The following is a 72089-nucleotide window of genomic DNA, read 5'->3' as shown; positions in this document are numbered from 1 at the left end:
AATTGCTTTCCTCACACTCTCAACTGAAGGAAAGACAAGCCCAACAGAGAAAGCTGGGTTGTTCATGTCCTCTTGGTTCCAAGAATTGAATCTCATTCTCTCTTCTCCTTCACCATCAGACTCAGGAAGATCCAGGGCATCATCCTCTGTGTCTGCATCATCATCTACTGCAGTAGGTACTCTGATCTCAATAGCCTTCAAATGGCTTCGCTTTGCCTTCTTGTTGCCTCTAACCTTTGGCATATCCAAGTTAACAGCATCCTCTAATAAGTCATCATCTCCATCACTAAGATCATAGTCACTGTCAAACAATTCCTGCTGTTCATCTCCATCAGGTTCTTGTTGTTCATCTCCATCAGATTCTTGCTGTTCATCTCCATCAGGTTGTTGGCCTGGTCCAGCTTGGTCTACTCTTTTGTGCTGGGTTTTTCTCATACACAACTTTCTGTGGACTTAAAACCTTAGGCAACTAATTAACAGGATTAGCAACATAGTCATCCCAGTCAACACTGTTCATACTGCCTATATGATCAACATACACAACCAGATTTCTCACCTTGCGAACTACACTGACCATTACATTAGTATCTTCATCTGTTGCAATTACCCTCAGCCCATCACTAAGATCTTTCCCTGGTAAACAACCAATAAAACTTAATGTCTGTCACACTATCGTAGCCCAGTTGTTCAAACATATCCTCAAACCATAAGGCAGACCATGTATCACAATCAATCCAGTCAAACCAGTCAATTTTTTCATCAACATAAGACCTAAGATGACCGCACCCAGCAAAAAAACCTCCATGGTGCAACTCAATGGTGAATGCATCACTATCAGGACCTACATTATCGACAGGAATTAACACAGTTCATCAGAAGATGGAGAACCCTAACAAATCACATCATAAACAACAATCCACACCCTAAGATCCATTCCTTCGTCAAATTGAAGCCCTGCAACTATGACGACTATCCACAAACCTAGCAAATAACAAGTAGAAAGGGAAGATGGACTCACCGTATGACGGTGGCCCTTCTGTTTTCCCTCGCAATCGCGGCAACATCCTTCTAACCAGCCGCTGCGGACAACTCCAGCGTGGCTGGCTTCAACCCGCACTCCGCTTCTCTGAGCTCCACCGTCCTCGCCTCGGATTCGTCTCCGCCGCCGAGGAACACGAACAGTCGTGGGCTAATGGGGGGAGAAATGAGAGAGCCACACGAACAGTCAAGGGGCTTACTGCAAAATGATGCATGTCCCAGCGCCCGGTTGGACTAGAGTGAAACCCGAACAGTGATTAGGCACCTAAATGCCCGTTTTGCGAGTTTGGGGGCCGGCTTGACACAGCTGCGCAAAGTTAAATGACCGCCAGTGCACTTTAATCTTTTTATTATATGAAACAATGCTATTAACCATATTTTTCAACACAAAATATCTTTAGTTAATATATCCTTAAATCCACAATGACAACTATTGTATACAAGAAAATAATGTTACTTAAAGTTTTGGAACTCCAAAAATAAAATATGCCAAAAATATTCTAAAAGATATGTGCACGCTACAAATGATACATAGGAACCAACTCAATTGTAGGTAATTTAAGTTTAGAATTTATATGTTGCAAGGATAACTATAGGAAATTCATAACTAACAGAGAAAAATTAATCCCAAACAAATTATTAGCGAAAACACCACGTATGTGCGCGGGCTACCTTTCCTAGTTATATACTAAAAGTCCATACTTTCCTAAAAACTCTCTCAAGCCACCACATGGACATCCTCCAAACATTACTATATCACCATGTGGCACTAAATTAAAAAATCCTAGAAATTTCAAAAAAAAAAACATCCAACCTTTGATTTCCAGTTAAATTGATGGACCCATTATTTTGGCTATTAGATCTGTCGTAGATAAATTTGGTTGGTCGATTGGATCTATCCAAAAAATCTCTCCTCCCCGTATATGTACTTCGTATACTTTTTCTTAGGCAAATTTTGCTACAGGACATCACGACTTTGTGGTTTTAGCTGTAGAACACCGCACAAACTCACTTTTGGGGAAAAACACTATCTAAACGTGGTTATTTGTCAGAGGACACCGCGTCTATTAAAATAGTGTATTCATGCTGACGAGTCCATGGGGGCCCAAATTTTTAAACGAAGTGACCAAATAGCCTCTCCTTTCTTTTCCTCTTTCTCTCTTCCTTAAGCTCTTCCTCTGTCTCCCCCCACGGCGTCTGACAGGCGATGCGCCCACGGCTCAAGATGGCAGGCAAAGGGGCGAGAGAGTCCCAACCGCCGGGGGCAGTGGTCGTCGGGCGAGACCCCTTGCTAGGTGCGCCACGTCCAGACACCACGGCTAAGCTGCCGCCAATGGTGCCTAAGCACTCTAGCCAGTGGTGCCTGAGCACTCTACAACGGTTCGATGGGGAGTAGCAGCAGGCTTGTGTGTGGCTTGCTACTGTACGATTTGGTGTTTGAGTGTTGCAATTTGGCTCAATGGAAAAAGGAAGAAATTGGAGACGATAGATTTGACTCCGTGATGTTGGTTGCTTGTGGATTAGCACAGAGAGGGGGAGAACTCCGAGCCGGCCCAAGCCACGCCGCCGCTACTTCATGCCGTCGCCTCGAGCTGCGACATCGTCACTGCCACATCATTCCCGTGCTGCCGCCGCCGCTGCCGAGCTCCGAGGCCGAAGCCTTCTCTTTTCGCGCTGCCACTTCCCTCTCTCTTCCTCAACTCCGGCAGATGCCGCCCGTCGTCAAGCGCCGCCTTCCCACCATTTCGGAGCTCGATGCCGCGCCACGAGTCCACCTCTATCTCCTCATGCCGGCGCCGCCACTCACGAATGCTGCCAAAGCGTTGTCTCCACCGAATGCCGCCGTGCCAGAGTGCACCCACGACGCGGTGGAGCGCTGCCGTGACATTAGAAAGGGGAAATAAGGAGGAAGAGGAAGAATATGACAAGTGGGGCAAGGGATATTTTTGACTTTTCACGCTCTTTATCTCTCCTACTCAACTGGAAATTAATATTTTAACGCGCGAGGTGTCTAGCAGCAAATAACCACGTTTAGATAGTGTTTTCCTCTAAAATTAAGTTTGTGCTGTGTCCTACAGCTAAACCACAAAGTCGTGATGTCCTATAGCAAAAGTTGCCTTTTTCTTATGGTGCACGTATGTGTAGCTTTTCCTCTCCAGCTCCGAAGACTCTTTTATGGTAGTTACGATTTTATTTTTCAAATTTATTTCTTTGCTTCTATCTCATCGGAGGCTGAACGGGCACGGCACTTGACTCTGGCCGCATGATCCCGTGCATAAATATTTTTATGTTTAATAAATTGATGCTTTTACAAATAAACAATTTATTTTTAACTATTTAATAGGAAAGAATCAACAACTAACAAAGTTATATCTGATTTTTAATTTTTTGAACTATTATTTTATAAGTAGATAAGTAAATAATTTATGATCCATATTACACATATTTTTACTATATAAAAAAATTAAATTGCACCATTTTAACACACACATATCCTTCTATATGGCAAACAAATAACATCTGGTTTTCAATTTGCTTGAACTATTATTTTATTTGTAATTAAGTAAGTAAATCACAACCAAATTTCGCAAATCATATATTGGATTTGGAGTTGAAGCCGAAGCGGATTTGGAAGGAGTTCGTTGTTCTCAAAATCAGAGTACGCATCGGCTACCGTCTGCATCGGCTGATACCGAGTTGGATAGGGAGAAGCCGATTGTTGATATTTCTTAACGACATTACCAGAAATATAATTCCCAGCAATGGCGGAGAAATACTCCTGGTATATTATGGTTACAAAGTTCATCCGCAAGCGCACGAATATACCATTGTACCATTTCACCTGAGAGTATTCCAAGGGTATCGTATTTATTTTATCCCGTGGGAAGATCATATAGAGAGAACCTGACTAATAATTTATATGTTACTTGTGAAAATCAAAGTCTAAGTAGGGGTTAAGATAATCCAAGGGTAGAGTCACACACAAGCAGTAGCTACTTATTCTCATACTAAATTTCCTAGCTAAGTGGAAAGAAAAGAGAAAGAGAATCTATTCTTATACTTCTAGTACACATAGTATACATACATTCTAGTTATATGATATACTAGCTAATACCCTCTATTCGATGCCCTCCTAGTACTTCGAGAAGCCACCCTGACTGTCAAGTTCCTTACAACAGCCCGTCATGACCATACAACCGGGGCTAAATACGGAGGAATACCCGTACTGAGCTATCACCATCAGCGGCCCACCTCTCATCCGCAGCATATAACCCCAAATAATGATATCCCGTAATCTAGACACCACGTCTAAACTACCAGATACTACTTTAATATCATCGTCATGACATAGAGTAATTGCATATACAAACATTATACCCGCACCAAAGCATCTTCTAGATAAGCTAGCAGCATATTCAGTATAACATGAACATAATTTAAAGTAGGCATTCATATAGTCGGAAAGTATTTCAATACCATAAATGTACAAAGAAGAGTATTCTAAATAAAGTACAAAGCTTACAAAAAAGGAAAGGAAAGCTACTAGAGCCATACGCGAACTCTTCCGAAGGCTTCCAGACTTTAGATTTCTACTGTATTCCTACTCCACTAGCTAGATAACACTATACTAACTTGAGAGAATATGAGAGAGCTCTTGCTTGAGGTGTGTGAGTGAAGTGAGAAAGTGAAGTCCTTATATAGAGGTAGTTACACTGGTGGAGAAACCATCTTTCGTCGGTCGGCCGATTTCCACAATAGTCCCGGATGCAATAAAAACCGGGGCTAAAGATGATCTTTAGTCCCGGTTCAAAAGGGTAATGGGCATATTTGATCTTTAGTCCCGGTTTGTGTTACCAACCGGGACTAAAGATCATCTTTAGTCCCGGTTCGAATGCTGTCAGGGCCTGTCAGGCCCCCCCGGGATCTTTAGTCCCGGTTGGTAGCACCAACCGGGACTAAAGATTGTAACTTTAGTCCCGGTTGGTGTTACCAACCGGGACTAAAGATCCCGGTGATCTTTAGCCCCGGTTGGTGCTACCAACCGGGACTAAAGTCCCACCCCTATATATATGTCTTCTTCCTCCTCCAGCTGCCCGAGCAAGCTTCAAAATTTCTTCAAAAAAGAGGGGAGGTCATGCCAAAATTTCTATTGAATTTATTTTGGTGATTACATACAAATCGGAGGTGCCTAAAAGGTTTGCAACTTCATCCTCCAATGTTTTTTTTGTCATACTACATTTGCACCTATGTTTTGCACACTTTTTTTGTCTCCAAAATTTAGTTGTAAGTTGATGAGAGAGAAAATGTGTGTGGGGAAGAAAGAATATATAGAAATTTAGTTCATTTGCTAAACAAGGTTTTATAAAATAGTTGAGAAGGAAAACTCTAGTGAAAGTTAATCTTAAATAATAGAAAACAAACTAAAATGAAAATTAAAAGAAGTAAAACACATTAAAATTAGTTTAAAACTTTACAAATAGTTTTTAAGAATTATTTGGTGTAATATTTTATGATTTTTGTATGAATAAAGATATCTTATAATTATTGTATGACTGTCATTATTGTAAGAATAATTATTTGTGTACGGTTTTTTTGACTCATGTAAATGGATCGGCAATGGATGTACGCTGACCGGCGGTCCAAAGAGTTTATTGACGGCGTGCACTATTTTTTGAGAGTGGCCGAAGCTAACAGGCAAAGGGGTTTTATTTGTTGTCCATGCAATAAGTGTAAGAATCAGAAGGAGTATTCTGCATCCAGGACTATTCATTTCCACTTGTTTGAGTCGGGGTTCATGCCAAGCTATAATTGTTGGACATCCCACGGAGAGCAAGGTGTTGAAATGGAAGAAGATGAAGTGGAAGACGACAATATTCCGGACTTTGCTCAGTATGTTGGATTTGAAGGAAATCAAACGGGCGAGGAGGAAATAGCTGCTGATGGTAACGACGTTGCGGATGATCTTGGTCAGATGTTGCAGGACGCCAGGGAGGACTGCGAAAGTGAAAAGGAGGCCCATAAATTGGACAAGATGTTGGAGGACCACAGAACTTCGTTGTACCCAGGTTGCGTGCAGGGGCACAAAAAGTTGGATACCACTCTGGAGTTATTGCAATGGAAGGCAAAAAATGGGGTTAGTGACAAGGCATTTGGCGATTTGTTGAAACTCGTCAAGAACATTCTTCCGGGGGGAAACAAATTGCCCGAGACAACGTACGAGGCTAAGAAGATAATCTGCCCATTAGGACTGGAAGTTCATAAGATTCACGCATGTCCGAACGATTGTATCCTATATCGCGGTGAGGAGTATGAGAACCTAGAAGCATGCCCTGTTTGCAAAGCACTACGATACAAGATTAGACGGGACGATCCAGGAGAAGTTGACGGGCAGCTAACAAAGAAGAGAATTCCTGCTAAGGTGATGTGGTATTTCCCTATAATACCACGGCTAAGGCGTTTGTTCAGGAACAAGGGGAATGCTAGAATGTTGCGATGGCACGTTGAAGAGCGTCAACAGGACGGGATGCTGAGACACCCCGCCTATGGTTCGCAGTGGCGAAACATCGACAGAAAATTTAAAGAATTTGGAAAGGACGCACGAAACATACGGTTTGGTTTGAGTACGGATGGCATGAATCCTTTTGGAGAGATGAGCAGCGGCCATAGCACTTGGCCCGTTACGATGTGTATCTACAACCTCCCCCCCTGGCTATGCATGAAGAGGAAGTACATAATGATGCCGATTATTATTCAAGGCCCCAAGCAACCTGGTAACGACATCGACGTGTACCTAAGACCACTGGTCGAAGATCTTAAACAGTTGTGGAAGAAGGAAGGTGTCCCCGTGTGGGACGAGGACAAACAGGAGGAGTTTAACCTACGAGCGCTGCTGTTCGTAACCATCAACGATTGGCCTGCACTTAGCAACCTATCCGGACAGTCCAACAAGGGGTACAAGGCTTGCACTCACTGTATGGATGAAACAGAAAGTACGTATCTTAAGCACTGTAGGAAGGTTGTATACATGGGTCATCGTCGATTCCTTGCAGCAAACCACCCGGTACGGAAGAAAGGCAAGCACTTCGAACATAAGGCCGACCACCGTACGAAGCCTAAACATCACAGCGGGAAAACAGTGTTTGCTATGGTTAAAGATCTTAAAGTAGTGTTCGGAAAGGGGCCTAGAAGCCAGCATATAGAGAGCGAAGATGGTCACGCGGCGATGTGGAAAAAGAACTCTATATTTTGGGAGTTACCATATTGGGAATTCTTGGACGTACGCCACGCAATCGACGTGATGCACCTCACTAAGAACCTTTGCGTAAACCTTCTTGGCTTCCTAGGTGTATACGGAAAGTCGAAAGATACACTGGAAGCACGTAATGATCTGAAGCATATGGAACAACGCGGCGACCTTCAACCGGAACCAAAGGAGAAAGGAAGCCATTACTTGAGTCCAGCCAGCTACACTCTTAGCAAGGCAGAGAAGGAAAGTATGTTTGAATGCTTGGAGAGCATAAAGGTACCGTCTGGATACTCCACGAATATCAAGCGAATAATAAGCACGAAGGAGAAGAAGTTCACAAACCTAAAGTCTCATGACTGTCACGTGTTGATGACACAACTGCTACCAGTTGTAATAAAGGGTATCCTTCCAGACAATGTCCGGGCAACAATAACAAAGCTATGTGCATTCATGAACGCAATTTCGCAGAAGGTCATCGATCCGGATAGATTAGAAGCCCTTCAGAATGAAGTGGTGCAATGTCTCGTCAGTTTTGAGTTGATATTTCCACCTTCATTTTTCAATATAATGACGCATCTGCTTTGTCACCTTGTGAAAGAGATCCGTATTCTCGGGCCTATGTACCTACACAACATGTTTCCTTTCGAGAGGTACATGGGCGTTCTGAAGAAGTATGTTCGTAACCGTGCTCGTCCAGAGGCAAGCATCGCCAAGGGTTATGGAACAGAGGAGGTCATCGAATTTTGCGTAGAATTTATCGAAGACCTTCGCCCAATCGGGGTACCTGAATCACGCCATGAAGGGAGACTACGGGGAAAGGGAACTCTCGGAAGGAAAGCAATAACGACGGTAGACAACAATTTATTCCGTAAAGCCCATTTCACTGTTCTGCAACACTCTTCATTGGTAGCTCCTTACATCGAGGAGCACTTGGCTCTAGTTCGCGCCAGGAACATCGGTAAGTCCGATGCATGGATTACACGGCATCACATTGATACTTTCCCCGCGTGGCTACGACAACATCTCATGGGTAACGAGTCGATCAACCAACAACTTGCCTTCCTGGCGAGGGGACCGTCTGGGTCGATCGCGACATTCCAGGGATATGAGATCAATGGGTACACATTCTACACGAGAGCCCAAGACATGAAGAGCACGAACCAAAACAGCGCTGTTCGTGTCGATGCCATGGGACACGATGGAACAACTGCCACGTATTGCGGTGCCATCGAGGACATATGGGAACTTGACTATGGTCCTCTCAAGGTTCCTCTGTTCCGGTGCCAATGGGTTAGGTTGACTGGTGGAGGCGTAATGATTGATGACAGTGGGATGACAACTGTTGACCTTAACAAGGTTGGATACTCGGACGAACCTTTTATCCTTGCCAATGATGTAACGCAAGTCTTTTTCGTGAAGGACATGTCTAGCAAAGGAAAGAAGGGCAGAGGGCCTGATGAGCCTAAGCGTCAAGTGGTTCTCCCAGGCAAAAGAAAAATCGTCGGAGTTGAGGACAAGACTGACGAGGATTACGATCAGTTGACTATTGTAGTCTTAATTAGACTTAGCATATACGCACGAAACACTTAGCATATACATGACTATTTTAGTCTTAGCATGTAATATTATTTGAGTTTTAATATAAGATTATTTTATTTGTAATTAGACTTAGTATATAATTATTTACTAGCTAGGGTTGTATAATATACGTCACCTAGACTTAGCTTATATCACGATTTGTAATTAGATTTAGCACGTAAGGTTGTGTAGGGTTCTAATGTACGACATTTACACTTAGCATACATGACTTAGATTGCTAAAACATAAATGTCTCGTGACTTAGCAGATGTTTCTTGTATCAACAGATGGCTGACCGCGATGAGGAACAGATATTGTACGATACAATCGCGGAGGGAAGCAGCCAGTACTGGAATGAAGAAGAGGGGAACGAGGATCCAAACCAGTACTTGAAAGAGGAAGGGAACGTGGAGAGGGATGCGGAGGGGAACCAGCAGGGGCACGTGGAAAGGGATGTGGAGGGGAACCAGGAGGAGGAGGCTAGTGGTAGTCAACCCTCCGTTGGACAGAAGAGGGCACGCGGGCAACGAGGTGCAGCGAAGAAGCTTGAGGGTCGGCACATCATAACGGAAGTGGAAGAAGATGGACGTCCTAGTGCCCCGGCCGAAGCCACCAAGAACTATGTACGTCACAGCGGTTGGGTTGTGCGGGATAACGTGCCTGTCAGTACTGTGTACTGGCGAAGAACAAGGGCACGCGGAGATCATGAGAGCTTTGTCCCAGATTCGGAGAAAGAGATGCTGTGGACCACAATGCTCGAGACATTCACCCTTCCTGCGGGTACAGAGGACAAAGTGAAAAGGTGGACTCTGAAGAAAATGGCAGAACAGTTTCAGAGCTTCAAGGGAGATCTGTACCAGAAGTATATACTGAAGGGGCAGACACCGAACTTCGACACATTCCCAAAGCTAAGGGATCACTGGGACGAGTTCGTTGCATATAAGACAGGTGAACAAGGGCAGGTGATGATGGAAAGAAACAAAGAAAATGCCGCCAAGAAGAAGTACCATCACCACTTGGGGTCAGGAGGCTATAGCGTCGCGATGCCGAAGTGGGAGCAGATGGAGGCTAGCTTGATTGAGAGGGGTATCGAACCGGCAACAGCCAATTGGCCGGAACGATCGAAGTTCTGGTACTATGCTCACGGTGGAACTCTCAACCCAGCTGATGGCTCACTGGTCTTCGGCGATCAGATACGAGAGGCTGCGCGACGACTAACAGATGCAGTGGAAGCCTCCTCTTAGGGCACGTTCCGACCAGACAGAGATAGGGACGAGCTGACACTCGCCCTGCAGACTCCAGAGCATCCAGGACGAACTCGAGGGAAAGGGGTGATTCCTTGGAAGATTGGTTTCAAGGAGGACATCCACACGTACAGGAGTCGGATGAGGAGCAAGAGAGATACCGAGGCGAAGATTGCAGACCTAGAGTTCCGGGTATCGAGCTACGAACTCAACATGCAAGAGGAGGTGGCAAGGAAGGTTGATGAACGCATGGCCGCACATCGGTCCCATGATCCCCAGCCGACCATTCCTCCTGCAATGGTGAGCCCGTCAGGAAACCGTAGCAGCTGCGCCTCAACGGGGCAGGTAGGATCACAGAGCATGGACGCCATGCAAACACAGGACGAATCGACCTGTCCCGTTGATGACATCACTCAGCGGACACCATGTGAGCTGCATATTACTTTCAAGATCTTATCAATAAAGGTAAGATTTAGCCATTCCGCTAGTTGCTGCTTATATATGTTGATTACTAATAAATAATCTCTCACAACATGAAGGTGGCGTCGGGCATAGCCATCCCAACGGACCCTTCAGGTACTTACCACTGCAGGCCGATTCCAGCAGGATACTCGAAGGTCAAAGTTGAGTTGGTCGAAGGCGCGTACGAGGACCTCGAGCTGGATTACCCTGGAGGAGACGGTGAGACGCATCTACGAGACACATGCCATGCCATTATTCTATGACGCAGGCGGTACATCATCCTCCCTGGGCGACAAGCGGCGTCTCGTGCACCATCTCCTCCGGCTCCGCCATCTCCTCCTCAGGATCCTGCACCGTCTCCTCCTCATGCTCCGCCAGCACCGTCTCCACCTCAGGCTCCAGCATCGACTCCTCCTCAGGATCCTGCACCGACTCCTCCTCGTGCTCCTACACCTACTCCCCCGCAAGCTCCTCTTCCAGCACCTTAAGTCAAGGGCCCCCCAGCTCCACCGCCTACCCACACAAGGGCAACGAAGAAGGCGAAAGTTGACGCCGCCAAGAACAAGGACCCGGGGTACGATTGCACGCAAGAGGAGCTTGACGCTTACGTTGCATCAGAAGTCAAGAGACAATTCAAGCCTCGAAGTCCAGAAAAGAAGATTCCTATAGACCCTAGTGTCAGGAACTTCTTCAGGGGTATGTCTGCATCTGTCAAGGAGGCCATCAAGCTATCGGACTATGAGCGAACGCTGAAGAAAGCATCTTCTGGAAAGTCCAAACCAGTCCCTCAGCTTGGAGAGCAACCAAACCAGGAGATCAAGCCGTTGGTGACCGGTAAAGAAATGACGATAGAACAATTTATTACTGACACCGGTCTAACTACGGATCAATTGCTAGGAGTCGCACCAATCTAACTTCTTGCAAGGAGATGACATTCTCTGGATCAATTTCAGGGGAATCTACGAACTATACCAGCTGGACTCCCTCGACGTCTCTATTATGAGTTGCTGGATTTTGTAAGTATATCGTTCAGTTAGATTTCTTACTATACGTCTCCTTTAATTAATTAGGTCCTTGTATGTAAGTAGACCATAGAAAATAATATACTCCCTTTTATCGTTGTAGAATGGAGATTCAAAGGGCCCGACGGCGGAGGGTTTTCGATACTGGATTCATCGACCCTCGTAAAGTAAACGTCGCAATGCTCGACCAATATCCACAAGAAACAGAGGACAATCTCGTCCATCTCCTGAAGGCGCAGCATTACAAGACGTTCATACTGTTGCCATACAACACAGAGTTAGTTTAATTTCACTGTCTTCCTACATACCAAATTTCATTCCCGTACGAACTTGCTAAGTGTTTCATATGTAATGCATCCCACGCACATTGCAGATTCCACTGGGTGCTTTTACTCATCGACCTGGAGGCCTGCACCGTCAACGTATATGACTCAATGGATAAAAAAGAGTCTACGTTTGACAAGGTTTTCGAACTTATAGACAGGTACCGTCATAAGTTCCTTTGTTAATTAAGAAAATCTTGTTATGTTAATTGCTACTACGAATCATAGCTTTAAACTCCATGTAGGGCTTGGTATCGGTTCCGTCATTTGGTCCGCGGCAAATGGAGAGAAAGACTTAGGCGGAAGTTCAAATTTCCTGTGAGTACACATGCTCTACATTTATATTTCTCCGATTCAAATACATACAAGTGTATATTAATTAGATCTCTCGTTGTTTGTCATTTATTTGTAGTGCACAAAGCAAAAGCAGGGAACTAACTTGTGCGGCTATTACGTGTGCGAGTATTGCCACTGCCTTGCAGACCAAATCATCACCACAAGAGAGCTCGATGTACGTACAAATAAATTCAAAATTTCATTACGTAGCGATTTCTTGTTTAATTACTAATCAATTTCATACATTCATATAGTTTATTCGCATGAGGGATAACCTGACCACACACAAGGAATTTATCGCGGCGGTTCAAGAACAACTCATGGGATTCATCAACGAAGAAATCCTTGATCCCAAGGGTGAATTCTACTACGACGGAAACACAATTCACCGGTCCTTAGCTTCTGAGCTAGCAGCGAGTACTACTACGTCGAAATCGTAGCTAGCTAGGACATATAATGGATTGTAATTAATACATGACTACATATGTTTCTATATGCATGTGTACACATTTTCTATAATGTAAATATATTTTGTTCATATATATATCTATATACATATGCATTTGCATAACATATATATGTATAAATACATATATATTATGCATGTATATACATATAATATAATATAATATATATATATACATATATATATGTATGCATATATATGTATTGAAACATATATATGCATGGTTTATATATATATATATATATAAACAATGCAGCAACAGGGCCATGCAAAAAAAAAAAAAGGTCAGCTCGATCTTTAGTCCCGGTTGGTAACACCAACCGGGACTAAAGATGGCTCAGCCGGCCACGTGGCTGAGCCATCTTTAGTCCCGGTTGGTGTTACCAACCGGGACTAAAGATCGATCTTTACTCCCGGTTATTTCACCCGGGACTAAAGATAGCGATCTTTAGTCCCGGATTGGTACTCCCGGTTTGGAAACCGGGACTAAAGGGGGGTTACGAACCAGGACTACAAAGGGTTTCTCCACCAGTGTTATGATGGTTGTGGAAGGGGAATTGTCCGAAGTGCCCTCCAACCGTCATTAGGATGCAATCCTAGACGTTCACGCCGAACCCTGGCTTCAACAGTGGAGATGGGGGTGAACCATGGGCTGGCCCAAACCAGCCCATCTTCGGCTGGCGACCTCCTGGACTTCTTCTCTTTGCAGACTTGTGAATTTTGGCCCAATTGGTCGTGTCATTTCTGAGTTCTTGGCCCATTCATACATAACTCTGATTCTCGACATCGTCCGATTGATTTATCGTCTGTGTGATGTCGATTCTCCTCCACTTTATGGTTATTCTCTGCAAAAGGTTAGTATACCCAATACTAGTGGAATATTATTGTTCTAACCTATATATGCATTGCAAGCATAACTACTTCTCCTCTATTTTGGTAATATTGACAGTCGAAACCGATCGCTAACGACCGTCAACACCGATGTAGCCGATTTCAGCAAGATGATTTTAGAATCATTGTCGGGATCGATTAAGATATTGCACAAGCATTGAAAGGCATGGATTGAGTCCGAAGGAGGCAATTGTATCTATTAATTCGGATATTCTAGTAATTTCTTTATAGATATTTTCGGTAAGAGTCCACTTAAGGGACTTGTTCGTATTTTAGAGTTGTAATAGAAGTGGAGTCGTGTCCGATGTGGACATATTATGTATTTTGGTTATAAATATGACTCCGATACCTTGTAAACAATTAACATCAGTTCAATAACACTTTCGGTGCATTGCCACCTTTTTCTACTTTCATTGTTTCGACGAGTCTTTCGAGTTGGGCTGCATCGGTTGCGATCTCCGACGAAGAGGTACTTGTTATGGCGGCTTGCGTTCTCGGGATTAGTGCTTATATCTTTATGACACTCTAATCTTGTTTATGTAAATCGTCAAGTTATCATATATGCTATATAATCTGGATCAATGCTCCTATCTAGTCTTGTCGGCTAGCTTCTATCATTAAGATCAGCCGATAGAATTAGATATCTTCGTCGAATTAGATTATATAGTATATCTATCATCTCGAAAAGGTTTTCATTGGTTTGTTTATTAGATCTTATGTTTCTCTTTATGCTTAATGCTGCATCAGTTAAGTTTGATCTATTAAGTAATATCTAGAACCATAATCTCTAGCTTGCTTCATGATTATCAATAGAGATAGTATTGGAGTTTCAGCCGATCTTACCTAAGTTAGCTATGCTATCTTGTTCTCAATCTACTTACTTTATATGCTATGTCTGCCCATTATATTAAGATCTCACTAGTGTAAAATATATTAAGCTTGGTATCAATCTTTTTAGGTTAAACTAATCACAGATTGGTTCTTGTTTAATATATTTAATCTATAATGATATCTTAGGGTAAAGAAGTGTTGGAACAATAGCCGACACATACTAGATTTACCTATCGGCTATGACATGAGCCTATATAATCCTTACTTTGAAGTACTTTTAAATATAAGTGATTTATATCTGTCCAATCTATCCCAATCACTTAGTTTAAATATATTTTGAAGCATAGATTATATATTGTTAATATCTACAGCCGAGAAAATAAGTTTAGTTCTTTATCTTCTATATACTTCATTGCTGATCCAAATTATATTGCATCGGCTTGACATTAGACGATACCTCATCGGCAATCCAGCCGATCGGCTATCAGTTGTAGATTTAACTTTGGTTTCTTTGTTTTTTTGTTGGTTGCAGGATCAAACCAACTGGCACGCTCAAAACCCGAAAGAAAATATTTGGATCTGCACTAGAGTAAAGCGAATCTCTTATGCCAGTATGTGTTTTTTGCATCAACAATTACTCTATTTTACTATATAAAATTTAAAATACGTAATTCAAACATATACCGAACAACAATGGAACATTAAAAAATTGGTAATATATATTACATCATCTTAAATCATTCTACATTGTAAAATTTAAAGAAAATACAAAGCCATTAAGTCACTACGTATGACATTTTAAAAATTAGAAAAATTATTGAAATTAAAAGAAAATTCAAAACATCTAACCATCAGTTTCTACATAAATCAATGACCTATTAATATTATTTTCAACCGTTAAAATTACTTTTAGAGGAAAGCTTAAGCCACGACAAGCCACATATTAAAAATTAGGAAAAAAATCTTGCAAATCTGAGAAAAACAACATATAAACATCAGCTTTCACTTAACTCATTTATAAAAAATATAAAAATAAGGTCAACTCCACCTCCCCCCTGATGTGCTATCCAATCATATATTGTTTAGCAAACATGCAAAACTACATTAGATATATAATACCAAAGAAAAAAAAATCCCAAATATGAATAGTCCTAGCCACTGCATAAAAAATTCGAAGGGACACACTCCATTGTCCTTTTACATGTCATCCAAATTGCCATAAAAATTATAAAATGATTTAACAACACATATTTTACCATCATACATTTTTTTGTAAGCATGCATAGCTAAATTAAGAAAAAGAAGGCTAGCTTGATGGTACAAATGAAACACATTTGTTAGCGATAATAGTTTTTTTAAGATTTGTTAGAAACAAAAATTTATATCCTAATAAGGGTGTGTTTGAGAGAAGAGAAAATGAGAAGATTGAGAAAATATGCAAAACAAGGTGAGCTATTAGTGTAGGATTAATGGAGTAATAAATATTTCAAACTAGAAAATGGATTAATATGATTTATTAAAGCAACTTTTCTATATAACATTTTTGAAAAAAAAAACACCATTTATCAGTTTAGAAATGCGCCCGCAAAAAACTAACCAATATTTTTTTCCTTTCATGCACTCGCGAATTGTCACGCCCGGAAATTCACTAATAATTTCCGAACTAATTTGTGCATAAAATCCTCGTCCAGGAATCAGCCGAGGTACACAAACTGACAATTTAATATACAAATCCATCATAATAATAACGTTACACACTTACAAAAGAAAAGAAAACAGCAGCGGAATAACGGTCTAGCGATGGCTTCAGCTCCACTCCCACAGGCAGCTCAACTGGGGTATAAGCCAAACGTCTTCTCCTTTTAGATCCTTTTTCTTCAACTGAGGTTGATTGATTATTGCAAGAATGAGCATATGACATACTCAACAAGCCACACAGCAAATATGCAAGTGCACAAGGGTACCAAAGGATGGCATAATATAGGCTCATTTGCAAAAGCAGCATTTAGCAAAACATTTAAGAGAAATAAAACAGTGGAGTAGTTAATCAGAAATTTTAATCAACACTGAACAGCACACCCATGCTGCACAGGCCCAACCATCCTGAACAACCATACCCGGCTGTACAGATCTAACTCCAAACCAGGAGCTAAACAAATTATTACTAGTTATAGCATCAATAATTATTGTGAGAGGTGTGAGACTAATCACGAAAAACATTGCTCAACCCGCCCATAACCGCGGGCACGGCTATTCGAATAGTTTTACTCTGGCCAGAGGTGTACCACTGTACCCACAAGACACAGCCCCACAACATGTCACCATGTGCCTCAGTACCACCACGGTACCTCGGAAAGGAGCTGTGACATTACCCCTTGCATAACACAACCCACCACAGTGCACCGTTCCCGGATCATAGTCACCCCCTTATAAACAAGGCATGGACTCCCCAGCGACCCCCGTGGGCTTATCTCCACCACTTCTCAGTCTGGTGCTCCGCAATGAACCATGCTATACAAAAGGTAAAGCCGTTGCCCACGCTGGCTTGTGGTTGACACGATTAATGTTTCACAATAGTAGCTCGCGAACCGGTCCTTAATTGTCATGAGCACGACTCTCAAAACCATGTGCTCACAACCCACCATTATCAAGTTTTAGTTGGCAAGTAATTAATTAACCAATCACGATTGACCATCGTGAACTATCATTAAGCCATCATTAAATAATAATGAGTCATAAGTAATCCCAATAGTGTGCTAATGTTTCTAAGCATGGCTAAGCAATCATATCTAATATCTAGCTGAACCAATATATATAGCTCAACTAGTCAAGTTATAATAACCCAAGGTATCAAAGAATAAAGTAATCAATGCAAGCAGGCCATAACAAAGGAATAGATTCACACCACCCAGTGACATTCGAAACTAAATGCACAGTTGAAATAAATAGAGAATTTAAATATAGGATCAACATGCTCAAAGTATTGTGTTTAGGATCTGTGTGACTTGCCTTGCAATAATCGGTCTTCAATTAATCTTCTTGAATACTTCCGGCGTACTCACGAACCTTCGCAACGACGGAAACGACAAGCTAACACGCAAAACAAAGAAAAAGACTAATAAAAACCAAATAAACAATACATAAAAAGTAAACAAACATGTAGATCATAATTTTAAATGAATTATGAGACTTGAACGGCCTCATTCTGACTTCATATGAATTTATTATGAATTTTACAAGATTAAATCTATTTAAAGCCCATTTAAAAAGAATTAAATAAACTTAATTCAATTTATGGTTAATTTTAATATGTAGATCTTTATTTTATATAATTTTTGCAACTTGAACCACATTAAACTGAGTTACAATGAATTAGTTATGAATTTTTAAAGATTAAATCGGATTAAAACACTTATATAGATTTTAATTGAATTATGACGCAATAATGAATTATTTTTGAAAAGGAAAAGGGGTTTATTGCGTCAGCGGCTAGGGTTTGCGGTGGACCGGGTGCACGGCAGTGGTTCACGGGAACGGACGGCCGAGATCGATCTTATCCAAAACGAACGGCCGAGATCAAACAGTCCACGACCGGGCCACAGCAGACGGTCCCGATGACGTCAGCGATGACGTCAGCACCGGCGGCGGCTCGGCAACGCATGCTCGCCGGCGAACGACGGCGCGACGACGCAAACGGAGGACACCAACGGGTAGAGGGCGACGCGGCGAACTCACCGGTGACCAAAACGGCGGCGGAAGAGCAACGGACGGCGCCGGCGACGAGGAAGAAACGGCGGCGGTTTTCGGGTCGACGGTGACGGCGGTGCTCCGGTGGTCTCCGGCGGCGACGAAGAGGCGGACGAGGACGGCGGCGACTTGGCGACCACGATGGCGACCTCCCCGAGCGACGACGACGACCAGAACGACGGCGGCGCACGACTGGAGCAGCGGCGACGACTGCGGCACGTGGTCACACGGCGCTAGGGCGCTTCCGACGGCGAGAGACGAAGGCGAGGGTGGCGGCGGGTAGAGGAGGCACCGGGGATCCTTTTAAAGGGGCTAGCGAGCGGCGACGGAGGCCCACGGCGACCGACGGCGAGAAGGAAAGCTAGGGTTCGAGAGAGAAAAACGAATCCGAATCAAACTCGAATCCACGGATTTCCAAACCGAATTAGGCGATGATTCCAAAAGAGAAAAGGAAGAGGAGATCGAGAAGATCATTTCCCCTCTATTGATTTCACCGGATCGGGAAAGGGGCGAGCGAATTGGAAAGCGGCGGTGCACGGCTCGGCTAGGGTTTTGGCCGGCAGCGGCGGCGCGAGGAGGAAGACAAGTCTGACAGGCGGGACCCACCTGTCAGCGGCCGAGAGAGAGGAGGAAGGGGCGTGGCGAACTGGGCCGACTGGGCCGGGGAGAGAGAGAGGGTTTTGGGCCGACTTTCGGCCCAAAGCCAAAAGAGACTTTTAAAAACCTTTTTCAATTTAAATTATTCATGAAATGCAATTCCATTTATTAAAAATACTTCCTTAGCTCAAATAAATCCCAGAAAAATCTAGGAATTATAGAATTAAGCAAAGTATTTAATGAAATTTTATCTGGCCCCATTTTATATTGAGATTTAACAAATTAAAATTAGATCTTCTCTTTTAGGCTTTTAAGATCATTTCTAATAATTCCTTTTAAACAACAATTTATAATTTAAGGATTTTTAAACAAGAAAAGCTCTTAACAAATATAATTAGATCATTAATGATCAAATAATTACTGAACTGTTCTTTGTATCATTTAGGAATTGAGCTCTGAAAAATCCGAGAATATTTCAGAGAGTATACTTAATCATGGAGAATTTAATAAAAATTAAATCCATCCATGCTTTATATTTAGGAAATTTTATTTCCCACATTTAGCTTCACTTGAAAATTAAAGATCATTTAATATAAATTCTATTATTAATTTATTAAATAATTTATAAATCCTGAAACAAAAATCAGGATGTGACACGAATGCAGAGAGCATTTGTTTTTTTTTAAAAAACACCTTACATATAATTTACACTTAATTTTTTATATATATGTTGTGTAAACAACCAAGTCTACCTTCTTTTAGATGGTCAAAATTATAATTTCTTATATGGATGAATTAAATTGAATAAAATATTGTGCGGTGTAAAGCTAACTAATAGGATTAAAAAATTATGTAAGCAATGCTGATGAAAAATTATGGAGAAATTGTATTTTTAAGCGTGTCAAGTATTATGCAGTTAATACTTCACTCTTATAACTCTTATAAGTATCTCAAAGATAAACAACGATGCATGCCCGAGCGAATGCGCAAGCTAGGCTACCTTCCTAGTTTTTTTATATACTAAAACTCAATGAAACTTTCTACAATCGATTGTAAGTCGCGATGTAGCACTCTAAGAAATAACTGTTGATTTTCATTAAATTTGGTGAACCCTTTATTTATTACAACCATTAGATTTAGAGTACTCATTATATTTATCTTAAAGAAAAAATTAATACCGAAACCTGACCCCACCCAGCCATTACGTTTTTTTATGTACGTACGTACGTATATCTCATATACAACTAACTATTATACATATGAAAATAATAATGTCTCTCATATATTATTATTATTATTATTATTATTATTATTATTATTATTATTATTATTATTATTATTACTACTGTGATATGTTGCCCGTAACATACTGGTGGAGAAACCATCTTTCATCGGTCGGCCGAACTCCACAATAGTCCCGGTTGCAACAAAAACCGGGACTAAAGATGATCTTTAGTCCCGGTTAAAAAAAGGTAACGGGCATATTTGATCTTTTAGTCCCGGTTGGTAACAGATCATCTTTAGTCCTGGTTCAAATGCTGTCAGGGCTTGTCAGGCCCCCCGGGATCTGTGACTAAATATCATAACTTTAGTACCAACCGGGACTAAAGATCCCGGCGATCTTTAGCCCCGGTTCATAACACCAACCGGGACTAAAGTCCCACCCCTATATATATATGTCTTCTTCCTCCTCCAGCCCGAGCAAGCTTCAAAATTTCTTCAGAAAAGAGGGGAGGTCATGCCAAAATTTCTAGTGAATTTATTTTGGTGATTATATACAAATCGGAGGTGCCTAAAAAGTTAGCAACTTCATCCTCCAATGTTTTTTTTGTCATATTACATTTGGAGCTATGTTTTGCACACCTTTTTGTCTCCAAAATTTTGTTGTAAGTTGATGAGAGAGAAAATTTGTGTGGGGAAGAAAGAATATATAGAAATTTAGTTTATTTGCTAAAGAAGGTTTTATAAAATAGTTGAGAAGGAAAATATAGTGAAGGTTAATCTTAAACAATAGAAAACAAACTAAAATGAAAATTAAAAGCAGTACAACACATTAATATTAGTTTAAAACTTTAGAAATAGTAAATAAGAATTATTTGGTGTAATATTTCATAATTTTTGTATGAATAATGATTTGTCATTATTGTATGACTGTTGAAAGAGTTTGTAATTATTTTATAATTATTGTATGACTGTCATTATTATACGAATAATTATTTGTGTATGATTTTTTTTCATTTTATTTAGATGGATCGGCAATGGATGTACGCTGACCGGCGGTCCAAAAAGTTTATTGACGGCGTGCATTATTTTTTGAGAGTGGCCGAAGCTGACAGGCAAAAGGGTTTTATTTTTTCTCCATGCAATAAGTGTAAGAATCAGAAGGAGTATTCTGCATCCAGGACTATTCATTTCCACTTGTTTGAGTCGGGGTTCATCCAAGCTATAATTGTTGGACATCCCACGGAGAGCAAGGTATTGAAATAGAAGAAGATGAAGTGGAAGACGACAATATTCCGAACTTTGCTCAGTACACTGGATTTGAAGGAAATCAAATGGGCGAGGAGGAAAGGGATGCTGATGGTAACGACGTTGCGGATGATCTTGGTCAGATGTTGCAGGACGCCAAGGAGGACTGCGAAAGTGAAAAGGGGGCCCATAAATTGGACAAGATGTTAGAGGACCACAGAACATTGTTGTACCCAGGTTGCGAGCAGGGGCACAAAAAGTTGGATACCACTCTGGAGTTCTTGCAATGGAAGGCAAAAAATTGTGTTAGTGACAAGGCATTTGGCGATTTATTGAAACTCTTCAAGAACATTCTTCCGGGGGGAAACAAATTGCCCGAGACAACGTATCAGGCTAAGAAGATAGTCTGCCCTCTAGGACTGGATGTTCAAAAGATTCACGCATGTCCGAATGATTGTATTCTATATCGTGGTGAGGAGTACGAGAACCTAGAAGCATGCCTTGTTCGCAAAGCACTACGATACAATATTAGACGAGATGATCCAGGAGAAGTTGACGGGCAGCTAACGAAGAAGAGAATTCCTGCTAAGGTGGTGTGGTATTTCCCTATAATACCACGGCTAAGGCGTTTGTTCAGGAACAAGGGGAATGCTAGAATGATGCGATGGCACGTTGAAGAGCGTCAACAGGACAGGATGCTGAGACACTCCGCCGATGGTTCGCAGTGGCGAAACATCGACAGAAAATTTAAAGACTTTGAAAAGGACGCACGAAACATATGGTTTGGTTTAAGTACGGATGGCATGAATCCTTTTGGAGAGATGAGCAGCGGCCATAGCACTTGGCCCGTTACTATGTGTATCTACAACCTCCCCCCTTGGCTATGCATGAAGAGGAAATACATAATAATGCTGATTATTATTCATGCCCCCAAGCAAACTGGTAACGACATCGATGTGTACCTAAGACCACTGGTCGAAGATCTTAAACTGTTGTGGAAGAAGGAAGGTGTCCCCGTGTGGGACGAGGACAAACAGGAGGAGTTTAACCTACGAGCGCTGTAGTTCATAACCATCAACGATTGGCCTGCACTTAGCAACCTATCCGGGCAGTCCAACAAGGGGTACAAGGCTTGCACTCACTGTATGGATGAAACAGAAAGTACGTATCTTAAGCATTGTAGGAAGGTTGTGTACATGGGGTCATCGTCGATTCCTTGCAGCAAACCACCCGGTACGGAAGAAAGGCAAGCACTTTGAACATAAGGCGGACCACCGTACGTAGCCTAAACATCGCAGCGGGAAAACAGTGTTTGCTATGGTTAAAGATCTTAAAGTAGTGTTTGGAAAGGGGCCTGGCAGCCAGCCCATAGAGAGCGAAGGTGGTCACACGGCGATGTGGAAAAAGAACTCTATATTTTGGGAGTTACTCTATTGGGAATTCTTGGACGTCCGCCATGCAATCGACGTGATGCACCTCACTAAGAACCTTTGCGTAAACCTTCTTGGCTTCCTAGGTGTATATGGAAAGTCGAAAGATACACTGGAAGCACGTAATGATCTGAAGCATATGGAACAACGCGGCGACCTTCACCCGGAACCAACGGAGAAAGGAAGCCATTACTTGAGTCCAGCCTGCTACACTCTTAGCAACGCAGAGAAGGAAAGTATGTTTAATTGTTTAGAGAGCATCAAGGTACCGTCTAGATACTCCACGAATTTAAAGCGAATAATAAGCACGAAGGAGAAGAAGTTCACAAACCTAAAGTCTCATGACTGTCACGTGTTGATGACACAGCTGCTACCAGTTGTAATAAGGGGTATCCTCCCAGACAATGTCCGGGCAACAATAACAAAGCTATGTGCTTTCATGAACGCAATTTCACAGAAGGTCATCGATCCGGATAGATTAGAAGCCCTGCAGAATGATGTGGTGCAATGTCTTGTCAGCTTTGAGTTGATATTTCCACCTTCATTTTCAATATAATGACGCATCTGCTTTGTCACCTTGTCAAAGAGATCGGTATTCTCGGTCCTGTGTACCTACACAACATGTTTCCTTTCGAGAGGTACATGGGCGTTCTGAAGAAGTATGTTAGTAACCGTGCTCATCCAGAGGCAAGCATCACCAAGGGGTATGGAATAGAGGAGGTCATTGAATTCTGCGTTGAATTTATCGAAGACCTTCGCCCAATCGGGGTACCAGAATCACGCCATGAAGGGAGACTACGGGGAAAGGGGACTCTCGGAAGGAAAGCAATAATGACGGTATACAACAATTTATTATTCCGTAAAGCCCATTTCACGGTTCTGCAAAAATCTCTATTGGTGGCTCCTTACATCGAGGAGCACTTGGCTCTAGTTCGCGCCAGAAACATCGGTAAGTCCGATGCATGGATTACACGGCATCACATTGATACTTTCTCCGCGTGGCTGCGACAACATCTCATGGGTAACGAGACGATTAACCAACAACTGGCCTTCCTGGTGAGGGGACCATCTGGCTCGATCACGACATTCCAGGGATATGAAATCATTGGATACACATTCTACATGAGGGCCCAAGACATGAAGAGCACGAACCAGAATAGTGCTGTTCGTATCGATGCCATGGGACACGATGGTACAACTGGCACGTATTACGGTGCCATAGAGGACATATGGGAACATGACTATGTACCTCTCAAGGTCCCTCTGTTCCAGTGCCAATGAGTTAGGTTGACTGGTGGAGGCGTAACGATTGATGACAGTGGGATGACAACGGTTGACCTTAATAAGGTTGGATATTCGGACGAACCTTTTGTCCTTGCCAATGATGTAACGCAAGTTTTTTATGTCAAGGACATGTCTAGCAAAGCAAAAAAGGGCAAAGGGCCTAACGAGCCGAAGCGCCACGTGGTTCTCCCAGGAAAAAGAAAAATCGTCGGAGTAGAGGACAAGACTGATGAGGATTACGATCAGTTTGATGGGCAACCCCCTTTCACGGTGACGATTGACCCTAGCATCCTCCTATCAAATGAAGACACCCCTTACTCACGTAGCGATCACAAGGAGGGAACAATAGTGAGGAGAAAGTACGTGCGGTCAACCGTCACCGCCGATGTATTGCCGTAATTGTTGTGTACACGATGTAAACTATTTTGGATGTATTGAATATCCATACAAATCAATTGTTGTATGGCATATGTTAATTATGTTTGATTATTAGAATTTTTATCAAATTGAAATCATCCATATGCTAGTTATATATGATTATTAGAATTTTTAAAAGTTTTAAATCATGCACGTGGTATTTACATATGTTAATTAGAATTTTTAACAATTTAATATCATGCATATGCTAATTATATATGATTATTAGAATTTTTATTAATGTTAAATCATGCATGTGGTATTTACATATGTTAATTAGAATTTTTAACAATTTAATATCATGCATATGCTAATTATATATGATTATGAGAATTTTTAACAATTTTAAATCATTCATGTGCATACAACAATAATTTTTCGAAGGTTTTGTCATTAATTTTTCGACTTTAAATAATTGTAATGCATTATTTACTATTTTAGAAACACATATGTAATGAAATTCAAAATTCAGTGCTATTATCTTTAGTCCTGGTTCTTAACCCTAACCGGGTTTAAAAAGAATTTGGAAATAGCGGGAAAAGATCTTTAGTCCCGGTTGGTGAGAACATCTGGGAGTAAAGATATCTTTACTCCCGGTTCGTAAGAACAACCGGGACTAAAGAGATCTTTAGTCCCGGTTGTTCTTAGAACCGGGAGTAAAGATCTGGGGGTATATATATTCCCGGTGCGCCCTCGTCTTCTCCACCAACACTTAGACGTTTTTCCATTGAGATCGATATCGGCTTCTCCTTCGCCACCACTGCCTAGGGCAACCCCGAGCCGACGCCGCCGTCGTCTCTCGCCGTTGCTTGGCGGTCCTCGCCGCCTCCGCCGCAGACGCCGCTGCTGCCTCTCTCTCTCTCGATCTCGATCTCTCTCTCTCTCCAAACCACCGCCGCCTAGTTCGTTGCCGACGCCACTACCACACCACGGTCAACCGCCACCGCCGACGACTGACTTCGACGTGGCCGCCACCGCCGACGACGCCGTCACCACTGCCACGCCGCCGCCCCCGCCTCGAGCTCGCCACGCTGCCGGGCCGCTACGCCACGCCCTACGCCGCCGGGCCCCCATGCCGCTGCCGCGGCACGCCGCCGCCGCGGCACGCCGCCGCCACGCCCGCACGCCACCGGGCCGGCCCACGGCGCCCTGACGCCACCAGGCCGGCCCACGGCACCCCGACGCCGCTGCCGCCGTGCCGCCACGCCGCCGCCGCGCCACTGCCGCGCGCGCCCAACATTGCCGAACATGAACGAACATGATTGAAACGTGACCGAACGTGAACGAACGCGAACAAACATGAATGAACGCGAACGAACGTGAACGATACATGGATGACCGTGAACGAACGCTTAACGAACACGAACGAACTTGAACGAAATGTTAACAAACGCGAACGAGCGTGAACGAATGTGAACGAAGCGCTTACGAACGTGAATGCACTTGTACTAAAAGTGTGAGAACGGACGCGTTTAGACTAATACATTTTCCTGGTAATACATATATGATTATATATATGTAACTTGGCCCGTTTAGAATAATACATTTTCTTGGTAATGTTGCAGAGAAGACGTCGTTGTCGTCCCTCAAGCGGAAGTGGTACTTAGCCATCGAAGGAATTCGAGCACACAAGTGACGTAAAGAAGTGATTGTTAGAGATTTAATATAAGATTGTTAGACTTAGCATATATGATTATTACAATTTTAATATAAGATTAGTAGCGATTTAATATAAGATTGTTAGATATTCAATATAAGATTGTTAGACTTAGCATATATATATATGATTATTACAATTTTAATATAAGAATAGTAGTGATTTAATATGAGATTAGTAGAGATTTAATATAAGATTAGTAGCGATTTAATATAAGACTGTTATACTTAGCATATATATATATATATATATATATATATATATATATATATATATATATATATATATATATATGATTATTACAATTTTAATATGAGATTAGTAGAGATTTAATATAAGATTAGTAGAGTTTTAATATTACGGTTAGCAAATATGACCTATAGACCTAACAAATATTTTTTGTATGCACAGATGGCTGATCGCGATGAGAAACAGATACTGTACGATACAATCGCAGAGGGAAGCTGCCAGTACTGGAACGAAGAAGAGGGGAACGAGGATCCAAACCAGTACTTGAACGAGGAGGGGAACGTGGAGAGGGATGCGGAGGGGAACGAGGAGGGGAACGATGAGGAGGAGGCTAGTGGAAGTCATCCCTCCACTGAACAGAAGAGGGCACGCGGACAACGAGGTGCCACGAAGAAGATAGAGGGTCGTCACATCATAACTGAGGTGGACGAAGACGGCCGACCTAGTGCCCCAGCAAAAGCAGCCAAGAATTTTGTACGCCACAGCGGTTGGGTTGTGAGGGACAACGTGCCTGTCAGCACGGTGTACTGGCGCAGAACAAGGGCACGCGGGGATAATGACAGCTTTGTCCCGGACTCAGAGAAAGAGACGCTGTGGACCACAATGCTCGAGACGTTCACGCTACCCGTGGGTACGGAGAACATAGTGAAATAGTGGACTCTGAGGAAAATGGCAGAACAATTCCAGAGCTTCAAGGGAGATCTCTATAAGAAATACATCCTGAAGGGACTAACACCAAATTTTGATGTATTCCCAAAGCTAAGGGATCATTGGGACGAGTTCATTGCTTACAAGACTGGGCAACAAGGGCAAGTGATGATGGACAGAAACAAAGAAAATGCCGCCAAGAAGAAGTACCATCACCACTTGGGGTCAGGCGGATATAGCGTCGCAATGCCGAAGTGGGAGGAGATAGAGGCAAGTTTGATTGAGAGGGGTATCGAACCGGCCACCGCTAAATGGCCGGATCGATTGAAGTTCTGGTACTATGCTCACGGTGGAACGCTTAACCCAGTTGATGGCTCCCTTGTCTTCAACGATCAGATATACGAGGCTGCCAGTCGACTAACAGACGCAGTGGAAGCCTCTTCTCAGGGCACATTCCGACCCGACAGAGAGAAGGACAAGCTGTCACTCGCCCTACAGACTCCCGAGCATCCAGGGCGAAGATTGCAGATCTTGAGTACAGGGTATCGAGCTACGAGCTCAGCATGCAAGAGGAGGTGGCAAGGAAGGTGGATGAACGTATGGCCGCACATCGGTCCCAGGATCCCCAGCCGTACATTCCTCCTGCAATGGTCAGCCCATCAGGCAATCGTAGCAGCTGCGCCTTAACGGGGCAGGTAGAATCACAGAGCATGGACGCCATGCAAACCCAGGACGAAACCACCTGCCCTGTTGATGAGATCATGCAGCGGACACCATGTGAGCTGCATATTCCCTTGAAGAACTTATCAATCAAGGTATGCTCGTAGTTTGATGATTTTTTGACTTGTACATTCCGCAAGTTGCTGCTTAGGTTGATTACTAATAAATAACCTCTCATCACGTGAAGGTGGCGTCGGGATTGGCCATCCCAATGGACCCTTTCGGGACTTACCACTGCAGACCGATTCCAGCAGGATACTCGAGGGTCGAAGTTGAGCTGGTGGAAGCCGCGTACGAGGACCTCGAGTTGGACTACCCAGGAGGAGACGGTGAGACGCATCTACGAGACACAAGCCACGCCATTATACTATGGCGCAAGCGGTACATCATCCTTCCTGGGTGACAAGCGGCGTCTCGTGCACCATCTCCTCCGGCTCCGCCATCTCCTTCTGCACCATCTCCTCCGGTTCCTCCGCCACGTCCTCCTGCACCATCTCCTCTGGCTCCTCTGCCACCTCCTCCTGCACCATCTCCTCCGGCTCCTCTGGCTCCTCCACCTCCACCATGTCCGCCTGCACCTCCCAAGACAAGGTCTCGCCAAGCTCCACCGCCTGCCCGCACAAGGACAACGAAGAAGGCGAAAGTTGACGCCACCAAAAACAAGGAGCCACCGTACGATTGCAGTCAAGAGGAGCTTGATGCTTATGTGACAGGAGAAGTGAAGAGGCAACTCAAGCCTCGGAGTCATAAAAAGAAGATACCTATTGACCCGAGCATGAAGAACTTCTTCAAGGGAATGTCCGCAACAAACAAGGAGGCCTTACAGATATCGGACTATGACCGAACACTTCAGAGAGCCTATCACAAGAAGTCCAAACCAGTCCTTCAGCTTGGAGAACAACCAAACCACGAGGTCGAGCCGTTGGTGACCAGCGAAGATTTTGGTATAACGGAATTCATTTCAGACACCGGTCTAACTGTGGATCAGCTGATTCGAGGCGCATCAATCCCGAAGGCGGAAGTGGCATACGAGTTTAAACTCGGTAAACTGCTTGTCACGCCTGAGCAGCTGCAGTCCCTACTGACACAGATGTACAAATTCCATGAACGGTACATGGAAATGAGCGCCAAGGGTAGAGAGATGTTCAGAGCGAGGATCAGAAACCCCGACTTCTTGCAAGGAGAAGATGTTCTCTGGATCCATTTCAAGGATCTCTTCGATCTGTACCATCTGGATGCCCTCGACGTCTCTCTTCTGAGCGCATGGATTTTGTGAGTATCTTTGAGTTCAATTTGTTTCGTTCAATAATTAGCTCCTGGCATATATGTAAGCAATAATAATTTCCATTCATCATTGTAGAATAGAGATTCAAAGGGCCCGACGGCGGAGGGTCTACGATACTAGGTTCATCGACCCTCGGAAAATCAACACCGAAATGATCGACAAGTACGAGAAAGACACAGAGGACAATCTCGTCCATCTCCTAACGTAGCAGCATTTCAAGACGTACATACTACTGCCGTACAACACAGAGTGAGTTTTTATTGTAGTTCGAACAAATTTTGTTCCCATACATATAGCATGTACATTTTCATATATATATATATCATCTCACGCATATTTCAGATTCCACTGGGTCCTGTTATTCTTCGACTTGGACGCATGCAGAGTCACTGTGTACGACTCAATGAATAAAGAGGAGAAGATTTTTGAAAAGGTCTTCCAACTGATAGACAGGTAATATAATGCCATCTATTCCAAAGTCGCGGGGAATCTATTGCTATTATGTTGATCTCGGGTAATAATTAATTAATCATAGCTTGCAACTGCATATGTATGGCTTGGGATCGGTTCCGTCAATTGGTCCGCGGGACTTGGAAAGAAAAACTTGGATGGAGGTTTCATTTTCCAGTGAGTACATGCATGATCCAAAATTATATTGAATTGAATCTCTAATTACAGTTAATATAAATAGTATATTAAATATCTCATCGTTTCTTATGTAGTGTGCAAAGCAGAACCAGGGAACTAACTTATGCAGCTACTACGTATGTGAGTATGCCCACTGCCTATCAAACCAAATATGCACAACACGAGAGCTCGATGTACGTATACATAAACTATTCAAAATTTCATTGCGTATCGATTTGTTATGTTGTTTATTAATTTCATATATTGATACTCATTATTTTTCGAATGATAGCGTATTCACATGAGGGATAATCTCCCACACAAGGATTTTATCACGGCTGTTCAAGAACACTAATGGGATTCATCAACGAAGAAGTCCTTAATCCCGATGGTGAATTCTACTACGACGGATCGACAATTCATAACGTCGGTCCTTCCTCTTCTGACATAACGTCGGCGTCGAAGTCGTAACTATAGCTACCGAGCAAATAAATTGTACTATATATGCATGTATATATATATATATATATTTATATATGTACAGTGCTAATATATATTTTGGTAACATATATGCACATAAAATGTTAAGTGCTTTAAATTATACATATGTGTGCAATATATGATTTATACATATACACATATGCATATATACATATATATATATATATATATGCTTATATATTATGCATATATATATTGTGACATATGTGTGTGTGTGTGCACACACACATATATATATATATACATATATATATATATATATATATATACATATATATATATACATATATATATATATGTGTGTGTGTGTGTGTATATATATATATATGTATGTGTTATATATGCTTATATATTATGCATATATATATTGTGACATATGTGTGTGTGTGTGCACACACACATATATATATATATATACATATATATATATACATATATATATATATATGTGTGTGTGTGTGTGTGTATATATATATATATGTATGTGTATATATGTATATATATATATATGCATATATATATGTGTGTATATATATATATATATATATATATTTTGTGTATTTGATACCATGGTGCCCGGGCACCATGGTGCCCCATATGAGTGTCCTATATATATATATATATATATATATATATATATATATATATATATATATATATATATATAATAAACCATGCAGCAAACAGGGCCATGCAAATAAAAAAAAATAGTGCACCAATCTTTAGTCCCGGTTTGTAACACAAACCGGGACTAAAGATGGCTCGGCCGGCCACGTGGCTGACCGATCTTTAGTCCCGGTTATTTTACCCGGGACTAAATATAGCTATCTTTAGTCCCAGATTCATAGTCCCGGTTGGACAACCGGGACTAAAGGGGGTTACCAATCGGGATTACAAACGGTTTCTCCACCAGTGGTACTATATATATATCATGTGTCTACCATTCACTCTGCTTTTTATTTTACTAGCAAAAAAAATGCCCATGCGTTGCAACGGGATCTTTTTTATATATGTGTTTCAGATTTTTCCAGGATTGGTATGGATGTTTCTTATTATAACCCCTAGATTTACTTTGGGCAGAACTTCTTTTTATTTTTTAGAACAAAGGTAGTATTAGAGGGAAGTGATTGTGGATTGTAAATTGGAGACAACATGCTAGCGGTTCTTGTTACGACTGAGTAGTGCTCAATGCTTCTAGGCTAAGGCTGAGTTCTAGAGCACGTTTTACAAAGTGCTAAACGGTACGTTTCGGACAAAAGTTTTCTATATAGAAATTTCTTTTTAAAAAATCAAATAGTTCATGTGTTAATGACTCGTCTAGTGAAAAAAAAATACTTGGTATCCACGTTTAACAGTTATACAAAATTTTATCTTCTACGTGCAAGGCTCTTGCGCGTTTGAAAAAAACTCCCGTGTTCTACCTTTGACAACTGCTTATCAACCTTTGATAAATATATTTTGACATGAGCTGTCACGTTTGCATTGCCATCAGTTGAGTATGTAGACTCTCATGCAGAAATCCCATCAGCAGGCTGCAAGCCCATTCTTGTTAGGCCCAGCCAATGGTACCGATTACTTTGCTACAGGATGACAATTACCGCACCAGATCGATTTCAATTAATCTTATCGATTCATTTTCCAGGTTCACAAATCGGACGCGGACGACGACCGACGAAAATCATCGGAAAGCGAGGTGACGATTGAAAAAAATATGAATCCTTTAATTAAGTTAAGATTATGGTAAAATTTGTTCCAGGGCACTCAGAAAATGCGTAATTAGCTGAAGAACATCACAAAGATATGAATATGTTCGAGAACATTTCAAAATTGCGGTAATTTGCTGCTGAACACTGGATGCATTAAAATATAATATTCGCCCAATTAATAAGAGAGAAACCATAAAAAATGACATTTTTGCCCTTATCTTCTTCTATCCAATCCTCCATTGATTCCCCTCCCAATCCATCACCCCATTGGCAGACGGTGACTGCTTGGAGCCTAGAGCCGGCGCGCCGCACGCAGGAGGGCAGGCGGAGGATAGGAGGGGTGCAGCTGCCGGGTTCCTGGGCCGCGGCCCGGGCGGCGCGACGGCTGCACCTGCGGCCACGGGTGGGGATCGCAGTGTCCTTCTCGTCGTGCGCCATCGTGACTTTCCTAGGCGGCGGAGGCGGCAAGAGCTGAGCTTCCGCGTGGAGGACGGTGTGTGTAGGAAGGAGATACTGATGGAGGAGCGGTGCCAGTCGCTGGACTTCTCCGGCATGATCTACTACGATGTCGCAGGGAGGCGCCTGGAGCAGCCACCACCACCACGCGCGTTGCTGCACAGCCCGCTGCCGTCGTCCATCAAGCTCGTGGCCAACGCCGCTGGCGGCTACTAGCCAGAGACACCCCCTGCTCTCGCGGGCTTGCAGCAATTAAATCTCTGAACTTTTGGCGCCAAGCTTAGCCAGCCCAGCCGCCTTCATCTGCTTTCTTGCTGCTTTTAATTTTACCTTCTTAGACATAGCAATAGGTCTTTGCTTCTGGTCTTTCTTTTTCTCCCCTTCCCATGGTGTGTGTAGTGACTAGTGATCACAGATCAGTACTATGTAAAAGAGTTCTATGGAAACTTAGTTTATGTTCTCTGAAACTAGCGCTTGTTTTACAACTCCCACTGTTTACAACTATAATTTTGAATCTTTGGTCATCTAGTTGTTCATTAGTATCATTTACTATCTGACTACTTTTTAGCTCTTCTTTTGTCGCCGAAATCCATGGGAGCTCCGCCGCCCACGAACGTCTCGGCGACGTGCTCATGGTCAGCGGGCCGCTTGGGGGTGGAGACGAGGCCGGTGCCGGCTACATGAGCTAAATTGTCGTGATTTAATTTATAATTAAACAATTAAGTTAAGATCAATAAAATCCAAACAGTTCTGAGTAAAATGCAAAAGAATCAGATCATCGATTTACACGTAAACCGATGATTAGATTAGATTTATTTAATTAATTAATCCCTCACTGCTAATCTTTGCCATAATTTAACATCAAAAATTCAAAAAGCTGTGAGAAAAAGAAAAACATCACACCATCGATTTACACTTAAATCATTCAACCTATTATTTTTAACCATTATAGATCTATTAAAGTAATTAATCCCTCTGTCCTAATCTCATAGACACTTACATAATTATTATATTTGATTCATATTATGCCCCCTCTTCCTAGATTAACTAGTCCTTCTCATATTTTTATTTTTATGCTTTATTAACTCTTCCACATGGACACTGCTGTTGGAGGAGCCTTCTTTGCAAAGACCGTCAGAGGAGCAGTTGATTTAATTGAGAAGATGGTCTCTAGCATGGGATGGAGCGAAGAGCGACTCCAACCCCGTCAAAGGGGCATGAACACCGTCAAGGAGATGGAAATGCTTGCCGCCAAGCTAGAACTCCTGATGAAGCACTTGGACGATAAGGAGAAGGAAACGAAACAGGGTACCGTTAAGGCCCTAGACTCTCACATGACATGTGAGATCTGCGGCAATACTGGTCATTCTGGAACGACTGTCTGGAGACCCATGAAGAGGTAATGTTCATGAACAATAATAACAACGAGTATCGTCCACAAGAAGGTAAAGGGTGGAACCAGCCCCACCCTTTCTATCAAGGAGGTAACAATGGTAATTTCAATAAAAATCAACCCTCGTTAAAAAGATCTTGTCTTTGGCCAAGCTAAAATAACCGATGCTCTATCTAGGAAATTAGCTGCTAATGACAAAGTCTTAGAAAACATAAATGTAAGGTTAGATGGTTTTGCTTCTGCTCTTCAAAACCAGTCGAACTTCAATAAAATTCTAGAAACACAATTAGCTCAGCTGGCTGCTTTTGTTCTTACTCATAAATCTAGGAAGATTACAGGGCAACCCGAGCCTTCTCTAGAAAATGTTAAGGCGGTAACCACGAGGGGAGCTAAATTCCACTTGCGATCCGTTGTATCCTAACACTGTAGGCTCAAGCAAGGAAGGCAAGAACAATGCTCCATTCAACACTGTTGGAGATATCGAAAATCCACAACAAGGAAAGACAACGCCGCCAGAATATTGCGACACCAACATGCTGCCATTTCCTCAGTGCAACAAGAAGCCGTCTGTGGATGAGCAGTTCGCTCACTTTGTCGAGGTGATATAGAAGATCAACATCAATGTCCCTCTTCTGGACGCGATGCAAGTTCCAACTTATGCTCGCTACCTCAAGGACATGTTAAACAACAAACGACCAATGGCAACCATGGAGCTAATAAATTTAACGGAGGAGTGTAGAAATGCTATACTCCACTGGCTTCTTTAGAAGAAGAAGGATCCAGGTTGTCTCACGATTGCTTGCTTGATCGAGACATAGTACTTCGACTAGGCCCTATACGACCTTGGGGCAAGAGTGAGCGTTTTGCCCAAGGAAGTCTTCGACAGGGTAAATTTCATGGTGTTTTCGTGAACACCGATGCAGCTCCAGCTGGCTGATTCCTCGGTCCACTACCTGTTGGGTATCGCTGAGGATATCCCGGTGAAGATCCGGGATTTCTTCGTCCATGTTGACTTTGTGGTGCTGGATATGGACTCCAATAAAGACATGCCGCTCATCCTTGGGCATCCATTCCTGAGCACCGCAGAGACGAACATTGATGTGGGAGCTAGAGAAATCCGGCTCCGCATCAATGGAAAGGAGGAGAAATTCGAGTTCCGGCCGAAAATGGAGCAATGCTCCATGGTGTTGGTATTTCATAAGGACATTACTAGAAATATGAATTCCCAGCAATGGCGCAGAAATAGTCCTGGTATATTTATGGTTACAGAAGTAAGCCGCAAGCGCGCGGATATACCACTGTAGCATTTCACCCGAAAATATTCCAAGGTATCATATTTATTTAATCCCAAGGGAGGATTTATAAGAGAGAACTATGCCAATAATTTATATATTATTTGTATGCATCAAAGTCTAAGTAGAGGTAAATTTATTTAATTGGGTAGAGTGACACAAAGCAGAAGGACTCAGATTCTCTCATTAAATAATTCTAGACTGTGGAGCAAGAATAAGAAGAGAAATCATTCCTAAACTTCTTATATAGACTCATCTTTAGTTTACATTTGCTAGTACACAGTCGTGCAACCAATATCCCTAACAGTGCCCTCTCGGTGTATCGAGATACCACCACTGATTGCCTATTTTCTTACGATAACCTGTCTTGGCCGTCCAACCTGGGCTAAATACGGAGGAGTACCCTCCCCAGCAAAGTGTCTTAGGAATATATACTAACATGGACGAATACCCGTACTGAGCTATCACCATCAGCAGCCCACCTCTATTGTCCCGCAGCATATATTTCCAATTAATGATATCTAATAGGAATAAGTCCACCTTGACTCCCTTAAAAGTAACCCGAATCTAACCTGTAGCCCTCAATCGCAAAAATGGATAGGATGACTCCTCGAACTATTCAAACTAGTGCAATGACTCCCTCAGCGTTTTTGGAGGGTGGTTTTGTTGACGTAGCGCTGACATGGCGCTGTTGACCTAGTCTTCATTCCAAGTGATGCTTATGTGGTATCAGAATTAAAAAAAATATGTGTAGGCCCCATCTATAATTCACGCATAGAAAATAGTGTGGGCCCCACTGGCCCACATGTCATCCACTCTCTTTCTTTTTCTCTCCCCTTTGCCGGTCTGTAGAGGGTGGCATCGACAGTGGCGATGACAACCCCGCCACCGACCTCACTGACGAGATTCTCTCGCGTCTCCTAGCCAAATCCATCTACTGCTTCACTGGCACTGGCGCCGCCTCATCTCCCACCATGACCACCGTCACAAGCTCCCCCACACGCTCTATGGCTTCATCTCCTACTACTCCGTGCCCCTCCACGACATCCTCGTCTCAATCCCACCCATTGGACAGCATTGAAGGCAGAGAAGAACAAAGACGAAGAGGGGGAGGAGCACTGCCTTGTTCCTAACCCTTCCTTGTCCTTCTTGTCTAGATACAGGGCGATCTTTCCCAAGGATTGCTGCAATGGCCTTATCCTCTGCGTGTACAAGAATTATACGAGAGATGAATCCGACTACGTGGTCTACAACCCTGCCACTCAGAGATGGATCATCCTGCCCAAGATCGACCGTGTGAACCCGGTCTCCACCGTCCGTTTCAGTTTTGATCCGGCATTGTTGTAACGGACTCAAATTTCAGGGAAAAATTTTTGCGAAATATTTTAAGTCATGTTCTTCTTGATTCTTCCATTGGAGTAATCTCGTTTTTAATCTCTTGTTTAATTTGGATCTAAACTTTATTTGCAAAGTTTATCGCTCTCTTTTTAATTTTATAAAAACCCCTCTGTTTATTTTATTTAATCTTTAACTTTGGCTCTAAATTATATTTCCTTAGAATCCATTCCCGAACATCTCCAGCAAATACTCTTTCAATTCCCGTTCAACCATCTCTAGAAAACATGAAATATCAATAGCTCTAGAGTTAATACCTTTTCATTTAGAGTTTATCAATCTACCACCAAGTCCATTCCTATAGAAATTCCTATCCACATATACTTCCAAATCCAGTTTATCCTCCCACAAATATTTCCCCTTTGAAATCCTGTTCCTCCAAATTATCCATTCAAGATTTCAAAGTCTACTATTTAGTTGGGCCAATATTTCCCTGATTGACCCGACTCTCTGTTATATCCCATTAACCATTTTTATCTTTGGGACTAAACCAGTATAACTCCCTTTTCTGTTGGAATTTATTTTGAATCACACCTCTATCTAAACCTATCCCCAAAAACCTTTATTTCCTTTACATCGATCCAAAATATTCTAGGGTCAAGTTCCTTTTTTGATCGAGCCGCCTGTTTGATTCCCATGGCTTGATTTCCTCCTCGGCACCAGAACTATACTATCACAAATAATTGAGTGATTGCTCTTGTGCTAAGAAACTTATTTCCAATTCCTTCTTTTCAAAGTCCAACTTCCTTTAGCCACAAATATTTCATCAAGAATCCATACCACATATCCTAGTTATTTACCTCCATCTATTTTTGACGTCATCCCAAAATTTATCCAAAGTTAGAAGATCAATTATTTGTGTTCCTTTTCCTCCCATTTGATTATTTCAATCTTACATTTTAAATATTAAAGAAAATCTTTTGTGACAATTTTTATATTTGGTTTTTATTGAATTCTATAAAATTGGAGCATCTTTATTTTTATTCTTTTCAAAATTTATATCTTAAAATAAATATCTTTGATTTTATTTTAAAAATATTTCAAACTCCTTTTGCTTTAAAACCCTTATTCAAAAGACCCCCAAATATTTCTCTTTTAAATCTATTGAAACCCTCCATTCAAATTTCCCCTTAGTTTTCATCTCCTTTGAAATTCCATTTCAAATCCCTCCACACAAAATTCCTAAAACCCCTATTCATTTTGGGCCAAATTCCCTTCAATTAACCCAATCAGCACAAGTCTACATGCCTCCATCCTCCCTCTTGGGCTGTCAGCCCAGCCGAGCCGAGCCGAGCCGGCCCAAATCGGCCCATGGCCGAGCCGCTCCCTCCTCCTGTGGGCGCACTTGGCGCACGCACAGGGCGCCGCCGTCGCCGCCGTCTCGCCACTTCCCGATGCCGTCCGCCGTTTTGTGCCGCCGCCGTCGTCTTGCCGTCGACGCGAAGGATCCGTCACCAACGTCAGCTGCGACGTCATGCCGCCGACGTCAGCCGCCGAATCGAACCGCCATCACCAACCAATCAACGAACAGAGCTGGCGCCGTGCTCCACTTCTCCACGCCGCCGCCACCGAGTTCTCCTTATCTTCCTCCTCCGCAACCGCCTTACGCCACCGCCTCTCGCCGCCTATAAAAGGACGACGAGGTCCCCTCTTCCTCCTCACACAAACCGACCTCCTCAAGCTCTCTCTCTCTTTCTCTCCCATGTCCGACCATTAGTACCACCGGCCGATCTCCCTCACCGGAGGTTCGCAAGACAAACCCTCGCGCCGCCAACTCCGCCTCGTCGAGGTGATTCCATTTTTCCCCTTTCCCCTCTCCCTCCACCTTGAGTTAAACCGCCACCACCACCTTCTCTTATCGGCCGGTCTGAGCTCTTGCTACGGCCGTTCCGGCCATCTCCCTCTCTCCCTCCGCCTTCCACCACTTTCCCCGGGTGCGCGTTGCTCGGGAACACCATCTCCCACCGGCGTTTCTACCTCCCGGCCACCGGAGAGCCGGCACCTCGCTTGCCCTCCCCTTTGTTTCCTCTCGGCTGCCAGACAGAAGAAAAGAAGAAGAGGTAGAAGAAACATATGACAAGCGGGCCCCACCTTTTATAAAGTAATTCCATTTTCTTTTATCCAATTCCAATCTTTGAGCATCCATATCTCTCCAACCATTGATCCAATTCCAAAAATACTTTGACCTAAATTCATCTAATTTCAGACCCTCTCTTTTGATACCAAATTTTCTATTTTTAAAATTTTATTTAAATTTCTTTATTTAAATAGCTTTTTCTTATTTATTTATTTACTTTCTAATGTTAAATTATTTTAATTAACGTTTAAAAATTATTTTAAATTTATTTGATTTACTCTATATCCCTTTAATTTTAAATTTATCATTTAAAAACCTTTTTAAAATTTAATTATTCTTTAATTTCTTTAAATGCCCTTTTCTTTATTTTAAAATACCATTTCAAATTTTAATCTATTTAAAAACCCTTTTGAATTTAAATTTCTTTAAACCATTCTTTTACAATCCTTAGCCACCAAAAAGCCGTCGTGGAAACTTTACGCCTTCTATATATGGAGACGTTCGTGTGGTCTTAAACCCCGACGTCAAACCGTTGGTCGTAAAACCTCGCATAACCTAATCCTAAGGTCGAAGTGTTGCTCTTCGCACCCCACGCCTCGATGCGTACAGTGGTCGGAGCTTCACTACTCCCTCGACCTCCACAGCATACCGCACACTAGCTTTCAAGCTCTGTGCGATCCTAGCCGCTCTGCTGCCACTCATGGCAATGGAGTAACACTTTCCATCTTGCAAACTTACACAAATTTTCTCAACTCACTAGTCGTTGTGCTGCTTGACTGTAGCATCGACTAGACGAGCCGATATTTAGCCGGCATGCTACCCAACCTTAGCATCGGCTAACCAACCCAGATAATTAGCCGTTATGCTTTAGCATCGGCTAACCAACTCCAAATATCTAGCCGTCGTGCTACCCTACCTTAGCACCGACTAGAAAACCAAATCCACCAAATCAACCCCACCTATCCATTTTATCCTTTCCCTCAATTCTATCCTTTAGAAACCAAAACCTCTCTTTTGTTTTCCAAACTAAAATCTATTTTGAACCATTCCTTTCTCCTCTCGCCTCGCTCCGATTTTATTCCTTGATTTTATCGTTTCTTTGTAACAATTTTCTTATAGGCTTTATTTGCCATCTTTTTCATATTCGTACGTTAGACAGTACAACAAATTCTAGCGGCATCCAAGGAGTTGACATGGACCCAGATGGCTACGCTGAAGCAGCGGAAAATCTTAAGGCACAAGGCAAGACATAATTAAAATTTTGATCATATAGAAACCTTGATATAATCTTCATATTTAAATTTGATGCATGATGTTTGCTCTTTTAACATCTCGTGGATAGATGTTAAATGCTTTTAAGCATGATATTATTGAAAGATACATTCGAGATCATTTTATATGGTTTATTATTCAAACCTCTTTACAAACTTAAGAATCCGATTAAAGTGGGCATTTATGAATTGAGATTGTGAATATTGTGATTATGAATGTTGTTGAATTATGAAGATGGTGTGGGGAGTTTGGAAAGTTTTGGGTGGTTTAACCGGATTATAATTACCCCCTTATACCATGGGAAATGACATAGTTGCGTCCATCCACACGACCAAGTAATTGGACTTAGCCTAGTACATTGTCCCACTATATGAAAGACTGTTGGGTGGCTCTATGAACGGTTGGGGTGAACTTGCGTAAGGAGTTTGGGCGGCAGTGTTTCACAACAGTGGGATTCATGAAAGTGTGACGATATAGATACCTTGCCCTAGGCATGGCAAGAGTTCGACCACTATGATGAACCAAGACCCCATTGTGCAGTAACTAGTAGTAAGTGGGACCTTCAAACGGCTCTGTTGTTCTCAGCCTAGCTAGCTGTGGGCATCGTGCGGGTAAAGCTGGACAGTCTCTGCAGAGGTGAATTAAATCATTCGAATGTGCCGTACTCCCGGTTCTGGAGTTGTGTCATCAGGGTGATTCCTACTCCTGAAGTATAAGTAGTTTTAAAATTAAAATGTTAAGGATAAAGAAGATTTATGGTTTTTATTATTCCCTTACTTTATCATTATTGTATTTATTCATATCTCTTCACCTTTAATTATTTATAATATGTCTTGCTGAGTACACAAGTACTAACCCTTGCATAATTTGACATATAGAGGAAACATGCTAACAAGATCAGAAGGAAGCAAGGTCTACGACAACGATGAGTTTATCTAGGCTAATCTACACTCGAGCTTTTGCCTGTGGAGTCCTTTGGAATTCTTTGGAGTTTATTAGTTGTAGTTTTAGTAGTTGAAGAGTTTAGGAGTGTAGTACTTTGGATTTTCTTGTATTTCAAATAAGGATATATTAATTTGGATCTTTTCACCCTTTAACAGTTGTATAATTAGCTTGTATGAACAAACCTGTGTAAATAATCGAAAGCCGTTCTGTATATCAATCTGTGCGTGATCGAAATCCTGGACGATCACGAGTGGATTTTTGGGGCACCAAGCCTAAATTGGGTGCCCCCACAATTGTCACTATAGTTCCCTGTGTTTGCGATCCTTGAGCATGTGGATGGATGCATATCCGGTGTGGACAGGAAGAAGAGGCGGAGGCAAACTCTGCGCCCATCGTCGGCACACCACCGCTTGGTGTCCCCGGTCACCATCACCCATTACCGCCTCTACTACTCTGCACTCCTCCACTTCCCCCTCCCCACCTGGGCCACTAGGGTCGCCACACGTTGCCAGAGTCGCCGCTCAACCCGCTCAAGTTCCTCTCCCGCTCATGGAGTGTCTCCACCGTCGACGTCCCACATCCGCCACCGCCGCTGCCGCGGGGGTCCATGATGTCCCCACCCTCGACCTCGATGGTGCTTGCCGCCGACGCCCCTCCAAGCCAACCGGCTCCAAAAGTCTAGATCGACACCGCCGGCGCCCCTTCCCGTCGATCGTGTCGCGAGACACCTCCGATGCCACCTCCCTACCTCAACACCTCCAGCGATGACGGCAGCGCCCCTCCCCGCCGACCATTTCTAGATCGATGCGATGGCGTGACGGTGCCCCTACCCGCCCACTGCGTCACGAGAGACAAGGGGAAGATAAATGGGGAGAGAGAAAGGAGGGAGAGAGAGGGAGGAGGAAGAAGAGAGATAGAGAGGATGGCATGTGGGCCAACATGTCAGTGGGTCCCACAATATTTTTTGTGTGTCAATTACAGATGGGTCCCATAGATATTTTTTAAAATTCTAATGCCATATAAGCGCCACATGGGATGAAGACCAAGTCAACAATGCCCCGTCAGCGCCACGTCAGCAAAACCGCCCTCCAAAACCGCTAAGGGAGTTAAATTGCACTGGTTTGAATAGTTCGGGGAGTCGTCCTATCCGATTTTATAGTTGAGGGTCACGGATTAGATTTGGGTCACTTTTAAGGAAGTGAAAGTGGACTTATTCCTATCTAATAATCTAAGCACCATGCCTACATTATTAAATACTGCTATATACCCTCGGGAATAATATAGAGCAATCATTTGCATGAACATTAAACCCATGCCACTGCACCTCTCTGGCAAGCTAGTTACACAACTATATTGAGACAAATATAAAGTCAAGTCGATACTCGGATAAAATAAATTACCGAAGATATATAAAGAAGAATATTCTATTAATTCAAGTAGCCTTACAAGAAAAGAGAGAAAAGCTACTAGTGCCATAACCTAAATCTCCTAAAGACTCGAGGACTAAGAGAACTATCCTATTCTACTCCACTTAGCACTAGAGCACTAAACTAAACTTGAGAGAGAGATCCAAAGCTTCTTGCTTGAGTGTGTTGAGATGTGAGGATGAGAGCTCCTTAGATAGGCAGGTATTACGGTTGTAGAGCATGCGAATTTTTGGAAATGCCCCGCAACTACCATCAGGAGTTCATCCAGAGTGTCCACGTCAAACCCCAGCCTGAACGGCTGAGATGGGGGTTCGGCTGAACCATGAGCTTGCCTAATTGTCACGCCCGGAATTTCTATCCAAAATTCCAAACGCTTACATGTGTGTGAACCCTCGTCCAGGAATCAGCCGAGGCACACAATAACAAATTGATAATTGAGTACAATTATTACCCTAATTAATAAGCGAATAAAATGTCATTACAGAGGTAGATAGTTCCTCTCAATCAATAAAGATCTAAGCAGCGGAAAATAAGATAAACGGCGCAGACGGCTCCACTCCACAGGCAGCTTGACCAGGGCTACACCTAATCCTCCACACCATCAGCATCATTGTAGAACTCTTCCTCTGATGAATGATTGCAAGGTGAGTATATGACATACTCAGCAAGCCACGCAGCAAATATGCAAGTGAACAAGGATACCAAAGGATGGCATAGTAGGGTTTCATTTGCAAAAACAGCATTTAGCAAACATTTGAGAATTTAATAAAACAGTTAAGTAATAATTAAACAATATTAATCCAACGCTATACAACATACCCTGTTGTATAGGCCCAACCATTCTGAACAACCATCCCGGCTGCACAGTTCTATCTCCAAACCAGGAATATACCATTCCAAACCAGGAGCTAATCAAATTATTACCAGTTATAGCATCTTTTATTGTGATGAGAGGTGTGAGACTAATCACGAAAGACATTGTTAGACCCGCCCATAACCGCGGGCACGACTATTCGAATAGTTTTACTCTGATCAGAGGTGTACCACTGTACCCACAAGACACAGCCCCACATCATGTCACCATGTGCCTCAATACCACCACGGTACCTCGGAAAGGAGCTGTGACAATACCCCTTGCATAACACAATCCACCGTAGCGCACCATTCCTGGATCATAATCACCCCCTTATAAACAAGGCATGGACTCCCCAGCGACCCCCGTGGGCTTATCTCCGCCACTTCTCAGTCTGGTACTCCGCAATAAACCATGCTATACAAAAGGTAAAGCCGTTGCCCACGCTGGCTTGTGGTTGGCACGATTAATGTTTCACAACCGAAACTCGTGAACCGGTCCTTAATTGTCATGAGCACGACTCTCAAAACCATGTGCTCACAACCCACCATTATCAGGTTTTAGTTGGCAAGTAATTAATTAACCAATCATGATTGACCGTCGTGAACTATCATTGAGCCATCATTAATTAATAGTGAACCTTAAGTTATCCCAATAGTGTGCTAATGTTTCTAAGCATGGCTAAGCAATCATATCTAATATCTAGTGGAACCAATATATATATAGCCCAACTAGTCAAGTTGTAATAACCCAAGGTATCAAGGAATAAAGTGATCAAGAAGAAAAAGGGCTATAACAAACAATAGGTTAATTCCACCCAATGACATTCGAAAATAAATGCAATAGTTGAATAGAAACAGTAGCTTTAAACGGGATCAACATGCTCAAAGGGTTGTTTGGGATCTGTGTGACTTGCCTTGCTGGCCTTGGAACTCTTCAAATTCTTCTCCTGCGAAAACGGACTCTCCGGAAACGTCGGAATCTAAACAGAAAAGAGAAAAATAACCAAACAGCACATAAACAAGCATGAACAATACATGTGGATATTTTTAACATGTAGATCTCAATTTTAGAAAAATTTAGAGACTTGAACCAACTAAATCCGAGCTAAGATGAATTAGTTATGAATTTTTGAAGATTAAATCGGATTAAAACAATTATATGGATTTTAATTGAATTATGACGCAATACTGAATTATTTTTGAAAAGGAAAAGAGGTTTATTGCGTCAGCGGCTAGGGTTTACGGTGGACCGGGCGCACGGCAGCGGTTCACGGGAACGGACGGCCGAGATCGATCTTATCCAAAACGAACGGCCGAGATCGATCGGGTCTACGGCGGCTCACGGCAGACGGATCCTGATGACGTCAGCAGTGACGTCATCTCCGGCGACGGCTCAGCGGCTCGGGCGCGCAAGCTCGCCGGCGAACGACGGCGCGACGACGCGAACGGAGGGCACCAGCACGTAGAGCGCGACGCGGCGAACTCACCGGTGACCAAAACGGCGGCGGAAGATCAACGGACGGCGACGACGTCGAGGAAAAGGCGGCGGCGACCTTCGGCTTGACGACGACGGCGGTGTTCCGGCGGTCTACAGCGACGGCGAAGAGGCGAACGAGGACGGCGATGACTTGGCGACCACGATGGCGACCTCCCCGAGCGACGACGACGACCGGAACGGCGGCGACGCACGGCTGGAGCGGCGGCGACGACGGCGGCTCGAGGTTACACGGCGCTAGGGCGCTTCCGACGGCGAGAGACGAAGGCGAGGGTGGCGGCGGGTAGAGGAGACACCGGGGATCCTTTTATAGGGGCAAGGAGGCGGCGGCGAAGGCCCACGGCGACCGGCGACGCGAAGGAAACATCGGAGTTTGGAGGTAAGAGACCGATCCGATTCGACCTCGAATCCACGAATTTCCAAACGATTTTAGCCGGTGATTCCAAAAGAGAAAAGGTAGAGGAGATCCCGAAGATTGTTTCCCCTCAAAAGATTTCACCGGATCGGGAAAGACGCGACCGAATTTGGAAGGAGACGACGGCGGCGCAGCGCTAGGGTTTCGGGCGGCGGCCGACACGAGGAAGACGACGACTCCGACAGGTGGGCCCCACCTGTCAGCGGCAGCGAGCTCGCGCGGGCGGCTGCAGCTGCGAACTGGGCCGACTTGGGCCGGAGAGAGAGAGAGAGGGTTTTGGGCCGACTTTCAGCCCAAAGCCAAAAGAGACTTTTAAAAAAACTTTTTCAATTTAAATTATTCATGAAATGCAATTCCATTTATTAAAAATACTTCCTTAGCTCAAATAAATCCCAGAAAAATCTAGGAATTATAGAATTAAGCAAAGTATTTAATGAAATTTTATCTGGCCCCATTTTATATTGGAATTTATTAATTAAAATTAGATCTTCTCTTCCAGGCTTTTAAAATAAATTCTAATAATTCCAATTAAACAACAATTTATATATTTTGGATTTTTAGGGTGTGACAAACCTACCCCCCTTAAACAGAATCTCGTCCTCGAGATTCGGAAGAACTGGCGAACAGATGCGGATGAGCTGACTTCAATTCATCTTCTCGTTCCCAAGTTGATTCTTCTTCCGAATGATTACTCCATTGAACTTTACAAAAACGGATAACTCGATTCCTGGTTCTTCTCTCATCTATTTCCAAGATACGGATTGGTTTCTCAACATAGGTCAGATCCTCTTGGACTTCTATTTGTTCAAGATTAGCTTCTGCGGTAGGTACCCTTAAACACTTCTTCAATTGCGACACATGGAACACATTATGGACCCCTGCCAAAGATTGAGGTAACTCTAACTGATAAGCAACCTCTCCTCTTCTACTGACAATCTTATAAGGTCCCACAAAACGCGGTGCCAATTTTCCTTTGGTGTGAAAACGGTGAACTCCTCGAAGAGGCGTGACACGAAGGTACACACAATCTCCTTCGTCAAAACTCAAATCTCTGCGGCGATTGTCGGCATAACTCTCATGACGAGACTGGGCCACACGCAATCTTTCTTGAACACATTCTCCCGTTTGATCCCATAAAAGCGGAGTGCGGCACTTCCGACCATACAGTGCTTCGTAAGGAGCCATCTGAAGACTAGCTTGATAACTGTTGTTGTACGAAAATTCTGCATAAGGTAGATTCTTATCTCAACTTCCACCGAAGTCTAAAGCACAAGCTCTCAACATGTCTTCCAAAATCTGATTTACCCTTTCGGTTTGTCCGTCTGTCTGCGGATGATAAGCAGTACTAAAGTTCAGCTTAGAACCCATCTCTTCCTGAAGCTTCTTCCAAAAATTTGAAGTAAACTGACTGCCTCGATCAGACACTATTTTCTTAGGGACGCCATGCAAACACACAATCCTTGCCATATACAATTCGGCCAACCGACTTCCGGAATAGGTTGTCTTTACTGGGATGAAATGAGCCACTTTGGTAAGTCTGTCGACTATCACCCAAATAGAGTCATGGCCTGATGACGTTCTGGGTAGACCAGTGATGAAATCCATACCGATTTCCTCCCATTTCCATTCAGGAATCTTCAAAGGCTGCAATAAACCGGCGGGTTTCTGATGTTCTGCCTTGACTCGCTGACAAACATCACATACTGCTACGTACTCTGCGATTTCACGCTTCATACTTGCCCACCAAAATCTTTCCTTGAGATCCTGGTACATCTTGGTACTACCAGGGTGAATGGAATATAAAGTATCATGAGCTTCTTTCAGAATTGCATCTTTTAAATCTTTGTTGTCGGGGACGCAGATTCTCTCACCCAACCATACAGTTCCTTGCTCATCTTCCAAGAAACCGATAGCCTTTCCTCTTCTCATATTCTTCTTGATTTCTTGAATATCAGGATCATTAATTTGGGCTTCTCTAACTTGATCAATTAGAGTGGGCTTCGCTTCTAAGGCTGCAACGAAAGCTCTACTGACAATTTCCAAATTTAATCTTTCAAATTCCTTGCATAATTCCAATGGCAACTGTCGTCCTTCCGTAGCATTGCAATAGCCTTTCCTGCTAAGAGCGTCTGCTACAACATTAGCCTTTCCTGGGTGATAATGAATTCCCATGTCATAATCCTTAATTAATTCTAGCCATCTCCTTTGTCTCATGTTCAGATCCGGCTGAGTAAAGATATACTTTAAACTCTTGTGATCGGTATACACCTCTGTACGAGTACCGAAAAGATAATGACGCCAAATTTTCAACGCATGAACTACTGTAGCTAACTCAAGATCATGAGTAGGGTAGTTCTTCTCATGCGGGCGTAACTGACGAGATGCATAGGCAACCACCTTCCCATCTTGCATCAGAACACAACCTAACCCAAGTTTGGATGCATCGCAATACACTTGGAAACCTTTCTTTGGATCAGGTAAAATCAAAATAGGAGCTGATATTAAGCGATTCTTCAACTCTTGAAAACTCTACTCACATTCTTCTGACCACTTGTACTTCACATCTTTCTGAAGCAGTCGTGTCATGGGCTTAGCAATCTTGGAAAAATTCTCTATAAACCTCCGATAATATCCTGCGAGGCCTAGGAAACTGCGAATCTCTGAAACTGTCTTTGGTTGTTTCTAGTTGGTTACGGATTCCACATTACTAGGATCAACGGCAACTCCTCCTGCTGAGATGGCGTGACCAAGGAACTTCACTTCCGACAACCAAAATTCACACTTACTAAACTTGGCATACAGTTGATGTTCTCGTAGCTTCTCTAGTGCAAAGCGAAGATGTTCTTCATGCTCTTCTCTGGTTCGGGAGTAGATAAGAATGTCATCAATAAAGACCACCACGAACTTGTCTAGGTATTCCATAAGCACCTTATTCATCAAGTTCATGAAGAAAGCGGGGGCATTGGTAAGTCCAAAAGACATAACAGTACATTCAAACAATCCATACCTAGTGGTAAAAGCTGTCTTAGGTATATCTTCCTCTTTGATTCTCAACTGGTGATACCCTGATCGAAGATCCATCTTGGAGAAAACGGTAGCACCTTTAAGCTGATCAAACAAATCATCAATTCTGGGCAGCGGATACTTATTCTTGATAGTCACATCATTTAGTGCACGATAGTCCACACACATCCTCTGGGTATGATCTTTCTTTTCGACAAAAATAACCGGAGCTCCCCATGGAGATGAACTCGGTCTGATGTACCCTCTCTGAAGCAAATCGTCCACTTGCCTCTTGACTTCTGCCAACTCATTGGCTGCCATTCGATAAGGTCTCTTATGGATTGGAGTTGTTCCTGGTACCAAATCAATTCTGAACTCTATATCCCTTTTAGGAGGCATACCAGGTAAATCATCTGGGAACACATCAGGATACTCCCGGACTATAGGAATCTCTTCCAAAGTTATTTGGTTCAGTCTTGACCTTAAAGACTCAGAAGACAATGCATGAACAGTTACAACTCGACCATCATCACTCGTGAGAGTTACTTTTCTGTTAGCACAGTCTATCACACCTTTATATCTGGCTAACCAGTCCATCCCTAGGATGACATCAAGGTCTTTGGATTCTAACAGGATAAGATTGGCCAGAAATGGTATGCCTTGAATTTCTATTCTGACAGAGGGGCTACGTTGCAAATAGAGTGCCTGATTACTTGGGGTACTAACCATCATAGGACGTCTAAAATTTTCTACTTCCATCCCATGATTTCCCGCAAAACTCATAGATAAGAATGAATGTGTAGCACCAGAATCGAAAAGCACTGTTGCAGGAACTAAGTTAACAAGAAACGTACCCAAAATCACATCTGGAGCATCTTGAGCTTCTGCAGCAGCAACATGATTGACACGGGCCTTTGATGCTGGTGCGGTAGAGTTGCTCTGAGCAGGGACAACCTTCACGCGTCGGGGCTTCGGACACTTGTCAGCGTAATGTCCTGGGTCTCCACAGTTGAAACACACCACGGGCTTGCTGCCTTGCTCCCTCTTGGCAGGTTGTTGCTGCGTCGAGGCTACAACTGGACGTGGAGCTTGATTGCGGATGTTGTTGACTGCGTTGTTGTTTAAGAACTGACACTGCGGACGAACAACAGACGAAGAACCTCCCTGTGGCATGGACTGGGGTCCTAAAGTAAGACGCGGCCTCTGATTATTCCCCTGTTGTGTCTTGAATTGAGCAATCCGGCGTTTCTTTTGCTCCATGCGGTTGTACTTGTCCTCCTGGCGAATAGCCTTATCCACTAACTTCTGGAAATCAGGATAATCTCCAGTCATGAGTGGATAAGAAAGCTCATTATTAAGTCCTTCCAAGAACTTCTCCTGGCGCTCTTCATCAGTGCGTACATCTTCCGGAGCATAACGAGCCAGACGATTGAACTCGTGCAGATACTCCGTAACAGAGCGAGACCCCTGAGTGAGCGACCTGAATTCCTTCTTCTTGAGAGACACCACTCCCGATGGTATATGCGTCTTCCGGAAAGCAGCGGTGAATTCAAGCCAAGTGATAGGTTCAGCAGTAGTCCTGTTAAGGCGGAAGTGATCCCACCATTCAGAGGCAGGGCCATGCAGCTGGTGTGATGCAAATGAGACCTTCTCCTGATCAGTGCACTGAAGCAAATCCAACTTCTTCTCTATGGCATGCAGCCAATCACCAGCTTCAACAGGATTAGTGGTGCTAGAGAAAATAGGCGGCCTCACACGAAGAAATTCTGCTAACTTGTTCTAGGGAGGTGCATGGTTATTTCCCTAGTTCTGCTGGTTCTGGAGTTGCTGCATCATCATGTTCATAAGCTGGGCCTGTTGAGCCAGGACTTGGGCAAGTGTGGGATTCTCTCCATTGTTGTTGTTGTTGTTATTGTTGTTGTTAGGGCCATTCGCGTTGCTGCGAGTGAGCACCATCTGGCATGGACAGGAGCACAAGAAGAGAAACCGGGGGAAAACTACTTAGGGCAGAGAATTAATTTAACTTTGATTGATCTTAACTGAGTTTCATTATTACAAAACTGAAGACTTTCACCCCACTAAACTCACCAACTACCTAACACTCGAAAGCAAACAAACACATGCACTTACATCCCACCACTGATGTAATCACATGCGAGACACACACAACCAAACTTAAAACAAGCAAACTAACACAACGATCTAAGACAACGGTTTGACAAGGCATTCTAGTTCTTCCGGGCATCGGAGTTGATTGAAGGCTCGTTCGGCTTGTCTTCATCATCTTGAGTTGCTCCCCACTCGATCTTGGAATGGGTGCGCTTCGATTCTTCTCCTTCATCATCACTTACATTGACGACCGGAGGATCCGCTGGGGCTGGGGTAACTTCTTTCTCCACCACACGGACCTTTGGCGCCAATTGGTAGCGAGGGACAAATAGAGCTCTCTTCCTTGCGGTAAGATGAATCCTGGCCTTCTGCGGTGGTGCTTCTCCCTTTAATGCGGCTAGTTCCTTCTCCAAACGATCCACCTTGTCCTCTAGCTTGCAAATCTTACCACGATTCCGATCTTCACGATCTTGACCTGCTAACACGGTCTCCGCACGGGTTTCATCCATAGCCCACAGCATCTCAACCAAATGCCTTGTGGTAGCATCATTCTCAATTCCTTCAGTCTCAAGGTAGCTGCCACGGTCACTTCCCTGTGGTTGACGAGGATGGTAGCGATACTCAGTGTCGGCCAACTGATCACTGTAGCGATCGCGGAGCTCTCCTATGGCGATCCTTGCCACCTCCTGACATGCATGGATGTAGTTTCTTCCTCCAGCTTCGAACATCACTGAGGGGATATCTTCACTATTACTGTTCAAGGTGACTTTGACTCGGCACTTCTCTTCGTGACGATCATGAGGAATCTGGGCATAAAAAGGGGCAGTCCCAAATCCTATGGCAAAGGACATTGTACGCAACTCCTGGACAAATCCCTCAACACCAAACAAGTACTCAGGCTTGTAGCGCGGCATCTAAAGACAAGTGAAAGGAGGGAGTTAAGACATTTATCCAATTAATAGCACAAGTTTTTGGATTAATTTGAATAAAGTTAGAAAATCAAAGAAAAAAGTAAACCAAACTTGCAGGATAAGTTGAAACAGTTGGAAACAAGGTCACAAATTTTGTACTTTTGAACAACAGGTTCTAAAAGAAATAAAAGAAAGTTATAAAATCAACATGCTAAATTTATTTAATTGCAGCAAGATTAAATAAAACAATATTGTAAAACTTTTGCTGGTAAATGAGCCATTAGTACAGTAATAGATGTACAGTACTAATAACACTGGAATAAATTTTGAATGAGAACCACTAAAAAAATATTATGAAATGCATGTGCCATTAGTTTGATTTAATAAAAAGAGAAGGGGAGGAGAACAGTTCTACTTTTCCAATATTTTTAGAGGGCTTCTATGGGTAACCATTTGGCATAACCTAGGGTCAAGGAGGCTCTGATACCAACTTGTCACGCCCGGAATTTCTATCCAAAATTCCAAACGCTTACATGTGTGTGAACCCTCGTCCAGGAATCAGCCGAGGCACATAATAACAAATTGATAATAGAGTACAATTATTACCCTAATTAATAAGCGAATAAAATGTCATTACAGAGGTAGATAGTTCCTCTCAATCAATAAAGATCTAAGCAGCGGAAAATAAGATAAACGGCGCAGACGGCTCCACTCCACAGGCAGCTTGAGCAGGGCTACACCTAATCCTCCACACCATCAGCATCATTGTAGAACTCTTCCTCTGATGAATGATTGCAAGGTGAGTATATGACATACTCAGCAAGCCACGCAGCAAATATGCAAGTGCACAAGGATACCAAAGGATGGCATAGTAGGGTTTCATTTGCAAAAACAGCATTTAGCAAACATTTGAGAATTTAATAAAACAGTTAAGTAATAATTAAACAATATTAATCCAACGCTATACAACATACCCTGTTGTATAGGCCCAACCATTCTGAACAACCATCCCGGCTGCACAGTTCTATCTCCAAACCAGGAATATACCATTCCAAACCAGGAGCTAATCAAATTATTACCAGTTATAGCATCTTTTATTGTGATGAGAGGTGTGAGACTAATCACGAAAGACATTGTTAGACCCGCCCATAACCGCGGGCACGGCTATTCGAATAGTTTTACTCTGATCAGAGGTGTACCACTTTACCCACAAGACACAGCCCCACATCATGTCACCATGTGCCTCAATACCACCACGGTACCTCGGAAAGGAGCTGTGACAATACCCCTTGCATAACACAATCCACCGCAGCGCACCATTCCTGGATCATAATCACCCCCTTATAAACAAGGCATGGACTCCCCAGCGACCCCCGTGGGCTTATCTCCGCCACTTCTCAGTCTGGTACTCCGCAATAAACCATGCTATACAAAAGGTAAAGCCGTTGCCCACGCTGGCTTGTGGTTGGCACGATTAATGTTTCACAACCGAAACTCGTGAACCGGTCCTTAATTGTCATGAGCACGACTTTCAAAACCATGTGCTCACAACCCACCATTATCAGGTTTTAGTTGGCAAGTAATTAATTAACCAATCACGATTGACCATCGTGAACTATCATTGAGCCATCATTAATTAATAGTGAACCTTAAGTTATCCCAATAGTGTGCTAATGTTTCTAAGCATGGCTAAGCAATCATATCTAATATCTAGTGGAACCAATATATATATAGCCCAACTAGTCAAGTTGTAATAACCCAAGGTATCAAGGAATAAAGTGATCAAGAAGAAAAAGGGCTATAACAAACAATAGGTTAATTCCACCCAATGAAATTCGAAAATAAATGCAATAGTTGAATAGAAACAGTAGCTTTAAACGGGATCAACATGCTCAAAGGGTTGTTTGGGATCTGTGTGACTTGCCTTGCTGGCCTTGGAACTCTTCAAATTCTTCTCCTGCGAAAACGGACTCTCCGGAAACGTCGGAATCTAAACAGAAAAGAGAAAAATCACCAAATAGCACATAAACAAGCATGAACAATACATGTGGATATTTTTAACATGTAGATCTCAATTTTAGAAAAATTTAGAGACTTGAACCAACTAAATCCGAGCTAAGATGAATTAGTTATGAATTTTTGAAGATTAAATCGGATTAAAACAATTATATGGATTTTAATTGAATTATGACGCAATACTGAATTATTTTTGAAAAGGAAAAGAGGTTTATTGCGTCAGCGGCTAGGGTTTACGGTGGACCGGGCGCACGGCAGCGGTTCACGGGAACGGACGGCCGAGATCGATCTTATCCAAAACGAACGGCCGAGATCGATCGGGTCTACGGCGGCTCACGGCAGACGGATCCTGATGACGTCAGCAGTGACGTCATCTCCGGCGGCGGCTCGGCGGCTCGGGCGCGCAAGCTCGCCGGCGAACGACGGCGCGATGACGCGAACGGAGGGCACCAGCACGTAGAGCGCGACGCGGCGAACTCACCGGTGACCAAAACGGCGGCGGAAGATCAACGGACGGCGACGGCGTCGAGGAAAGGGCGGCGGCGACCTTCGGCTTGACGACGACGGCGGTGTTCCGGCGGTCTACAGCGACGGCGAAGAGGCGAACGAGGACGGCGACGACTTGGCGACCACGATGGCGACCTCCCCGAGCGACGACGACGACCGGAACGGCGGCGACGCACGGCTGGAGCGGCGGCGACGACGGCGGCTCGAGGTTACACGGCGCTAGGGCGCTTCCGACGGCGAGAGACGAAGGCGAGGGTGGCGGCGGGTAGAGGAGACACCGGGGATCCTTTTATAGGGGCAAGGAGGCGGCGGCGAAGGCCCACGGCGACCGGCGACGCGAAGGAAACATCGGGGTTTGGAGGAAAGAGACCGATCCGATTCGACCTCGAATCCACGAATTTCCAAACGATTTTAGCCGGTGATTCCAAAAGAGAAAAGGTAGAGGAGATCCCGAAGATTGTTTCCCCTCAAAAGATTTCACCGGATCGGGAAAGACGCGACCGAATTTGGAAGGAGACGACGGCGGCGCGGCGCTAGGGTTTCGGGCGGCGGCCGACGCGAGGAAGACGACGACTCCGACAGGTGGGCCCCACCTGTCAGCGGCAGCGAGCTCGCGCGGGCGGCTGCGGCTGCGAACTGGGCCGACTTGGGCCGGGGAGAGAGAGAGGGTTTTGGGCCGACTTTCGGCCCAAAGCCAAAAGAGACTTTTAAAAAAACTTTTTCAATTTAAATTATTCATGAAATGCAATTCCATTTATTAAAAATACTTCCTTAGCTCAAATAAATCCCAGAAAAATCTAGGAATTATAGAATTAAGCAAAGTATTTAATGAAATTTTATCTGGCCCCATTTTATATTGGAATTTATTAATTAAAATTAGATCTTCTCTTCCAGGCTTTTAAAATAAATTCTAATAATTCCAATTAAACAACAATTTATATATTTTGGATTTTTAGGGTGTGACACTAATTCTGCCCAAATTTTGGCAGGCCGTCTCCCTGTTGGCTCCTCACTTCAGTGACGTGGTGTCTTGGGCCTTTTGAGGTCATTTCTCTGGTTTTGTAAGCCCATTCACCCATAAGTCGACAGGGTTCGATTGATCGTTCGTTATTTTTCCTGTCGATTCTCCTCCATTTGTGTAGCAATCTCTGCAATCAAATAATACTCCAATTACAAGTGGAAATAGATTATTCTAAAAGATATTTGCATTGCAAGCATAGCTAATTCTCCCTTATTTTAGTTATATTGATGGTCAAAATTGGTCTATATCGACCGTCAACACATGGTCAAGATCAAGTACGGGTCGAACGTGCAGAATATCAAGGAGGTCGAAGTTAAACCCCCGACGATGGACATCCTCATCACTTTCATAATGAATTTCTTGGAGAAAGAAGCGATAGCCAGGCCCCGTCCAGATCCTAAGACAACATCAGCAAGCCAGGAACACAGGCTATAAACCCTTTGACCCTAGCTTCAAGAAGTCGCCGAAAACAAAGAAGGTGTGGTGAGTGAAGAAAACTTCGCTCATTCCCACGCCTCCAGGACAGGGTGCCTCATCATCAAGCTAAACATGACGGAGGTACAGTCTTACTCGTCAGACTCAAAACGACGTCGCCCTTGCCAACAGGTAAATTGGTATGTATCCCATATTTGATTATGTCAATTTAATTTCTGCATCAAAGCATATTTACCTTTTTCAAATTTTTGCATGAAAAATTTTTAAATTTAAATTAGGAATAATTTTGGACACAACAAAATTATAAAATGAATTTTTGAGCAAAAATAAAATAATTTTTTTTGACCAATTTCCACGTGGCCCCCCTCCAACGGCTAGGATGGGGGCCGGTGCGACCCACCTTGGGTTCAACCGAACCCATGGGTCAGCCGACGCAGGTAGCCAACAGCCGGCTGCGCCACTTTTTGGAGCAACGGCTAGTGGGTCCCACATGGCAGTTATAGCTGTTATGAGTTCTCTGTAAGTAGAGAATGGCCGGGAGAGGGGAGTTCATCCCATTTCAACACATTTTCCACTCCCTCTCACAAGCTTTCTTGCTCTCAAGTTTATTTCAAACTTTGAAGTATTGGTCTCAAGTTTGTTCTCTGCATTTTGCTTCAATTTTTAGCATATACAAGTTTCTTTGGTTTGGTGCAAGACTAACCGGCGGGTAGACTTGATTTCGTTTCACTAGCTTAACCCCCACTCGAGTTTGTCTTGTACAATTGGTCATTCTTTCTGCAGCTATGAAGAATAGAATTTTGGGCTTGTTCAAGAAGGGATCAAGCTCAAGATCAAGCCATCACCAAGACGAGTCGAGCACACACTCCTCCACTGGTGTATCCATGGAGGAGGTGGACGCTACGCTGAGGCTCCTCGACAACTCCAATCTCGACCACATAGGTGACCGAGAGATGCAAGTCTGTCACATGATCAAGGATCGGACGTTTGCTCATACCCAAGCATATGACCCGAACCTTATTCAGAAAATAGGTATGGATGTTGATTTTCACAATGTGTGGTAAGCTATAGGATGAGACAAATTTACACAGGTAGATGAGCCAGGTTCTCGCTTGCTTACCTTGCAGTTTTTGTGTACCTTGCTAGAAGTAGATGATGGCATTTCTTTTTGGTTTTTCCGTAAGGAATTCCACCTTTCTTGGATAGAATTAAGTCTGCTTTTAGGCTTTGACAAAACTTGCAAACTTAATTTTTTGAAGGCTTTGACATTCGTTTGTTGATGCGAAAAACACACACTGGCCTAGGAGATCTGCTTAGCTCTAGTGCAGGTCCAAATCTTGGTGAGGTGCGGGCGTGCCAGTCAGTTTGATCCTGCAACTGACAAGATATACAAATAGCAGATCAATGAGCCGATCGGCTAACAAGCCGATGGAGTGATTCCAGCCGATGCCGATACCACCCGATAGCGATAGGGTTTTGAGCTATCGGCTATAATTCTGACGTAGAATCTGACACTTGAAGTAAATAACAATATAAAGGCAATCGGCTGATGATAATATAATATAACAATAATATAATCCAGTAGAATTAAACCAATCGGCTAACAATGATATGATAGAATAAGCATTGATCCGAAGGTTAAAGAATACATCGGCTGGAGGTCCGATGTCATAAAATCCACAAAATTAGATTAAACAGTAAAATTTTTGTCGCCATCGCCTAAATCCAATATGTATGCAATCCTTGTAAGCCGATGCAACGTCCAGATAACTCATCGGCTGAAACCTCGATTTAACCCTTATTAGAAGTCAAAAAGTATGCTAGGGATTATGGTTCTAAACAAGACTTAGTAGATCAAACTTAACTGATGCAGCACTAAGTATGAAAAGAAATATAATATATAAACAATCAAGCCATTGACTGATTTTCAGGGTGGTTGATGCCTAAGCTAATCTAATCTAGCAAGACGATTTAGCTGATACCAGCAGAAACCCTAAAGCGAGAAGCAGCCGATAGAGCTAAATCGATATACTAAGACTAGATTAACAGAGACATATGATAAATTGGTAGGCAAAAATATTAATCGAACCAGAGCGATCCAAGAGATCGAAGTGATGCAGCCTTGAACAACACCAACGTAGCCGATAGATTCACCAGGGCCGGCGGAACGTAGGACTTACCCCTTTGCCGGAGATCGAACTGAACTGATGCAGCCCTGCGTCAGGTGCCAAATTCCGTCGGATGGTAAGTAAAAACCTCAGGAAAGAGGGTGACAATGCGCCGAAAGTAGTATTGATCGCGAGATAGTTTATAATGACCCCGGGTGTACATATTTATACCCATTGGGAGATACTAGTCCTTGTAGAACAAGAAAGAAACTTTTCAAAAGATAAAAGGAAAACATAAAGTCCTTATAGGACACTAAACACACTTTTCTAAATATAAAAGGAAACTAACAAACTATTCCTAATTAATAGATAACTTGCCATGCCGCATCCTCCTTGAACTCGGTCACTTCTAGATAAGTTTCCTTTATTTGATTAATTTCCTTAACTGAATGTTTCTTGGTTCATCAAGTCTTCCGGAGATTTTAGGTATGACTCTAGTAGCTCTTCTCTCTCTTGTAAGACTTAATTCATAAATGAAATATTATTCTTTATATAGTTTTGGTCCTTTACTTTATTTATATAATTATTTGAGTACCAACTTTAGTTCATACTTAGCTTGTAATGATTATGTAGCTAGCTTACCGGAGATATGCAATGGTATTGGTTTAATGTTCATCTATGCTCTTTGTCATATGCAGAGATGTAGAGTTGTATTTAGTGATGTAAGCGCGGTGCTCAAATTATTAGATATCATTAAATAGTGTTATATGCTACGGGTCTTCAGAGGTAGGCCGCTGATGGTGACTGCTCAGTACGGGTATTCCTCCACGTGCATATATATGAGTAAAAGAATTTCCTGGTGTGGGTACTCCTCCATATCTATTACCGGTTGGTTGACCATGATGGGTTATCGTAAGGAATTCGGCAATCAGGGGTGGTTTCTTGATATACCAGCTCGGCATAGTTATCGGGTTTTGGCTGCATAACTGTACAATATCAAGTGTAGACTAAAATTACTATATACTTGAAGTACAAAAATTATTCTTTTCTTATTATTTCTCCACATAGCTTAGAATATTGTGTGTCAACCTATTCTACTCTTGCATTGATTAACCCCTATATTAGACTTTGATTATACAATGGATATAAAATATTAGCATAGTACTATCTTATTATATATTCTCTTGGGATTAAATAATTACGATACCTTGGAATACTTCCGGGTAAAATACTACAACGGTATATCCGTTCGCTTGAGGATTATATCTGTAACCATAAAGAATACCGAGAAATATTTCATGCATCATTGCTAGGAATTATGTTCCTAATAATGTCGTTAAGAAATATCAACAAAAGTCCCAATTATGAGACAAACAAGTTTTGGGAAAGTATCACGGGTGCACCATTTTGTAGAAGGCTAGGCGATTGTCAGAGGCCCAATAAATAGTACGGCTGGTAATCTTGTTGCGGGGTGACGGAATAGCCGACAAGGGCCGAATCTGCTAATCAGCGCATGGGTGCGCGCCTCCCCCACGCGTGGCGAAGCCACGTGGCGTGCACGGAGAGGGGGCTACAGATCCGCGCACGCCTGTTACCTTTTACATTTTCCTTTCTTTTTGTTTTTTTTCTGGTTTTTCCCTGGTTTTTTCTCTCTTTTTTTTATACATTTTGTATATGTACCTGTACATATATAAACTTTATATAACTGACCGCGCGAGTGCGCGTCCAGCCGCCCCAACAAGGGCGAGCCGGAGAAAGCACGGTTGGACGGCGAGGCAAGGATGGCCCAATCAACTGGCCAGGCCGTTCATCACTCCAACCTGTATGCCCGGGACAACAAGGATCAGCGCACGTCGATGGTACAGCGCGCAATTGGAGTGGTTGACACTACAACAGAAACAGCCTCTAGAGACGTTTTCAAAGCAATGGCTTGGGAAACCGTCTTTGCCAAAGCCCACCTCCCATCCCACCCTATTACTAGATACAGATAGAAGAGACAGATGAACGAAGCGTCTCTATAGTTAAATTATCTGTTTGATGAAAATTTGATAGGACGGGGGTTAAAATCCGTTGACACGATCCTTATGACGGGTGTTAAAAATCCGTGTCAAACGCGTGCGAAAAGATTTGTTTTTGGCGCCCGTTCGCTAAATTTTTTTATCTACGCGTGTTTTCTGATGATGAAGTTTGCGGGATTTTTTTCGTTCACTCGAAAAGTCGGAGGTGATTACAATCCAACTGAGGTACAAAACCAATCTATTATCCACTTCTTTCAATCTTTCAATACCCAATTCCTAGGAACGCCGCCCAGCCACCGCCCCCGGTAGGGCTCCAGCCTGCCGTGCGCCTGTAGCGTTGCCGCGCCCCAGCGTCGGTCCGGCACGTGCATCCTACCGCCAGCACTGGCGTGCATATTCGTGCAGCCGTTGCCCAGCGCGTCCCACTGGTTGCCCAGATCACATTTGCTCCACCTCCATCGCGGACGTCCCTACAGCCGTCAGGCGTGCGTCCCGGCAGCGATCGTCCAGATCGTATCCTGCTGAAGCTGTCCAAGGTAATTACCGCTTCGCAAGCTGCAGCCGCTGGCATCATCACTTGTTTGATTTGTTAGTAGCAAGCAGGCGAGGCTACCACTTTGTTGTTTAATCGGCTACCACTTTGTTTTTTAATGGCTGCACAGTGTGCACAACAATTGTTTGATGATTGTTCTACACAAGCAAGTCCAGAAAGAGGTTGACGCACTGTTTTTTAATTATTGTAAATCAAGTTTTGATCAATTTAGATGTGAACGGCATTGATGCATCGGTATGCTAGCACCCAAAATTTGGTTGCCAAACAAATTCTCGTTAACCTGGGCACTAATCATGTAGATCTAATTTAATTAGTAACGTAACCTTGCCGTTAATCACATTCTACGTAAATGATCATTTCATTTTACAGAGATGGCGGTGTATTTCAACATCTCTCATTTCGTATGTGTACAGGTCTTTGCTTTTGTGGATTTGGGCAATTCGATCCCAGTCAACTACTATCGAGGTGATTTACCACTGCTCGTGTGACTATTATCTGGAAATTGTATACTGCATATGCTTTTGTGATCGAAGTTGTTTTCTTTAAGTAGTAAAGACTTAGGCAAAACTATTCATAGATATTTTGGTTGGCTAAAGTTATTCATAGACACAGATTGTGAGTTCCTGTTCATATTTATAGGAGGATTTGCACTAAACCATAAAAAGGATATGACTTAACAAAGAAGAAAAAAAAACAAAGATGAGAATTTGTTATGAAGGGTAAATTTTCCACTTATCAACTTGATATATGAAGATTTGTATGTTCTCATTTTGGCATTTTAACTGATATGCAACGGTTTTGTTATTAATAACATTCTAATCCATTTTTTTAAATATAGTGTAAATGGCAACAAGGTCCCAAAGATTACAAGACTTGGAGCTTTTGGAGAATGGTGTACAAGATCAAGAACTAGTCCCAAATGATCATTATGTTGAAGAACAGAACATAACAAACGCAGATTGGCGCACAAATTGCTATGAGTATCGTAAGATGTATTTGTTTATTCGCTTCAAAACTTTTGCTTACAGAATAACTTTTAAAATTTTACAGATCCTGATGGCCGCATTAAAAGACGTCGAGGACCAATTAAATTGGCAAATGTTGAAAATCTTCCAGAGGGTGTTAAGATTATTGTCAAACTGGATCGTTTCAACATACCTTGCTCCCAGTCTGCTATAGTTCTTGGATCCTATTTAGGAACACTTGTCAGGAAGCCACATCTAGCTCCACTAAACATTCTTCAATGGAATCATAAACTTTATAAGAGAGTATATCATCCAAAAATGATTTCTGAAGTAGAGGTATTGCTCTTTAATTTTCACAGCTTTTTAAATCATATTCTTATGGTGATTCCAATATAATTCCATTCACTTTTTTTTTTCATATGCACTAGAGAAAGTTTGCAATTGATGGAAGAGCTAATAATTGGAATCTCCACCAGTTAGATGGCAAATGGAGGCAGTACAAGTCAAAACTTAAAAAGGGCTATTACAAGCCTAACTTATCTATGGAACGAGTATTGCAAACCATGCCCAAAACTGTTGCTGAATCTCAATGGGCCACCCTAGTCTCTTACTGGTACTCAGAGGACTCTAAGGTAAATATATATTGGGACTTTTTAGTGACTGAATGACCATCATTTTGATTTATATCAGCTCATTAATGCTATATGTTGTATCATTAGAAAATCAGTGACAAAAACAAAGAGAATGCACAAAATATTAAGCATCCACACACATTAGGAAGAAAGAGTTTTGCAAGAAAGAGGAAAGAGCTAGTAAGATTTTAAGCAATTTTCATATATTAATTCACTATTGCTTCAATTTCCTCATGCACTAGAGATGTATAATCTGTAGGAAGTTAATGGAGTGGAGGTGGACCGAGCAACCTTCTTTGATGAATGCCATAAGACGAAAGATGGCAGATATGTTAACGATGCTACTGAAGAAAAAATGGTATGCCATACTGCTTTTTTTTAATAAACTCTTTGTAAAACAAAATACACTACATTAAGAGTTTACAATTTTTTTCCAACGTAGAATGAAGTATATATGAAATTGGCTCAGAAAAGAGTGGATGGCCAAGAACTCAGTGAAGCTGATTTTGAACAAAATATATTAGAAGTGTTTGGAAAGGATCATAGTGGTAGAGTTAGAGGCATGGGTCCAACCATTACTCCAACAAACTATTATGGTGGAAGATTTTCGAATATATCAGGAAGCAGTGAAGGGAGTAGCTCCAGTAATGTAAATGGTTTCATTAGTTTTATAGTATCATATTTGGCTGAGAAATATCCAGAGGATAATTTGATTTCTAGGTTGCCACCATCACTTGCTAGGGTCATTCCAAGACAAGAGGTATGACCACAAGATTACTATTTTTAAATGTTGTAACTTATATAGCCATAAGCTTCCAGAATAACAAATTCATGCATGTATCTTCAGGTTGATCAGAACCAAGGAAGTCAGCCACCAAATACTGCTACATCCTCTCTTCCATTTGATCAGAACCATGGAAATCAGCTACCAAATACTACTCCATCCTCTAGTGCTAGAGCATCATCTCAGTCTTGCAGTGAAGAAGAGTGATTTACAATGTTAGTTGTACCATTCCGTACTACTTGCTGCATTAGAATATAATTATTTTTTGAGTTAATTTGTTTGAACCTATTGTTTCATTGTTATATCAGAAAATATGTTGGAAGTATTTTCGTTGTGAACAATGTATAGATATTGCTTTTGTTTTAATGACAAGCTACTGGCGCTAAAAGTCTTGTTAATGTGGTCTGATGGTAATTCAATCTGTTGGTATTGTTTTGTTTATGGGTTTTCTAAATGAAAGGTGTATTGATTGTTGGTGTGTGACCAATAGCGGGGCTATAAATAATATGTCAATTTCATAAAGTGTAGATATGGGCACAACCGTGTCTATAGAAAGCAGAAATTGTCTCTAGGAAAGAAATAAGTAATAAATTCATTATGAATAGAGACGGTTGTGACCGTTTATAGAGGAAATGTAGTATAAGCTAGGCACAGAAACAACCGTGGCTAAGATCATCAAGTGTCTCTACATGATCAATCCAAAATTTTGTATTTCAAATTTGACACGGTCATAATTTAAATTAGAGACGGTTTTCCACGTGTCTACAAATTTGATTTGAATTTCGAGTTATATGTTTAGCGACGGTTCCAACCGTATCTAGATATACACATGGCTATTTAAACCGTCTCTAATCGTTTGACACAGGAGCTATGGCAACGCCTCTAAGACGGGTACTAAAACCGTCTCTACCTCTACTAGAGACAGGTATAGCCGTCTATACCGCATATAAAACCCGTCTCTACAGGCTGTTTCTGCTGTAGTGTGATTAGGTTGCAAAGTTTTCTGATTGGCTTGAACACGAACGTTGCAATGGTGAAATTAGTTGATTGGGTTGTAACATGAAAATCATGGTGAACTTGGATGGTTGATTGGGTTGTTGCATACGAGAAAAGAATTGAAATTGGATGGCTCATTTGGCTCATTTGGTTGTGAAAAGGGTAAGAATTGCTTGATTGAGTCATAAACAAAAAAACGATTTGTGAAGTTGGTTGATTGGATTGTAGAGATGTAAATTATGGTGAGAATTGCTTGCTTGATTGAGTTGTGAACAAAAAAAAACAAAATTAACTTCAAAAATTCGCTAGAAGGAGGGCTTGAACTTGTAGAGATGTAAATTATGGTGAGAATTGCTTGATTGTGTTGTAAACAAAAAAACAAAACTTGAAAATTTTGATTGGATTGTAGAGATGTAAATTATGGTGAGAATTGCTTGCTTGATTGAGTTGTGAACAAGAGATGTAAATTATGGTGAGAATTGCTTGATTGAGTTGTAAACAAAAAAACATAACTTAAAAATTTTGATTGGATTGTAGAGATGTAAATTATGGTGAGAATTGCTTGCTTGATTGAGTTGTGAAAAAAAAACAAAATTAACTTAAAAAACAAAATTAACTTGAAAATTTTGATTGGATTGTAGAGATGTAAATTATGGTGAGAATTGCGGATTGTAGAGATGTAAATTATGGTGAGAATTGCTTGCTTGATTGAGTTGTGAAAAAAAAACATTATGGTGAGAATTGCACATTGTAGAGATGTAAATTATGGTGAGAATTGCTTACTTGATTGAGTTGTGAAAAAAAAACAAAATTAACTTAAAAAAATCGCTAGAAGGAGGGCTTGAACCTCCGACCTTGTGGTTAACAGCCACACGCTCTAACCAACTGAGCTATTCCAGCTTCTGTTTGTTAATTTTCTTAAACTCAGAATTTTTCTCTAGCAGCCAGAGGATTGTGGAGTATGCAATACAGATAAGGCGGTAAATTGAAGTGAAACCGATTTGTTCTTGCAAAGAACAAGGTGAAGAAAAATAAACTACTCTACCAGTGGTTGAAAATAACATCTAAAATATGTTTTAGAAATATGGTAACCATATGAATAGATTGGTATTAAAAAGTACTTCAATAAAACTATATATTTATTAATATTTTTATATGTATTGTAATAAAAAGTAGTGGTCAAAGTTGTTTTTTAAATTATTATCGGTGTAGAGGGAGTAGCAACATCACCTATTTTTTTAATCTCATCCATTCAAAAATCATCTCTCGTTCTTTTTTTTTTTGCGGGGATCTCTCGTTCTTATTTTTATAGAAAACTCCAGAAGTACATAGGCAAAGCGTAGATATTGAGGAACGCGGCCAGCGTATACTGATTGTAGCAATCCAACGAAATAGAATATCAAAAAAACAACTAAATCAATTAGAGGATATCCAGTTGCCCAGTTTCTCTTTTATTGGAGAAGGATATCTGGTTTTATTTACACGGTGACGGTACTTAATACTATTTTGATCATCTCTAGTACTTTCAGCTGTTTATTTCACCCTACCTGGAAAAATGTATCAAATACAACAGATGAAAAATTTTAACGAGACAAAAATAACATGGAGCACTTAGAACAGGAGGTACTTTTATTACATCATGAAACGCTGAAACCAACAAGGCTAGCATCTGTCCACAACAGACGACTTTCACACACATAGTTCTACTATCATATACCATATATGAGATTACATATAAAACTTCACCAACAAAATTATGTAGTATTATTGCAAACTACTACATAAGGGTGTTCGGGGCTCCATCAAATAAGGGATGGTAATTATGGCTCTGATACATCTTGATCTTTCTCGGTTTCTTTGGCTGGGAACATTGAGCAGTTCGGCACATAGTACAGGTATCGCCTGAGACCATCTCGGATTTTCGTCAGCTTCCCTGTGCTCAAGCTATAGGACAGGAGTCTTTCTGCTGCGAAATGACAAAGGAAAACAAGCCCTCTCTCCAAGTCAAGAGATTGAATGTCGTAATGACAAGACAAGAATCCATCAAAATGCTCATCAAGAAAGATATCCTGCCCAAATGCATCGCTCATGCTGAGACGGTGCTTCAAATTCCAGTCACCGTGAGGATAGCCATCTCGAGCCCAGACTAGAAGCGTGCGACCACCGGTGTCGGGCTGCACATAGTGTAGCACCCCTGATTTATGTCCAAGATACCCAGTGAGACAATCAACCATGGGGGAGGTGGGCTTATACCCTGGTAGATCAAATATCCAATGAGATGGCTGCTCTGTATTGTGAAATGCATCGATTACCAAGACTCGACAACTTGATGTCTGAAGAAACAGCTTTCCACCAAGAAGGACGTGTGGCTGACAATCGACACTAATCTGATTCGAAGGTTCCCACTTATCATCCATAAACCACGTGGAATTTCTTGATGAAAATATCGCAACTTTAGATATACAAGCCCATCTTTCCACTGGGTTACGTTTCTCTTCAAAGTTGAAGACATAGAAGTACGGGGACCATGATGGATCGAAAGCTAATTTGGTTGCATAACTGTGACCTTCTGGTTCCAGAAGAGTTTCAGGTAACTCCATCCACTGACGTGTTGCTGGGTTGCACACCACAAAGTTCGCAACGGATGGAGAAGAAGTATTGCGCCCATATTTGCATAGAACCAGTCCATTGCAAGAATCCGTTAGTTCTAGCCACTCATAACGTGGCAAGAAACTAAGAGAAGTATCAAATGATCTATCATCTGGGCAGAGGCTAGCAACCTCAATGGCAGAGCTATCACTTTTTTGGTAGAGAAAACCAGTAAGGGGTTTGGGAAGCTTGTCGCAGTAATGTGGATTAGAGGAGAAAGAAAGCCACCCTGTGCAGGTACATTTAGCCCGGCAGAACGACTTGTATGGAAGACGAGAGAGGACATCCAAGGTCAGATCATCTGGTAGCTTATTACCACTTCCAAAATCACCGGAATCAGCGTCCATCTATCTTGTGAAGTTGAAACCCAAAAGTAAAGATTTACTTATCTGACAAGGCAAAAAAGTATCAATAACTCAAAATTCCTATGATTTATTTCAGAAATGAATAAAACTACAAAGCACCTTTTCTCATCTAGACAGATTCATGTTACTAGTTTATCCTAAACTAATAGCTTGTTGTGACATAATTCAAATCCATCATATGTCTATTACACCTAACAAACGGCATTCATAAGATGCGAAAAAACGAATTAACCAGGCGATGTTGCTCTATAAACAATGAGAATTGTTTTCAAGTTCCGCCATTATTTATTTGAGACCTCTAACCATCCAACATTAGTCAGGTGCCAACTAACAGTTCATTCGTACTTGCCACATGAATTGTGCCAAGTGAGTATCAAATAAATTGCCCCAAGCAAAAACTGGATCCTTCCTTAACGGAGCCGTCAGTTTCCCAAATAAGTAAGGAGCTGATGGACCATCCACTTAATGAAGTCTGTACGGTGGGGTTTCACTGACATATCATTATGCCATTAGTCACAGTTTCAGAAGAACCTAATTAGATAAGGTGCGATAGTTTAATAAACCAAACCAACAAGTCAATTTGTCGTAAACAATGGAAATAGATCTGCAACTCTGCACATGCATAAGTAACAACACATTCCACATAAATTTTGGCCTGTTCCTTGTGAAAAGTACCAGACAAAAGTTATGAAAATCGAGACAATATTGGTAATAAAAAAAAAACTCGACCGGTGGGGGACACCCCCACAGGTTTTCATTAACAAGAAAAAGCCTCAACCAAACTAGCCAAGAAAAGCCATGAACCCTGGCTCCCCACATGCGGACTCGTCCCCTATAGATCGGTCCATAACCTATGTTTTTACGAGGGACCAAAGTGAGCTCTTTTAACTAGGCCTTCAATTTGCTAGCGTGGGGAGTCGAACCCAGGACCTAGAGGTGCTACTTAAGTCTTATAACCGCTAGGGTACATGCCCTTTCGTGACAATATGGTTTACAACAATATGACTAAATTATAATTACTCTTTATGAAACTTAACGGGACGGCTATTTTGCACTGATGAAAACAACATGAACACTTCACATAATACAGAACCACGTTGAATTTACTAGCAAAGTTTATTTCGAATCAGGACTAGTTTTTGTTTTCTTGAAGGAGTGGCAGGAGCTCTGCCATTTTATATTAGAAGGAGAACAGAAAAAGAAACAGACTCAAGATTTTTGGGTACAGAAGCAGCAAGAGAGTAGTTACGGTGTAATAGAACCACCAACCACCACCAGGTCCTTGCAAAAACCCACAATACTATTAGCTATTTGATTTCAATCAATTCTTACATGTATAGTTCAAGTTATCATGTGGGTGCCTTGTTTATTATTCAGTTATGTTTTCTTTTGTTAATTTGCTGATGCATGCATCATGGTCTGGTTAGCTCATAATGGATGCAACACCATTGAACCATAGTTTGCTTCTCAACCAAACAACTAGATTGCTTATAAGAAATAAGCACAAGGGCTTGTGGTGAATCTCTCAATTTGTCAGTTAATTCAGTATCTTGTCTTCATGCCATCTTGGCCTGTGTGTATCCATAGGCTGCTAGAGACTAGATTGCTAAATATGTGTATTCACCTGACGCGCTGCAAAAAATAAAAAAAAAATAAAATAAAATCACGCACTACTAATAAATCCCACGCTACTAGAATCTTAGCAGTAAGTGCATCAATCCAATAAAAACTTCATCACTTCACTAGAAACTTCAAACACGCCCAAGGCAAATCTACCCTATCTGCATCTATTCTTGTCCTTCCAAATACCAAGATTCACTCAGGGGAAGGTTTGGTTTGATTAACTTACAAGCAAATAACCAGAAGTAGTCAAGATTCGTCGCTTATTCCGTCATTTAAGGCAAGCAAATTTCAGGGGGGCACAATTTCTTTCCTGTGGTAAGAAAGAAGGGAACAGTCGATGAGTAGATCGGAGAAAAGGAGGATATAGTAAAGATAAAGAGAAATATCGTACCCTTTGGGTAATATGCAGGAGGCAGCAGCGTGGCACCGCCGTCGACGTCGGCGGCGCGGTGATGGGGGATGTGTTTCTGTCTATGTGTGGAAGTCCCACGGTGGGGCTGTAGGAGGCGCAAGGCACCGAAGGTAGAATTATAGAAAGACTTCCTTGTACACAGCTTCTCCCCTGGGCACCTCAATTTATACTAGAGGAGAAACACTCTCATATACTATCTTTGATATATTGAATTAAACAATGAGAAACTCGAATTTCTCATGAGATACTCATAAATCTGGTATATAGGGTAACCAGAAAACCATCTCCTGATTTATGCTAGGATTAGACCATATCAGACGACGAGATGATCCAAGTTTCTCCTTAAAATTCTGGAAGGAAAGAGAGTCCACGATTAATAAGGAAGTGAGAAAAGCCAAATAGTGGACAACCGAAAATGATAAATACCGTCTGGGTTCTTCAAATCTGTGTGTCGCCCACTGAAAATAATAAACATTCATTTTGCGTGGTGTATACGCATACGACGTCCACTATGATATTCATAAATTATGTTTACACAGTGTATGCCACCTAGCATGGATGCTAAATGTCCGTCCACGTGGTGCATTTGGGTGTGCCGCCACTGGAAATAATAAATGCTGACTAGGGATGTTGTACAGCTAAAAATAAATAATAAATGATGTTCAAGCGGTCTATAGAGGTGTGAACTTCACCAAAAATAATAAATATTGTTTAGGTGATTGTATACACGTGAATCGTCCGCTTTAAGTGACAAATGCCATTTGAGTGACGCAAATTCGTGTTCCATCCACCAAATTTCAAACGTATTATTGTGGGTAACACCATAGCCTATGTATGGTAAGGTAATATGATACCACCGAAGACAGGTGGTAGTCTCCTTTCATGGCTGGCTTTTCAAAGTATATAGTTGCTTATGGAAAGCGTTTATTTTCTTTTTGGTAAAAAAACTCAATGTCATTAACTATCTTTAATATTTTCCTACTTTGGGTTAGTGGTAGATTTGCCTAGAGAAAGTCAAGATCAACTTGGGGGAGAAGATCCAAGTTGTTATTAGTATCAAATTCTTTTATAGAAGTCCACGCAAAAAAAAAAACTTTTATAGAAGAACCCCTGAGATTCATTATATATTACAGGATTTTCAAACCGCAGCAACACTCATGTGAATATTATTTTTGCCTAATATATTTGAACTCTAAATGAAATGAAATGCCTTGATTGGGATGTCTTTGCCTGCTGATGGTGGCCTGCTAATACAGGACCATTTGGCATTTTGGCCCATGCTGTGAGACCTGATTAGTTCCACGTAGAGTTTAGATAGGTTGGAGTCTACATATAAATTAATACATTGGTAATATATTATATCCAGTTAACTTATTTACATGAAGCGATGAGGAAAGTTCAAATGGGCTGGGAAGAGTTAGGCTCAAGAGAAGATGTAATGTTAAAAGGAAGAAGGTCAAAGTTTGTCATAACATGTTCAAAAACGAATAACCATAATTAATCCAAACCAGTTTATTATCGGAGAAATGTGTGGAGAGGTGACTGTGAGGGCGATCTAGTGGCGACTTCGGTGATCCTGCCGGCATGGTCCCTTCTCAACGATGACAGATCTCTCCTATGCAGTCAGAATGGATTTCTCCAAGGAGTCTTCATTCGCATAGGAGGTTTTCTCGTACACGGTGCATTTCTCTCCAAGTTTTTCTTTCCAAAATTCATCCAAGATGGTGGTTTGTTTCTCCCAGTTCAACTTTCAGTTGACGAAGCAATCCGTAGCCTTGGATCTTTGCTTCTGTTTAGGGGGGGGGGGGTTGGTGATCTAAATGCTTCTGTTTAGGGGGGGGGGGGGTTGGTGATCTAAATGGTTTTCATGTTCGTCTTCTTCAACATAAGTGCTTCAGTTTTATAGTGGTTAATAAGAATATTTGCTTGCGTATTTATCTTTTGAGATCTTATTCATGCAAACAATTTAAATTGTTCTTCCATAATTGGAGGGTTCTGGATTGGTATAAGAAATATACTCAGTAGGTTACTTATTGAGAACAACAATGAGTGGACTCTTGTCACTTCGAAACCTAGAAAGTATCAGCCTCAGAATTCTTTGCTTCGTCCTGGGTTTTCTTTCGCCGATGCTGTGAGTACTAAACAATCAGGCCATGTTAACCCTCCCATGGTTTCAGTTAGTTGAGCGTTTTAGATACTTCATGAAAAAATTGACAGATGCCAGTCCCAAAGCTTCCATCCCTGGTAGAGTACGTGTCTGTGAAAGATCGTTGCCGTTTTGATGTGCCAAATCTTACTTCTGTCACTACTAAAAAAAACACAAATAGGTGTCGTCATTATAGGTGCCGGCACAAAAAAACCGGCACCTATAATACCTTCCCCGCCTGTGCACCCACCTTCACGCGCCACATATTTAAAAACCGGCACCTAAAACCTGTGTCAGAGAAAGGTGCCGGTTCTAGACTCAAAACCGGCACCTTTAATCTTCTCCCTCCCACACTAGCCGTTAGCGGGCCCCACACATAGGTGTCGGTTTTGGGTTGAGAACCGGCACCTTTGTCTTAAAACCAGCACCTTTATTTTAATAGTGCTTTTCATGTTCGGCGGTGGGCCCTACACAAAGATGCCGGTTCTTGGTATGACAAGAGAAGGGTGTCGGTTCTCAACCCAAAACCGGCACCTTTAATATTCTCTCTTCCACATTAGTCATTGGTGGGTACTACGTATAGGTGCCGGTTTTTTAAATGATAAGACAAAGGTGCCGATTTTTGGTGTAGAACCGGCACTTTTGTTCCAGTAAAAGGGGCGCACTCTGCAGCCGCTGGACAATGCCACGTTGGAGTGGTACAGTACGCGCGCCGTGCAATTTTGCGAAAAAATCCTCCTGTTTGCACGTAATTCGATCGCAGTCCCTCACTAACAGTCCCTATTAGCTGATTTTATACGTTCAGGCCCTTTTTTAATCTGTATATTTCATGCGAAGAAGGATAAAACACCTGGTTAGGACCGGGCTGTAAAACTTCAAATTCTATGGGCTTTATTGCAAAACAGAGGACACTAACCCCGCCCCTCCCGCCGCCGCCCGCTCGCCCCGCCGCCTTGCGCCGCCTCCGCCGCCGTCGCCCGCTCACCCCGCCGCCTCCGCCGCCGTCGCCCGCTCGCGGCGCCGCTTCCGCCTTCCACTCGCGCCGCCGCCGTCGCGTCGGCGTCTGCGAGCGCCTCCCCCAACCCTAGCCGCCGCCGCTCACGCCCTCTCCTCCCTCTCCTTCTCCCTCTCTCACCGCCACCGCTCCGCGCCGCCGTCCCCGCCTCCGCCTCGCGCCGCCGCCGTCCTCATCTCCGCCTCCGTCCCGCACCGCCGCCGGAAGGACCAGCTGCCGGCCATCTCCTACTGCCTTACCAGCCCTCCCATGGCGTCCGTGCCCATTCCCTCGCTCATCCTCTCTCTCTCTCTCTCTCTCTCTGTGTGCTGCATTCCAGAAGTGGATCGATGGATCGATCTCCATGGTTGGCTGCTTGACGGAGCCTTCATTTTTCCTTTTTTGGCAGCGGAGGCCATCCTACTCGGATTCCAGCGCGCTCGTCCCCCAGATGGGCGGTGGGAATGTACGTCCCCTCCCGGCCCTTGCCGCTGCCGCCGCTGCTTCGGAATGATGAGATACCAATTTAGCTATTTCTTGTGTTTTTCCTTGTGTTTTTCTTGGAATGCCTCTCCGTGATTAGATGCCAATTTAGCTTATTTCTTTAAATTACAGGAAGGAATTGCCAACAGAGCTGTTGGAGAAACACGTATCCTCTCTTTACAATTTTACTTCTGGAACATCTGTAAATATCAACATTTTTATCATTCTTAATGTACATAGAAATGAACCTGGCCAGCAGTAGAAGTCACTGCTTATACATTTTTTCAGTTCAACAAGGATCAACTTCTGATGAGAGGTATGCTTGAATGAATCATAAACATCAGCAATTAGTAGTTCAGTACAACATACTTCCCCTATGTAGATAGGTGTTCCATATTCCCTTAATTGTATTGGTTGTAACTAATTATATATAACCTTAAAATTTGGATGTCCGTTCCTTTGTGCTATAGACTGATGTAGTGCTGTGATATCGAAATGCTGGATTTTTTTTGCTCAAATTGTAATCTGGTTATGCAAGGAAAGCTTCGGAGTAGTGTTACTC

The 72089-nt window shown here is 42.5% G+C and overlaps 3 protein-coding genes, 2 long non-coding RNA genes and 1 other non-coding gene across 9 annotated transcripts in view; 3 read left to right on the top strand and 3 right to left on the bottom strand.

The window, feature by feature from the left end:
* LOC112938229 (protein FAR1-RELATED SEQUENCE 6-like) overlaps positions 1-821 on the bottom strand; it is a 1848-nt gene extending 1027 nt beyond the window's left edge. Inside the window, exon 1 of the mRNA XM_026023932.2 lies at positions 1-821. This exon is cut by the window's left edge and continues 732 nt beyond it. Coding sequence (XP_025879717.1) covers positions 1-435 — 435 coding nt within the window. The 5' untranslated portion in view covers positions 436-821.
* Positions 822-37971: 37150 nt separating this feature from the next.
* Positions 37972-40816, top strand: LOC112939039 (uncharacterized). The gene is made up of 3 exons (XR_003242426.2): positions 37972-38412; positions 39544-39630; positions 40539-40816. It is a non-coding gene; the product is annotated as an uncharacterized lncRNA (long non-coding RNA).
* A 13809-nt stretch (positions 40817-54625) lies between these two features.
* On the top strand, positions 54626-62066 carry LOC107280850 (uncharacterized). The gene is made up of 8 exons (XM_026022390.2): positions 54626-54752; positions 55583-55831; positions 60529-60779; positions 60872-61075; positions 61163-61255; positions 61335-61433; positions 61518-61835; positions 61923-62066. Exons 1-8 carry the CDS (start codon positions 54626-54628, stop codon positions 62064-62066), a joined length of 1485 nt encoding a protein of 494 aa, XP_025878175.2.
* Positions 62067-63681: 1615 nt separating this feature from the next.
* TRNAN-GUU (transfer RNA asparagine (anticodon GUU)) lies at positions 63682-63755 on the bottom strand. Its single transcript has one exon. It is a non-coding gene; the product is annotated as a tRNA-Asn (tRNA).
* A 711-nt stretch (positions 63756-64466) lies between these two features.
* LOC4325420 (F-box protein At5g49610) lies at positions 64467-68238 on the bottom strand. 2 transcript variants are annotated; one of them, XM_015778387.3, is made up of 3 exons: positions 67884-68238; positions 67719-67802; positions 64467-65893 (listed from the first exon to the last, which is right to left on the bottom strand). In XM_015778387.3, the coding sequence occupies exon 3, from the start codon at positions 65849-65851 to the stop codon at positions 64676-64678; it is 1176 nt and encodes a 391-aa protein (XP_015633873.1). In that variant the 5' UTR covers positions 65852-65893; positions 67719-67802; positions 67884-68238; the 3' UTR covers positions 64467-64675. The 2 variants fall into 2 exon arrangements, with proteins under 2 accessions (XP_015633873.1, XP_066164731.1); XM_066308634.1 differs by having other exon boundaries at positions 64467-65851.
* Positions 68239-70994: 2756 nt separating this feature from the next.
* Positions 70995-72089, top strand: part of LOC4325419 (uncharacterized) — a 2807-nt gene continuing 1712 nt past the window's right edge. For 2 of the 3 annotated variants that reach the window (XR_010737414.1, XR_003242424.2), the window contains exons 1-4: positions 70995-71319; positions 71454-71693; positions 71768-71843; positions 72071-72089. The exon at positions 72071-72089 is cut by the window's right edge and continues 53 nt beyond it. This is a non-coding gene — a long non-coding RNA (uncharacterized lncRNA). Of the gene's footprint in view, positions 71320-71453; positions 71694-71767; positions 71844-72065 lie in introns of all 3 variants that reach the window. The other variant, XR_010737415.1, reaches the window with a different exon arrangement.

This window comes from Oryza sativa, chromosome 1 (assembly GCF_034140825.1).
Source record: "Oryza sativa Japonica Group chromosome 1, ASM3414082v1".
Classification (NCBI taxonomy): Eukaryota; Viridiplantae; Streptophyta; class Magnoliopsida; order Poales; family Poaceae; genus Oryza; species Oryza sativa.
Note: the sequence above shows the minus strand (reverse complement) of the source record. Positions and strands in the feature narration are given on the sequence as shown.

What these genes read in the sequence shown, in the direction of transcription:
- LOC107280850 (XM_026022390.2), top strand. Translation starts at nt 54,626, where the DNA reads ATGGTCAAGATCAAGTACGGGTCGAACGTGCAGAATATCAAGGAGGTC. An exon ending in GAACCTTATTCAGAAAATAG is followed by an intron (nt 55,832 to 60,528) that starts GTATGGATGTTG and finishes AAAATTTTACAG; the next exon opens with ATCCTGATGGCCGCATTAAA. An exon ending in CAAGAAAGAGGAAAGAGCTA is followed by an intron (nt 61,256 to 61,334) that starts GTAAGATTTTAA and finishes TATAATCTGTAG; the next exon opens with GAAGTTAATGGAGTGGAGGT.
- LOC4325420 (XM_015778387.3), bottom strand. Translation starts at nt 65,851, where the DNA reads ATGGACGCTGATTCCGGTGATTTTGGAAGTGGTAATAAGCTACCAGAT.